Source organism: Equus quagga, chromosome 2 (assembly GCF_021613505.1).
Source record: "Equus quagga isolate Etosha38 chromosome 2, UCLA_HA_Equagga_1.0, whole genome shotgun sequence".
Taxonomy (NCBI): Eukaryota; Metazoa; Chordata; class Mammalia; order Perissodactyla; family Equidae; genus Equus; species Equus quagga.
Genome location: NC_060268.1, coordinates 172,103,740 through 172,174,306, shown reverse-complemented (window position 1 = coordinate 172,174,306; position 70,567 = coordinate 172,103,740). Strand labels below are relative to the sequence as shown.

General features: G+C 49.2%; 1 protein-coding gene across 3 annotated transcripts; it reads left to right on the top strand.

Moving 5' to 3' along the window:
• The first annotated feature begins 11,668 nt into the window (after window positions 1-11,668).
• Window positions 11,669-47,650, top strand: RGS10 (regulator of G protein signaling 10). Of its 3 annotated transcripts, XM_046650305.1 has the most exons (6): window positions 11,669-11,818; window positions 12,269-12,367; window positions 23,655-23,773; window positions 24,982-25,068; window positions 35,040-35,183; window positions 47,184-47,650. In XM_046650305.1, exons 2-6 carry the CDS (start codon window positions 12,319-12,321, stop codon window positions 47,328-47,330), a joined length of 546 nt encoding a protein of 181 aa, XP_046506261.1. In that variant the 5' UTR covers window positions 11,669-11,818; window positions 12,269-12,318; the 3' UTR covers window positions 47,331-47,650. The 3 variants fall into 3 exon arrangements, with proteins under 3 accessions (XP_046506261.1, XP_046506252.1, XP_046506247.1); XM_046650296.1 differs by lacking the exons at window positions 11,669-11,818; window positions 12,269-12,367 and adding an exon at window positions 17,746-17,861; XM_046650291.1 differs by lacking the exons at window positions 11,669-11,818; window positions 12,269-12,367 and adding an exon at window positions 18,944-19,013.
• The last annotated feature ends 22,917 nt before the right edge of the window (window positions 47,651-70,567 follow it).

Below are 70,567 nucleotides of genomic sequence, written 5' to 3'. Positions count from 1 at the left end.
TTGCTTGAGGTTGTAAATAGGATCTGGCAACAAATTTCACCTGTGTCCATAAATCCCTTCAAAATATGGGCTGGATCCAAAATGGCGCTTTACAGCCTATTATGTAAATGTGTGGAATTTACAGTTATTAAAGTATTTTGGTATTTATGACTAGAAGCATTTAAAACTTGGTATCATTAATGGATTCTCCTGTGTTTATCCATAGAGATCATCTCATGATCCAGATAACCAGGAATGTGTGGTGTTTGCCTCCCCATAAAGGCAACTCTTTTTTATGGAAAGATCTTTGGGCTTAAATCTTTGGATCTGATGATTGCCAGATCTCTGTGTAGAATTCATGCCTACTCTTGAGAGATGTAAGCTGTGCAGACTGTCTCTAAAATGCATTCATGTAGCTGATGTGGTGCCAACAACCCTGCCTGCTTTTCAGCTTGCTTACAAACTTATTTAAATATGTAGATAGGTGTACACGTGCATACACACATGTGCACATATAATTATGTGTTCATATGTGTGTGTACACACATGTATTTTTCACCTGACGTAGCTTCAAAATCTGAGTTATGACTTTGTATATTCTTTCAGTGTTCTTTAGGGTACAAAAATTCACGTGTAATCCTCCTTTAACACCTGATAAAAATATTAAACTTGTGAGCCAAAGTACTTTCCTGAGAACTTGGTCAATGTATATCGAGGAAGTGGTGATTCAGGAAAGTTTCCATCTGGCTAAAATTTAAGCGAGAACAACATGATTTGCAGTTCTGCATTTTTGTCAGATGACTTACGTGTTTATTACCTTTTTTTGACATTTCCTACGTTCACAGGTAAAACAAGTATAAAATAGCATTTAGGTGAAACTTGATGACTGATCAAAAGGTATTTGGAAATCGTAATGGGGACATCTTGATAAATGGTCTATCTTTTGAAGATTAACTATTTCTTGGTTGGATTTTATGATTTTTATAAACATTTTAAAGAGTTTTAGAGATTAGTTTATAAGCATAGATGAATAACCAGAAGACTTTTACTAAAAACCATTAAAACTTTTGTATTTTTCTTTATCAATTAGGCTTTGGTTAAAAAAATAATTTCTTAAATTTTTTTATTGAATTCTGTCTTATGGGGCTGATGACTTCACAAAATGTCCATTGTTTTTATTAAGTAGTAAGAAACATTTGTGAGTGTATTATATGATGGCCATAAACGTTAGTAATGTAACTTAATGCTATTGTAAAAGTGACTCTCTTCTAATCATGCCAGATTTCATATATCCAAAATGTGACATGTGTGTTTGTCTTAAAAAGTAGTCATCTGTAAGCCTTTCCCAAATGCTGGTTCTTGTGAAGCCATTTTCGGGCATGGTTTATAAGTCACACCAGTAAACCGGCCCAGCTGTTTTATAGCTGTGCCTCACATCCCCCCACCAGCATCTCTCTGCTGCATCTCCCACTTCATTCTGCAGATTTTCATCAGATAGGTTTTGGCAGTTTCCAAAAACCAGTTAGGTCCACAAGATACTGTTCACTATTAGAAATTCTCAAGAGAATGTGACATTCCAAAGGAGACGTTTTTGGACATGACTGAGCAGTGGTGGCTGCCAGGTTGCCTCATTGTGTCTGCGTGATCACGCTGGGACAACACTTAGTGGGAGATGTTGCAGTACGATTGTTCAAAACCCCCAAGACATTGTTGTTATGTTGTGGTCATGCCTGAGATGTGTTATGTGTGAGGATGTGTACGCAAGTGCACTTTTTTTTTTTTTTTTTTTTGCTTTTCAGAGGATTTTTTAATATCTAGATTTGAAGTGAAATCCAGGTTAAGATTCTTGGAAATGCCAAACCCTTTTCTCCTTTAACATTTAAAAATAACGCAAGAGAACAGTGTTACAGAGTAACAGCTGGAACAGTGACATATTTATTTATTTATTTTTGAGGAAGATTAGCCCTGAGCTAACATCTGCTGCCAATCCTCCTCTTTTTGCTGAGGAAGACTGGCCCTGAGCTAACATCCATGCCCAGCTTCCTCTACTTTACATGTGGGACGCCTACCACAGCATGGCTTGCCGAGCAGTACCATGTCTGCACCCAGGATCGGAACCGGCGAACCCCGGGCCACCAAAGCGGGATGTGCGCACTGAACCACTGTGCCACCGGGCTGGCCCCTGGGACAGTGATTTTAAAAATCATTTTTTCCTGGGTGTGAGGCAGTTGTGCAAGGAGCACTGCGAGCCGAGAGACCTGACTTCCAGCCCTCCATTTTCACTTGTCCCTGTGATGTTGAGCAGTTCTGCAAACCTCTTTAAGACTCAGTTTCTACATCCATAAATTCCTAGATCACAAGGTTTACTGAAGATCAAATGCAAATATGTGTGAATGTGCTTTTTAATCCACGAAGAGCCACAGTTTTACTTGCAGTTGGTGATCCAACTGCCACAAGAGGCAGTCCCAGGATTGAGACCCCTCCAGGGGGTTGTCACGTGAGAACAGTATTTAAAATACTCTTAGAATGGTGCCGAGCATGGGGTAAGTGCTCAGTGAAACCCAGCTGTTACTATTACTGTTGATATCGCCAAGTCTTACCTCTTTTGTTATATACTCACCATGTGGTGATTACTAGAATTTTTTTAAATTAATTTTTATTTTCATTAAACTGATCTATATGTGTAATAGTTTAAAAAGTCAAATAGTAACAAAAGTCAATGAAAAGTAGCATTCCGCTTCACCATCCTCTCCTAGGCATACTGCTGATTCTTCAGAGGCCGCCATTTTTTAGTTTTAGCTGTTTCTTCTGATATTTACTCCCATATATCATGAACAATATACAATACTGGTGTTTCTTCATGCAACAGTTTCGGGATTTTTCTGCTGACTTCCCATGTGGTAGATGAGAGTTTAGCTTTCTTACTTTTCATTCTCCTCAGTCCCTCTCCCCCAAATATATCAAAGTTTCCAGTTAATAATGTTTACTAATTATGACTGTCAAAGCTGACCACAAATAGCATATATTGATTGTTTTCTTTCTTGTACTTTTAATTTTTTTTCCTGGAGTTACTAATTGCCGGATTTTTCTTTGCTTAGTTTTCTATATACTTGTCACTAATTTTAACGACATACAGCAACAGAGTTATCAAATGCTTGTCAATACAATTTGTGAACGTTCAGACTCATCGAATGAGGCTCCTGGAGCCTTCACTGTCATCCTGCCTGGACTGGCTTCCCCTGCTCTGCCGCACAACCGTCATACCAGCGGGGACTGTGTCTCTGACGTTGGGTCCCTTGTTCCTGGGAGCCTGTGTTTCCCTCTCGTTTTGCATTTTCTCATTTTTGTTGCATATACTCCAGCAGCTTTCCAAGAAGTCCAGTGGCAATTTGATTTCTAAACCTTTGTATGTGACCTATTTCTGATCTTTGTAAATTAAAAAAAATTTTTGAACAATTTTGTTGAGATATAATGTATATACCATAGAGTTCACCCATTTAAAGCTACAATTAAATGGTTTTTAGTATATTTACAGAGTTGTGCAACCATCACCATAATCTAATTTTAGAACTTTTTCATCATCCCCGAAAGAAAGCTTGTACCTATCAGTGAACGGTCACTCCCCATTCTCCCCTTGTCTCCAGGTTTAGGTAACCACTACGCTACTTTCTGTCTACAGATTTGCCTATTTTGGACTTTACTATATAAATAGGATCATACATTATGTGGTATTCTGTGATAGTTCTTTCACGTAGTATAACATTTTTTATGTTCATTCATGTTGTCGCATGCATCTGGACTTCATCATTTTTAATTGCCAAATAATATTTTATTAAAGGGATATAGCACATGAGTTCATCTATTCATCAGTTGATGGATATTTGAGTTGTTTCCACTTTTTGGCTATTATCAATAGTGCTGCTGTGAACATTCGTGTAGAAGTTTTAGTGTGGATATTTATTTTCATTTCTTTGGGGTAGATATATAGAATGGAATTTCTGAGTTATACTGTGAATTTATTTATTTATTTATTATCCATATTTGACTTTTTGAGGACCTACCAAGCAGTTTCCAAAGGGGCTGCACCATTTTACATTCTCAACTCATAAGTGATTTTACAAACAACTTTATTGACGTATAATTGACATATAATGAAATGCATATACATAAAGTATATGATTTAAGTTTTGCCATAAGTATACACCTGCGAAACCATCAGCACAATCAAGATAATGAACATATCCATCACCCCAAAACTTTCCTCGTGTCACTTTGAAATCCAGCCTTCCCACCCCGACTCCCAGTTATCCACAGGCAACCACTGATCTACTTGCTGTCACCATGGTTGAGTTTGCATTTTCTAGAATTTTACCTAGATGGAATTACACAGTATGTACCACTTTGGGGCTGTCTTTTTTCACTGAGCATAATTGTTTTGAGATTCATCCATATTGTTGAATATATCAATAATTCATTATTTTTTATTCATTCTGTTGTACCACAGTTTGTTTATCCATTCAACTGTTGATGGACATTTGGGTTGTTTCCAGTTTAGGGATATTACAAATAAAGCTGGTATGAACATTCATGTAACGTCTTTGGATAGACGTATCCTTTCACTTTTCTTGGGCAAATACCTAAGAGCGGGATGCTTGGCTTATATGTTAGGTGTATGTTTGACTTTTTAAGGGACTTCCAAAATGCTTTCCAAAGTGGGTGTACCATTTTACATTCCCACCAGCAGTGTGCTCTTTGTAAGATTTTTGGAAATTGTCTATGTTCTGAAGTCTCACGCTGGTGTACTTTGTTATAGGCCCACTTTGTGGGCTCCTTCAGTTTGGAGATCTTTTCTTCAATCTGGGCAGTTTTCTTGAATTACATCTTTAATTTCCTCTCTACTATTTCCTCTTTAAGGTCCTTCTGGAACTCCTGTTACTTGGACTGATTCTCTAATTTTTTTCTTTCTGTCTTATTGTGCATTTCTTCATTTCTTCTGATTTTTAGGAGATTTCATCAACTTTCTTCCAAGCCTTTTTTGAAATATTTTGTTCTCTGTTTTTTATATTCCAACCTTTCTTTCTTGTTTTATGGGCGCAATAGCTTCTCTCTCTCTAAGATAATTATAGTTTAAAAAGAGACTTATTCTACTCTCTCTGTTGCTTTTCCCCTGAATTCTTATCTTCTGTTTACTTTCGTCTCTCTCTCTCATGTTGGAGGCATTCCTTAAATGTCTGTGATCTTGTATACCCCTCCTTTTGAGAGGGAGGTGTCAAAAGCTGTATGAATGTGGAAGAGGCATGAGGACAGTGTATTTCTCTGTGATTGGGCATGCTAACTTTGGGGAACCCCTAAATGTTAATATCTATTGTGTTTTATCTATGTATCTATTTGGAGGGAGATATTAAATTTTTCTAGCACATCTGGCTGCCGGGCTTCTGGGCGCAGGGAGGGGAGGGAGCCTCCCAGTTCTCGACATAGACTTTCACTTCACTCTCCTTTGGCCCAGAGCCTCATCTGCACCTCAGCTCGCTCGGCCAGGGGTCCCTACGCCCACAGCCTCTGTGCTGCCATATTTCTCACAATAATTTCTGGCTTCCTGGGCTGGGGTGGAAGGGTGCCCGAGTCCCCTTATACAGACTGTTATCTCACCCCTGTGTCCATCTCTTGCCTGCCCTGCTATCTGTGCCCTGTGCCTTTCAGTTTGGGGCTCATCTGAGGCTCACAAGGTAAACTGGCCTCCTTCCCAGCACCCAGCTGCCTGCATATGGATTGCAGTTCCTTTTAAATCAATTTCTGCCTCTCTATCTGCTTCAGGTTGGTTGAAATCTCTTCTCCATTACTGCCTCCATTCCTGTAAACCTTGTCCGGGTGGGATTATACCTTATTATAAAAATATATCTTATTTTTGGGGCTGGCCCCATGGCCGAGTGGTTAAGTTCGCGTGCTCTGCTGCAGGCGGCCCAGTGTTTCGTTGGTTCGAATCCTAGGCGCGGATATGGCACTGCTCGTCAAACCACGCTGAGGCAGCGTCCCACATGCCACAACTAGAAGGACCCACAACGAAGAACATACAACTATGCACCAGGGGGCTTTGGGGAGAAAAAGGAAAAAATAAAATCTTTTTTTAAAAAAAAACACCTTATTGGGGCTGGCCCCGTGGCCGAGTGGTTAAGTCTGTGCACTCCGCTGCAGGCGGCCCAGTGTTTCGTTGGTTTGAATCCTAGGCACGGACATGGCACTGCTCATCAGACCACGCTGAGGCAGCGTCCCACATGCCACAACTAGAAGGACCCACAACGAAGAATATACAACTATGTATTGGGGGACTTTGGGGAGAAAAAGGAAAAAATAAAATCTTAAAAAAAAAACCCATCTTATTTTTAATGCCTTTTCTGTCATCTTAGTGGAGTTTCGGGAGAGAGGAGCTAACTATTTCTTCTCTTGATTCATCAGCACATTTTTGCTGAGTGCTTCCTGTGTGACAGGCCCTCTCCTGGGCGCTGGGACAGCAGAGCTCACATTCCAGGGTGAACGGAAGGCAGGGTGAAGGTAGGACCGTAGGGAGAAACAGACAACACACATAATAAGTAAATATAGCACATTAGAAGGTGATATGTGCTATGGAGAAACGGCAGGGATGAAGGAAAAAGGGGCGTGGAAGGACAGGGCGGGGGCCGCCATTTTAAGCACTGATGAGGTGACATTGCGATAAAGACCTGAAGAAACCGAGGGGATGGGCCACGTGCATACCCAGGGTGGAGTGTTCTAGACAGAGGGGACAGCTGGTGCAAAGGTCACAAGGTGGGGGTGGGGGTGGGGGAGCGCTGAGGGATAAAGAGGAGCTTTGGCAGGAGCAGATGAGGGCGGAAAGTGGGAAAGGCAGTCAGAGGGGAGTGGAGGAGGTCTTGGGCACGTGGGGCCTTGTCGGTCTTTATAAAATCTTGGACTTTCTCCTGGGACAACATGGGAGCCAGTGCTGTTTGGAGCAGAGGGTTGAGACGGTGAGACTTCCTTTGTTTACTCTGGTTGCTGGGTGGAGGCGGGGAGACCTGTGAGGAGGTTGCTGCAGTGATCCAGGCACTGGGTGGTGGCTCGGACGAGGGTGATGTTGTGGAGATAGGGATGGTGCAAGCATGGGCTTCTGGGTTTATTTTGAAGGTAGGACCTGCAGGATTACTTGATGGAGTAGATGTGAGGTGTGAGAAAAAGGATGAGCAGAAATGACTCCAAGATAATTGGTCTGAGCCACTGGAAGGGTGAACCCGCCTTTAATCAAGATGAGAAGGCTACAGGTGGAGCCGGTGTGGGCAGGAAGAGGAGGATGCATTTTGGACACACTCTGTTTGAGATGTCTTATCAGGTATTCAAGAAGAGATGTCAAGCAGGCAGGGCCAGGCTGGAGACAGAAATGTGGGAGTTCTATGGTATAAAAATGGTATTTAATATGAACTTGAGTGATAACGATATGTCATCTGGGCTCATTGGTTGTAAGAAAGGTACCACTCTGGTGGGGACGGTTGATAGTGAGGAGACTGTGTGTGTTGGGGGTTAAGGGGTATCTGGCAACTTTCTGTACCTTCTGTTTAGTTTTGCCGTGAACCTAAAACCGCTCTAAAAAATAGTCTTTTTAAAAAAAAAATGGTATTAAAAGCTATGAGACTTGATGAGATAGATGGTCAAGAGAGTAAGTGTGCAAGAGAAGAGAAGAGATCCAAAGACTAAACATGTGGCGCCCACCTTTAAGAGTTAGGAGGGGTGGCAGTGGGAACAGCAAATGTAGCAGAAGAAAAACTAAGAGAGCATAGTGTCCTGGAAGTCAGAGAAAGAAAGTGGTTCAAGGGGGAGGGATGGATCAACAGGGTCAAATACTGATAGTAGGTCAAGTAAGACGGAGATGGAACTGACCCTTGGATTTCCCAAGGTGGGAGTCACTGTGACCTTGCAGGAGCAGTTTAGTGGGGTGGTGGAGATGGAAGTCAGACCAGAGAGGGTTTAGGAGAGTGGATGGAGAGGAATGGAAGACTGAGTACAGACAACTCATTTGAGGCACTTTGCTGAAAAGTGCTTCAGTGAAATAGGGCAATAGAGGAGTTTCATTTTTGTTTCGAGATTGGAGAAATACAAGTATGACTGCATGCTGATGTGATTAATCTGCCCTGTTCCCAATTAGAATCTTAAATGTACAGAAAGATCTTCCTGTTTAGGTGCATCTCCATGGATGCAGCATGGCACAAGATACAAAGTGCTGTCCTAGGAAGACCACCTGCCTAGGACTCAGGAAACCCAGCATCATGTCCTAGCTAAAGCTGTCTGGGCCTCAGTTTCCTGATCTGCAGCACAATATGCTGATCTCCAAGGATCCTTCCAGCTGTGATACGCCATGAATGTGTGACTTGAAATGCAAAGGTGGGGCTGGGCCAGTGGCGCAGTGGTTAATTTGGCACATTGCGCTTCTTGGCGGCCCACGGTTTGCCGGTTCAGATCCTGGGTGCAGACACGGCACCACTGGGCAAAAGCCATGCTGTGGTAGGTGTCCCATGTATAAAGCAGAGGAGGATGGGCATGGATGTTAGCTCAGGGCCAGTCTTCCTCAGCAAAAAGAGAAGGATTGGCAGTAGTTAGCTTAGGGCTAATCTTCCTCAAAAAAAAAAAAAAATGCAAGGGAGATCAAAGACGGGAAAAGCAGTTGGTGTCTGCTTGCTGCTTCCATGGGAAATTGAGAGTTTAAAGAAAGAAAAACTAAATGTAAAAATGGGGACTTAAACATTCGTAGATTAAACCCAGTAGAGATTTTGACCAGTTTCCAACTACTGATTCTCCCCAACTTAAAAGATATACGCTACAGAAATTTTGCAAAACAGGAGAATATAATAATGAAAGTTTAAAATTACCCATTATCCCACCATCTAAAGAGAAATACTAGTAACATTTTGGTATAGTTTCCCGTAAGCTTTCTATACATGAATCTACTATATTTCCTCCTCTCGCCCACTGAAAATTTTCTCTATATGTGTGTGCTGATTTTTACAATGAAGACTTCATCATATGTGTGTTCCTTCATCACCAAATATTCTTCACACAGTTCTTACAACTGTTAAATATTCTATCATAGGAATATACTGCAATGTAGTAATTCCACTAATGAGCATTGATAGCTACTATAAACAGCACTGATAAAAGAAGAGTTATGATGTTCAAGTCGACACATAAATCTTTGCATCTCTTATTATTCCTTTGGCATAAGTTACCAGTGGTAGAATTGTTCACTGGTCCAATGGATATAAACATTTTGAAGGCTCTTATACATGTTGCCAAATATGACCTCTCCTCTCTTGCCTTCCAGAGAGGTTGTAACAATGCACTTTCCTCCCTTCACTGTGTATTAGCTGCATCACATTTACTAATCCTGCCAACTTCACATAATTTCTTTTAAAAATGCCACTTTTCAGAGTGCGTAAAGTGTATTGCAACAGCGTTGTAAGGGGAGTGAGAGTAATTCAGATTCCAGTACGCTTTTGCATGTCTACATGTGCTGGCACTGTGCCAGGTGGTGTCGTTTATTGCTGGTGAACACATACCCTTAGAATGTAGGTGGCATCCTTTCCTTGTCCAGTCCCATGAGGCTGTGTTTAAGGACACACCGCTGGTCTGCTAAATGGCGGGGATTGGTATCCAGGTCTCTCGACTCCAAGTCAGGCACTTATTTATCTACTTATTTTATATCTCACCCGCCTCAAATAGACTAGAATATTCTTTATAAGAGGCTCTAAAATATATTTTATATAAAATATTTTATTCTGTGAGACTCTATAATATATTCACAGCTTAGTAAATTTTTTAAGTTTCTGAATAGAATAAAAAAAAACTCTAAAAAGTCAGTGATCACTCTGAAATTCTGCTTTGCTGGAAGACATCCTGGGCTTCTGCTCCTCGTCTGGTCTGAATGAAAGTTGTGAGACAGCAGGTGAAACAAGCAGAGGTAAGGAAGGGGCCAAACTGCTTGTTCTCTTCTTGCCCAGATTGGCTACCATTGTTTGTGAAGGCTTGAGAGGAGCTCAGGAAAGTGGGCGATGCTGTGTGGATGGCAAGCACCTCCAGCCCAGGGACCACGGGCAGGCAGAACTAAATCACGTGGGGAGTGGGTGTGTGGGGGGGTGTGTGTGTGTGTGTGTTCTTTTGGCAAGCTTTAGGAACTGTGAGGACAGTCTTTTGATGTCCTGAAACAAAAATTTTAAACTGTGTACATTAAACTTTAACCATGGGTCTTTATTTTTCTACTCAGCATCTGATAAGCCAACAGCACAGTAAAAGTGATTTGAAGCTGTTCTATTTTCCCTTCATTTCAGAACGGCCTGGCTGCCTTAGCTCAAGAGGGATTCATAAGCGCGTCCTAGGCCACACCAGGGTTTTTCAGGACACTGCGAGGGTGGACCAGGCAACTGGCATAACATTTACCTATGTCCAATTTTTACCCACTGTGCCGGTCTCCTTATTTCCTGTGTTAGAATTACTTGTAATTACCGCCCGTCTCCAGAGAAGTTTTCTGGCGGGGTGTGTTGCACAAATTCCCTTGTTATTGTTATGAGAATGCAGCGACCTCATTTGGCTCCAGAGTTGAAAAGTTCTACTTTTGCTGCCTATAGTATCAGCTCGATCCCATTACAACGGAGTGGAAGCTTGCGGAGAGCCCACGCCCGGGCAGGCCAACGACAGGGGCAGACGTTTTTAAAATCGAGCTTTTCCGCTGGGTTCCCCGTTCCTGGCGACCGTGGTCTTCTCGAGTTGCAGCTGAAAACCCCTGTAACCTTCAGGAGCCAGAAAAGCCGCTCTCGGCGGCAGAGAGGGAGAGCGCTTAGAAATACTTACAAAGACTCGGGGCGGAAGAGGAGAGAGAAATGAGAAGCAACCATAGAAGGCCAGCGACGGGGTGGAATTGGGACCGAGGGGGTGGGTTGAGGGAGGGAGGAAAAATTAGCGGAACGGGAAGCGCAGAACAGAACACATAAAAGAAAGTGCCAACTAGTGAAAATCCTGCAAAAGGATGGGTCGGCGGGGGGGCGGGGGGCGACGACTGGGGAGCGGTTTAGAAAAATAGCAATTAGTACAGCTAAAAATAAAGGCCAATTTAGAGACAAAGCCAGATACACGAGGAGAAAAAGAAGCCTCGCCAGAAAGACAACTCCTTGCAAACCAAATGCTCAAGAACATGGGGCTGACACCCCCTCTTGGGCTATTTTGCAGAAGAAATGAGATAATAGATTAGGGAGGAGCGCGCGGCGCTGAGCAGGTGACCGGCGGCGGCAGGAGAAATCAGAACGAGAGCGCAGAGCGGGCTCGAGCTGAGAGCGCAAAAGCCCTGCCGCAAGGGGCGCCACGTGTCCCCAAAGTTATTAGAAGTGTACCCGACCAGGCCGTGTGTGGGGGCAGAGGCATCCCTCCGCGCTGGAACCCAAGAGGTTCCTGCAAAATTCCCCCGAGGTGCGCCCCCGGAGCCTCAAGGCCAAGGGGAGAAGGTGCCCGAGTTCCGGGGCCCGCGCGGCGCGGCCCGGGAGAGGGCGCCCGCCGGCGGCGGCTCGGCTTGCTTGGCGCGCGGGCACCGCGGCCGGGACCCCGGGGACGCCCCACCGGCAGTCGCGGCCATGGGAAAACCCAGTGCCCACGGAGTCGCAGGGCGGACAGGCCCGGGCGCGCGGAGACTCTGGATCCCGGGGGCGAGGAGGCGAAGGCGTGGGCCGCGACCGGGTTTTACACAACCGCGAGGCCTGGGCTTCCCGGTCTGTGAACCGGAAGGTGACCCCCGCCTGCAGCCTCGCGAAAGCGCGTGGAGCCACGAAGCGCGGTGCGCCCGGGGTGCCCTGCCTGTTCCTGGGAGCTGCAGGGAGAGGGCGGGGGACTGGGATGGACGCTGGAGTTGGGAGCGGGGCGGGGCGGGGCCCAGGGCAGCTTCTTTGGCGAGTCCCGCGAAGCGGCGAGGGGGCCCCGAGACGCGCGAACCGCCTGAAGCAGGGTTCCAAAATCCCAGGCGGCGTGCGCTCCTTGCAGGCGAGAGCGCTCCATCCCGAGCGCGGGGACGGATCCCGGCGTTTGGGAGTCTCCCGGGTCCGCCCTGGCCCGGGCGGGACCGTGAGGCCCCCGACTGGGCGAGTGGGTGGGCGGGCAGGGCGCACCGAGCGCGCCACGCGGCGCCTGGCGGGGAGGAGGGCGGCGGGTCGGGGGCCGGGCGCGCCGGGGCGGTACTGAGGCGGCTCCTCCTCCTCGGCCTCCTCCTCCTCTCCTTCCTCCGGCTCAGCCGCTGCGCCGCCCGGCTGCTCCTCCTTCCTCCCCCGGGCGCCCGCGGCGATGTTTAACCGCGCGGTGAGCCGGCTCAGCAGGAAGCGGCCGCCGTCAGGTAAGCGGCTCCCGGGGCCCGTGGGCTGGGGATCGGGGCGCCCCGAGGGACTGCGAGGAACCGCCCCGGCCGGCGCTGCCCGCCTGGGGCATCCTACCCTCCCTCCTGGACTCGGGCGCGGCTTGGCGATGCCGCCCCGACGGGAGCCCCGGCTGACCGCGCCACTTCTCCCCGCCTGATCCAGCGTCTCTTGCGGTCCCAGCCGCGGCGGGAGCGCAGAGCCCCGAGAGGCACCCCGGGGAGGAAGTTTGGCCAAAAGGGGAAATAACAGCAGTTTTCATTTTAGTGATGGTCTGGGAGAAAAAGGAGATCCAAAACACCCCTAAACTTTGGAGGTAGTATGGGTTCTAGATTCCGAAAGCAGAACGTCGCGCGGGGTCCCCCCCTTCCTGAGTTCTCCGCCTCCGCTGCGGGCGCTGGTGCAAATGATGGCCGCGCGCGCCCAGAGGAGGCACGGCTGGACCCCGCGCATCCGACTGGCACCTGGGCCTGGGCTGCCGGGCGCCCTCAGTCCTGCGCGGCGGAGACGAGCTGTGGGGCCGCCACGGAGGGCGAACACCAGGGTGGAGAAGTAACTGGCGCCAGGGAGGCACTGACATTACAGAGGATTATGCTTGGCTGTCACAGTGGACCAGCCTGAGCCATAATTTGGAGCAATTTGATGGGATAAAGAACCCACGGTGAAGATGAAATTGTGCCCTTGATTCCAACTATCTTACCCTTTGTGTTCATATCAATAGCCGAGGCCCCTTGAATGCTTAAAGTGGGCCCGGGTCTGTATTCACCCGGGTCTGTGAATTCTCTCTTCACTGCTACGACAACCCTGTGAGATAGGTATTGTTATCATCACTTTCCAGAGGAGGGACCTGAAGCCAGGAGCTGTTAGGTAACTTGCCCCGGTCACTCTTAAGAGTTGATGGAGAATCTTTGAGACCCTGGTTGGCCTGACTCTGGAGTCCAGAGGTTTTTCTGCCGCCTCCCGCTCCAGGAGTGACTCCTGCACAGTGCTAAGAATCTGTACGTGTTGGTCTGTGTCCCTTCTTCGCCTAATATGTTTTATGAGGAACATTGTGGTTAAGAGGATGGACTGGAACCGGACTGGCTGGGTCTGAATCCCACCTCCACCGCTTACTAGCTGTGGAACCTCTCTGTGTCTTTGCAGATAACGTCTGCAACATGGGAATAAAATAGTCACCCCTCTTCAAGCACTTCAGTGGAGCTGGTTTCCCCTCCATCAAATTAAGCAAATCATTGCACTTAATATCTCTAATAAAGTAGAGTTTCCACTGTAATAAAGTAGGACTTCGTAGCGTTATTGTAAGGAGCTTCTATTAATGTTAGTGGTCCTGTAAACCTTGCCGTGTTTCCTGTGGGTCAGAGAGCCCCTTGTGGGTGTGCGTTTTAGCTATTGCCTGTCGTTGGGTATTCACAGGCCTATGGAGAGCTGGGCAGAATGGTTCCCACCCTGAGTCTATCATTCAGCGACCTTGGGCAAGTTACTCAACCTCTGAGCCAATTGCTAAATTATTGGGAAATTTGGAAACTGGTTGCTCTATCATAGATAGCTTGAAATTGACTATCGCTGAATAGTTACACCGTGGAAATCAGCAAACGCTAAGAATCAAGCTTTTTTTCTTTTTTCCTAGGAGAGCTGGTTTACCAGCTCACCTCTGCGTCCATTTTCCCATCTGTAAAGTGGGTTTCGTAGAGTTGTGGAATTAAATACACTAAAACATATGAAGTCCCTAGTACAATGCCTGGCATGTAATACATGAGTAATAATAGTCAGCTGTTATCTTTTCCCTCTTTTCCTGTTATAAACAGAGCTGCTGTGAGCTTCCCGGCATGGGTTACTCGGTGCTTTGGATCCTTTTGGGATTGAAGTCTTCCAAATAGAACAGCCACATTATAGGACATACATGATTTTGGGGGGGTGGTGTGTGGAGAGGTTGCACCCCAGAAACACTGGGGCCGTTTTAGGGACACTAGTGGAGTGTATTTCTCCCAGGGCAGCAAATTTTAGGCTGAAACGTGGGGAGGTTGCTGATGGAAAGGTCAGTAGCTAAACGTCATGGATTGGTACTGGATGCCTGGCCCCCAAGAGCCTGATTTCTGTAGGAGTTTTAGGTTTAAAGTCTGCCCCTCGATGGGAAAGGACACATGAACCCCTGCCATTTGGTCATCACCACTCAGCAGCGGGAGAAGCAGCCCACTGAGAAAGGGGGAATGTGGCCCCATGGCGGAGATCCTGGGAAGCTGGCCAAGTGATCCACGGGACCCTGTGCTGAATTTTATTTGAGTGTGGTAATTTTGAATTATTTTTCTTAAAGAGACTCTCTAAGTCGGATCAGCTTCTGGCCCCACAAGAGCTGGATCTGCCCCTGCAGGACCCCTGATTTGGACCTGGCCGCAGTCCTGCCTGCCAGCACCTCTGGCTCTAGAGTCTTCCTGCTTCTCAGCAACATCTTATGGGAGGCAGTGTCTGTCAGCTGAGGGTGTGGAGCTCCTAACCCCTGATTCCACGGTTCTAAATGCGAGTCCCTTATTTTCCTTTTTGAGGTTTCTCCAAGTGTGTTCACAAACCACGTGGGAGGGGGGAGGAGCCTGATAAAATGCAGCTTTCCAGGTCACCCTCCAGACCCAGTGATTCAGTCTGGGGACCCGGGGGGGCGGGGGGGGAGGGAGAGTAGGCTGCATTTTCAACAAGCCCCCGAGTTGATTGTTATGCCATTGAATTCTGAGGACCCCTGGAAGGATTCTGTCCCCCACCCTGCCCCCGACAGCACCTCGCACTGTTGATGATAGAAGTGGGATGCTGCTCACCTCCAAGCAGAGCCATGGCCACAGCCCTCCACCCGCTGCGACCAGACCGAGGGGTGACCTGTGGGGGGAATCCCCATGCCGCCGGGCAGGCCTCGGCCCTCCCCCCGGGCCTGTTATACATTATCCCATTAAACCCTTGGGACCAGTTTCAGATTTATGACTGGGCTTAAGTTTTTATTTAAAGATGACAGTTGACATAGCAATTTAATGTCTTTGTTTTAACAACCCAGCAGCAGGACAGTCTTGGCCGCCTGGGAAACTTTCCCTGCAGAGCGTCACTGGCCAGGGCCTGCGGGTTCAGGAGAGCAGAGCAGGGACAGAAGGCCGGGCCGGGCCATGGGGCACTGTTTTATACAGGTGTGATCAGCCCATGAGCCAGTGGGTCCATGGTACCGGCTCTGAAGGCCACCAAGAGCAGCCTGTGGACTGGTGGGTGCAAGGTGCTAATGGTGCTTCATTTGCCTTCACTGACTTTGCATTTGAACTGATGTTGCCTTTCCTCACTGTTAGAAATTTTGGAAACCTCAGCAGGTGCCTGGCTGGGCCACATCCTAGGGCTTCTTGGGTGAACTGAGTCACTTCCCTCCCTGGGGTTGAGTAACCCCTCGGCCCCCTGACGCTGGGCTCTGTTTAAACGTGCTGTTTGAATTGTATGTACTAAATTTACTCACCGGTTTCTTCTGCTTCCCGCAGATAGCTCTCCACTGCAGCAGCCTGGGGTGGCAGTAGGGGCAGAGGGGGCCCAGGCAGGCGACGGCAGCAGCTCCTCGATAAGAGCTGTCAGCAGGCGTGCAGTGGAGTGAAACAGTCCCCTGCAGACTTCTGGGGACGAATTTCCCTTCCAAGCAGGTTCCCATTCCTCCAGGGCCCTGCCGATTGCCTGTGGGCCCGCTTTGCTCTCCCCGTGTGCGGCGTCAGGGGCCCCTCATCTGGTCTGCCTTCCCTCCCGGTCCCACGTCCCCGCTCCCCACTCTGCCCCTGGGTGGCTGAACATTCCCACCTCCGTGCCTTCGCTCCCGGAGGGTGTCCTCCGTCCTTGGTCCTCCCTGCTCCAGCAGGCCCGCTCTTCCGCTCCTGTTTCCCTCCCTCTCTGCGCCTGAGAGGCACCTGTCCATTTCGGCTCTCCCTGGGCAGCGGCAGAGCCCACCAAAGGGCAGGACTGCCTTGGAGCCTCCCATGTTGGAAGGGACAGACCAGGGAACTCAAATCTCTGACCCCAGTCCAGAGCTACATGCATGACCTCCCACAGCATCCATCTAGTCACCTTGTTAAAACTGATTTAGAGAACGAAGATAGAGCTGACGACTTTTCTTTCCTTCCTGCCTCGCTTCCACCCTTCTTCCCTCCTTTCCTTTCTTCCTTGCTCCAGTGAAGACATTAAAAACAAACAACACCACCATCAACTGTCTTTATTATTTCACAAACGAAGGGATGGTTTAACACCCCAAATCGTAGGAAAGACGAAATCTCATGTTAAGGAGTGTCCTGATGTGCAGGAGTCTTCTAGACGTCGCTGCTTCCAGGGAGAGGTGCTGCGTAGCTGAGGGTCAGAGGCGAGAGGAAGACCTATGCCACTGTGCACCCTTTTGTGTCTCCTGAATTTTCTACATGCAAATAAATACAATTATCTATTTTTAAAAAACAATCCAAGATTGTCCTTACTCTGTCAACACAGCTCACTTGGTAAATATTTCCTTATCCTTATCTCATTTCTTAATGGACCAGGGAAGAAAACTTCATGCCAGCTTTTGGCATTGAGGGCAGATGGCCATCTGGGAACTCCTGGTCTCATCTTCTGAATTAATTTTAAGTTCCGTGAGAAAAAGGGCCCCGCCTTTTATTTCTTGCATCTCTCGCTGCCCTTCGCTTTCCAGGCCCTGCAGCCAGACAGCCTAGGGCTGAATCCCAGCTCGTCCACTTCCTTACTTGCTCCTTTGGAGAAAGTTATTTAACCTCTCTGTGCCTCAGTTTCCTCGTCTGTAAAATGGGCTACCAATGGGCCCGATCTCCCGGAGTTGTTGTGAAGTTGAGATGGAATATGGTAGGTGCTCAACAAATGCCAGTTGCTGTTACAGCCGTCCCCCTCCTCTCTGCCTTGCCCTCCGAACCCCCCATCCGTGAGAAGTCATTTGTCAGTATAGATCTGTACGTGAGCGCCGGATGCTGCTGGCCCTGAGGAAGGCACAGCTCTGACTCTCAAGGAACGCTCAGTTTACTTGACTGATACTGAAGGGAAAAGTCATTTATTTGCTCGAGGTAGGGCCAGGGGAGAGTGAGGGCACATTTCTGCGTGAGTGTCAGGGCCCAGAGGAAGTACTGAGGCTTCTGGAAAGTGAAAAAAAATGATGGCAGGGTCTTCACTTGCGCCCCAGACTCGAGCTCCTGGGTAGTTTTGTTTTTTCTGGGCCTTTGCCTAGAAAGTGAGGATTCCAGGGAGCCTGCGAATAATAGTCCGGCGTTCTTATTTCCTTCCCTCTGGTAGAAACTGGAAACCAGTGGCCATCTGTTGTTTAGTCCGCTCAAAAGAGGATGTTGAGTTTTGTTTTTGCTTTGCACCCAAGGGTGCTCGGGAGCCCCGCAGCCCCCCATCTGTCTCACACAAGACGTCTCTGAGAAGGCAGCGGATTTCTTGGCTGCGTGGGACTCCGCAGTGGACCCCAGAGCATGGACCGTAAGGAGCGGCCCCCAGCCCTGTGGCAGATGTCCTTGGCTCACCCTCGGCCCGGGCGCTGGGAGGGCGGAGCGGGGGCTGGGGGAGTGTGGTGTGCATGCACAGGTGGCAGGTGACCTTTGGAGGTGCCGCCTGAGCGCTTGGCTCTCTTTGAGGCCTCAGACCGCATGTGAGAACTGCCCCGATGCCGCTTCTGAGCCTAGCCAACCGGCTGCAACCTGTTTGCCTGCTCTGGTCTTTGATACTTACTATTATGATTATTTTAAAACTTTTTCATTTTTATTGTAATTTTATGCTAATGGAAGGTCATGCAAACCTCCCTACCCAGGGAATTGCCTGCCTGAAGGGTAGTTATTCTCAGAAGCTATTCTGAGGAGCCCATAAACACTTAAGTAATGTTTAGATCGAGTGTTTCCATGACCTGGTTTCTCCGGAGCCTGGTCACCAGTTGTAACAAACTGATCCTCTGCTGCTAAGTTGGGATGGCCTTTTTGTTTTAATATAATATGTTTGATGTGGTATAAGTGACATGCAGTTTTAAATAAGTTTTGTGGGCTGTGCGCTTTCCTTGAGTATTTTAAAGGAGTACGCTGTGTGTGTGCACGTGCGTGTTGCGTGTGTGGTGTTGTAGCAAAGCTACGTTAGAATTTAGGGTTAACATTTCTGCCTTTTCCTGGGCTTGACCGTTTGGTTTGTTTTCTTTAAAATGTTGTGAATTTTGAGGGTGCTTGAGGATGTCAGTTGACTCTGCTGTTGAGGAAGCTGGATATTGCGATCTGACCAAGATCTTCTTGGACGTGGGGAAATTATCTATGCAGGATGGTCACCCAGCCCTTCCTGCGGACTAATAGCAGGAATCCATGCTGTAAGCATTTGGTTCTGATGAGTGTCACAGATGCCTTCTGAGGATGGGTTTTCAAGGAATTAATGTCTGGAGAAGGTCTCTGATAGATATGACATCACAGCATCTATAAATAATGCATTACGCAATATGCTGCAAACAACCGGCCTCAGCCATCTGCACCGCGATGCTGCGCAGTCATCGGAATAATGGCTTTTACTGAGGTCAGAAACCACATAGAACAGCATAAACGTAAATGGAAAGTGTGTGTACATTGTGTCTGCATGCTAGAGGATTCGGCCCAGTCTTAGGTGAGTTTCTGTCTGTGTGGAATGGGACCCTTGGTTTTCTCAGTCTTTTCCCACAGCGTAACTGTAGTCATTCTCTTCATGGCTGTTGTGTTCTGGCCTCTGTGCATGTAAAGATTGGCAAATATTAAAAATAAAAATGGCAGTAGAACCTTGTGGTATAGAGCACGTGCTCTGGAGCAAGACTGCCTAGGCCTGGACCATGATTCACCATTTCCTAGCTGGGTGACCCTTGCAAGTTACTGTGCCTCAGTTTCCTCATCTGTGAAGTGGGGATAATGCTAATCACATCAGAGGGTTACTGTGAGAACTAAATGATTTAACCCATAGAAAAAGCTTGGAACAGTACTCAGCACGTTGTAAACAACTCGTGTTAACTTTTACTGTTAGCCAATGACAGATTAATCTGAAGATAAATTTATTGAAAAATAAGTGTTGTGCCTGCAAAAAAATGAAGGTCTAAAGTGCTTTAAAGAGCCCAGAAGGTCCAAAAACAATCTTTTTCATTGCAAAAAATGTTTTGCAGTTGAACTGAACAGCAACAAAAATAAACAGAGCTGGACAAAATTGAAACAAACAATTGTCTGTGGTTCTCACCAACAGCTCCTTATTAACTTGAGCGATTTTAAAGTTGCTACAAAAATGAGTTTAACTTTTTGCCACCTGTGCGTTCCAAACCCATCTTCTTGTGCAATCCATCTAAAATGGAAACTTTTATCAATGAAAAAGGAAAGAAGAGTATGGGACCTTTGTGTCTCCAAGTGCCAGGAGTTGGGAAGCCCGGAACTCTTGGTTTTGCTTTATTCTTAAATTCAGAAATAAACTTTCTTGCTATGGAGAGAGGTTCTTTCTTTCTCCTATAAGTTGCTGGGACCGATTGTAACATTTAAAGTGAACTCGGATAGCTTAGCAAGCCGTTACTTGCGTGCCTGGGGGAATAGCGGAAGTCTGAGCAGGAGACCTGAGTAATGGAAATGCCCCGAGTTCAGGGGCAGTCTCTGGGGCGTGGCAAATGGAGGGGAACTCTGCTTAGTCCCTTAGAGGTCAGGGATAATGACTTGGAAAAAGAGAGGCACCATTAAGTGAATGGAGTTTGCAAACGCTGCTCCATCCAGATTTATTTATATTGATGCCAGTCAAGAAGGATTAAGACAAAAAGGCATGGCCAAAAGCCTTAATCAAAATTGAAAGACCATCAGGAAGTCTTGGAAAAATTCAAACCAATGTTTCTGGGAAAAGTGAAAACACGTGACAGATGGAACGTGGGCAGAAGATTCTTAAAGTAAGTACGGACTATTGGGGCAGAAGGTGGGCAAAAAGGTAAGAAGGAATTTCCCTTTACCCGGGGCACCAAAGCCAGAATCCAGTAACCACGGCTGTGGAAGGTGGCTGCGTCTTGGTGTGCTTTCTGAGCCAGCCCTGAAAATTCTGTGCCCTTCTGTCACAGTGTCAGCTGTAAATGTATTTCATGGCTTTTGATGGTGGGGCCATGGCAGCCTAGGAGAGAATTGAAAGGAAGGGCCATTATTTGAAACTCCTATGTCCCAGGGAGCCCTGGGGTTCGGGGTTCGGTGGAGGTGACCCTGTTGGGCACCATTGCCCTCACACGTAGGTCCCAGTGCTGGTTCCATCCTGCAGTTCCTGAGCTGGGTCACCTTGGGTGGGTCATTTTACCTCCCCGACCTTGATTTCTCAGTCTATAAAATAAGGGAACTCGAGCCGATTAGTGAGTTTTGAGTTGTAAAACGTGTTCAAATGAAAGCTGGCACAGAAACCTAATAGGCAAAATGATTAGAGTGTAAAATAAAGGGTGACGTGAAGTAGCACTTATCTCATGTGGGGCGGGGGGCGGGCAGCCATCTTATCTCTCAGTGAACCAGAAGATCTGGTTAACCACAGCACTCCTTTGGCTAAATGGGAACCCACTGAGTCTATTTATTTGCGAGACAGAGAGGCAGTGAAAACCCAAGTGAGGTATGGTTTATTATTGAAAAGAAGGTTGAGTTTTGGAATCCTTTCAGGCCAAGGTTGAAAACTTATGGGCAAAGGAGTTGTTCTGCGATGGCAAGAGAAATTTGCGGCTGCCTGAGATCGCTCCTGGAACAGCGAACTTGTGTCTCTACATTTATTTACTTAAGAGAAGATCTGCAGGGAAATGGAGTAAACTGTCCAACTGTATTCTCCGAGTGAAGAACAGGAGAGTAAATTAGTGAAAAGCTTGGCAGAATGAACCCTGTTGCAGAAATTTCTGATAATAACGATCTTTTAATTTCACTTATACTTCGGTGGGAAGAAACTCAGTGTTCAGAAGCTTGCCACTGTAGCATTTGCAGAGAGCAGGGAGCTAACTTAATATCCACGAACTGGAGATTCACTTTACAGAAGCATCAGGTCCATTTATAATGTGTGTGAGCGAGTTTCCTTCTCAATTAAAGGAATGGATTTGTCCCAAATAATTCTCTTATATGCTCCATCACCAAGGAGTGTGGAAACACAGTCCCCCACTGGGCTTCTGGCTTTTGCTTTCTTGAGCCCGTCAGCCACTGAGTGTCTAAAATCCGGGTAGTTTTCCCAGATGCTGGGAACGGAGTCTCAGCTACTTGAGAAGTTAACATGTGCGTTGACCCCCAGCAGAACGTGAGCCATCGCGGAGGCTGTCACCCTTAAGTCCGGTGTATTCTGATACAACTTTCCTCCAAAAACACTCTAAGCTGTGTGGCCCCCCTAGCTATCTGCAGCAAGTAATCTTTCTTTTTTCTTCTGTTTTTGTTTTTATTTCATATTAAACCAAATTTCTTTACCTGTTGGCTAAGTCTAGATGTTAGAGATGGGGCGGTCCCAATAGCCTATGATTGGGTTCCAGTGGAGAAAGGTTCTTTCCTCCGCTGAGAGAAGGCAGGCTCTGACTTTGCATTTCTCTGAGAATGGCAGTGTAAATGAACACGGCTCTGTGCCAGGAGCTGTGCAGATGCATGCTATTTTCTTAACTTGATCAGTCCTGTCCCACTGCTGCTCTGATTGTCACCCAGCACATCATAACTTAGTGCATTGCAGCAAGTAATCTTTATAAGACTTTTACACTTTTTCCTTTTAAAGTGATTTGCTTGCCGATTTCTTAATTAAAAGCTTATGTTCTTCTAGATTCAAACTTTTCTTTATAGAAATATGTCTCTACTTTAAAAAAAAAAGGCAATGAGAAAAAGTATTAGCTATAAAAATCATTCACTGGATAGATCGTTGTTTTAAGGGAGGGGAGAGAGGAACCAAGGTTTGTTGAGAGTCTCCTGTCAGCTTGTAGGTCCTGAGTGCTTTCTCTTTTAATCCTTGGGATGACCCGAAAGATAGGGACTTATCCATCATACACAGAATTTTGCCCATGGTCATACAGCTTGAATTGGCCACACTAGACTTGGAATCTGGGCCCACCTGAAGTGACATTCCACGGTTTTTGCTTGATTCCGGGAAGGGGCCAAATTCTGTAGACTGAGGAGTATTTCTGTTGTCACTTCCTCCCTCAGGCAAGTCGCCAAAGTGTGTTAGTCAGAGGTGCCCTGTCCCCTTTCCTTTAGTCCAGAGGCTTTTTAGGTGTCTGAGTGAGAGAGTACAGCAGACGTGCAGGAACAAAGAGCCATGCATTCATTCCCTCTACACACATAGTCACAGGGTGATGCCAGCGCTACTGGAGCCTGAGGCAAAAGGAAAAATCTGTTTATTTAAAACTTTGATATTTTTGCTCATTATGGATTTTTTTTTTAAGATTGGCACCTGAGCTAACACCTATTGCCAATCGTTTTTTTTTATTCTCCCCAAAGCCCCCCAGTACCTAGTTGTATACTCTGGTTGTGCTATGTGGGACACCGTCTCAGCATGTCCTGACCAGCAGAGCCATGTCCGTGCCCAAGATCCGAACCGGTGGAACCCTGGGCCACCAAAGCAGAGCGCGCGAACTTAACCACTCGGCCAGGGGGCGGCCCCCACTATGGAATTTTCTTGCATTAACTTTGATTTTTCAAAATATTGCATGAAAATATTTATCTTGATGCCTGAGTTTTTTGGCAGCCCCCTTCCATGTTGCACCTGCAGCCAGTCCCTCCCTCTCCCCACGCTAGGCCCACCCCTCGTACATACTTTTACTTATGCACCAGGCAATGAGCTACATGCTGGACAAGCAAGATCAAGATATACAGGAGCTTTCAGACTCGTGAGGGCCAGTCATGCAAACACTCACAACACAGCGTGACCGTTGTAAGACTGCACAAAGTGTAATGGGGAAGGAGTTGCTGTTGAGTCCTGGTCCCTGGGAGGAGGGTTTGAGTGAGACTGAGGGCTGCCTTCGAGTTGGCGAGTGGACATGTGGGTGGGGGAAGGATGTATGGGGAGTGTTGGGAAGTGACATGTCCCTTCCCAGCTCTGAGCCTCAGTTCTCCTCATCTGTAAAATGGAGGGAATGGTAGCGCTTACTTCATAAAGTTGTTGTCAGGACTAGAATGAGTTCACTGTGTTAAGTGTCTCAAATATATTGGGGCACGTGACTGAATATATATTAGCCACAGTGGTGATGCTGATGCTGATGACCATTATAGGCAGCTATTTTTAAATGACCGGATCTTGGGGCCACATCCACAGTCTGATTTTGCTTTGCAGACATCCACGACAGCGATGGGAGTCCCAGCAGCAGCCACCAGAACCCCAAGAGCACAGCCAAGTGGGCGGCCTCTCTGGAGAATCTGCTCGAAGACCCAGAAGGCGTGAAAAGATTTAGGGTTTGCCTTTTTCCTTGTTGACTGGGATTGATGCAACACGTGAAGAAGTTTAGGTGCCTGGTGGGGGGAGACACAGGCCACTTTCTAACACTGTCTGTCCCACCTCGAGAATAAGAAATTCTCACCTGTTAAGTTCAAGAGGGAAAGGCTTTCCCTGGTCCCACGGACCAGCACTGAGGGGCATACACAGACCGTTTCTGTTTTTTATATAGTTGGGGGGTGGGGGATGATGGGGGAGTGGTCCCATGCTCATTGGCAGAATCTACAAAGGATTCCCAGCTCTGGGACACCCGGGAGGGGTGGTCTGGCTCCCTCTGATGTGAAGGTTTGTCTTCTTGTGTGTCAGAGATGCTCAGGATGCATTGTTAGCAGACTGAGAGAGGCTGGACAACAGCTGGCACAGTGAAGTTGAACTCCAAGAGGAGAGCTGGTGGATGGGGAGATGTTGGCGCTGCCTAGCCATAGTTTTTTTGGCCAGCAGACACCCCAGGTGTCAGTTAGAAGAACCACATGTGAATTTCAAGAATGCCCTGTGTCTGCCTGAGTCCCGCCGACTCCTGTCTTGAAGTCTTGGGTCAGGCTGGGCTAAGTGCTCTCTGGGTGCCTCCCTGTTGCAGCCCCCAGGGAGGGGGTCGGGGGCAGGGCAACCAACATCCCTGGACACGACGCCACTGTGAGCCCTGTCTGGGTCTCAGGGAGGACACCTTTGTGTGCACAGCTGAATAGCAGGCTGTGCCACTAACCCCCCAACAGTGCCAAAAGAGAAAACACACCTCCAACTTAAAATAGTTTTCATCATGGCGTTTTTAGACATGCTTAATATGTTTTCTTTTCTTTTGTTTAAAAAAAAAAATGGGCCTGATTTTAGAGGAATGTACTTTGTTTAAACACTGTCTACAAGGAACTAATATATCTTCCACTTTAATTTACTTTTTGGTAATTTATTGTCAGCTTAGAATTGCGAGTAGATTCTTGCTTCGTTTTTACTCTTCCTCACAACGTCAAAGCCACTGAGTTCAAATGCATATGAAATTTTAGCTTTAACATGAAACATACACTTTGTTTTTGAGGATGGAGTTTTCACAGGGTGATGGAACCATGCTCGTGTGTTAAGTTTGGTCACGTCAGGCTGTGAAGGGAAAAGCATTATTTGTTTGTTTGTTTAAACTAGAATACTGTTTGATATTTTTTCTTCTTTTTATCCATAGGAATTTTTAAAAAAGGAATTCAGTGAAGAAAATGTGTTATTTTGGCTCGCATGTGAAGATTTCAAGAAAACACAAGATAAGAAGCAGGTATTTCTCAGTAATCACATTTTTTTTTTCTTTTTCTTTTGAGGAAGATTAGCCCTGAGCTAATATCTGCTGCCAATCCTCCTCCTTTTTGCTGAGGAAGACTGGCCCTGAGCTAACGTCCATGTCCATCCTCCTCTATTTCATATGTGGGACGCCTACCACAACATGGCCTGACAAGTGGTGTGTTAGTCCTCATCCGGGATCCTAACCGGGAACTCCCGGCCGCTGAAGCGGAACATGCAAACTTAACCACTGCGCCACTGGGCTGGCCCCTGTAATCACATTCTTGATGATGTTTTTCCCTCCTTATAAAGCTACAGCTGTCTTTCCAATAGATTTCAAGATTGCCTAAAGAAATCTGGTCCATACTGGATTGGGGGGAAGATTTAAGCTTCAGAGTAGGTATCTTGCATTGATCAAATATTAATAATTTTAAAAAGAGTGTTAATCCATTTTTAAATGGAGCTGTTCAAATGGACAAATATTTAAAGCAAAAATAACGATTCATGTCATTTAGAGTTTATCATCGCGTACGAGTTTTTCCTCACGTGTGAGTAATGAGAATGCTTCTTCCCCTGGCATCTGACATGTCGGGCGTTTGGTGCAGACGTAGTAAAATGATAAGCAGATGTGTAGTGATAAAAGCAGAGCGCGAATCAGATGGACCGTCAATTATTTAATAGATCTTCCAAAACTTCCTGTAGTTGGCAGGCATCCCACACAGAAAGTTTCTGACTGTTCTCCTGGGTAGATATGTACTCTTTGTGGGAGGAAGCCTTTAATCCCAATGTCAGTGGACTTTCTGCCATGGAAAGTTGGGGGTACAGGGAGGCAGAGGAGATTATGAGGAAGGAGGCCTGTGGATTGAGGGTGTTTATGAGGCCCGAGCCTGTGTATTTCTAAGAGACTACCAGCTAAATGCCTACAGGGGCCCATAAGTAATGTGCATGAGTGAAGTTTTTGGTGTGAGGCTATAGGGAGTGGTGGGGACTGAGGCCATCAGGGGGCAGCCTGCCCTGCCTCCAGAGGCTGCAGCTCGTTGTTTCACTGACTTTGGCAGTGAACACTTGGGGTCTGTAGCTGTCTAGGCTTTCCCTGCTTTGAGTTCTGCCCACCTAGGTCCTTGCTTCCCCACCCTTGTCTTCAGACCCTGAGGGGCCTTTCTTCCTAAGGTGTCTTCTCCCATCTTTAGCCCAGTGCTGCCTGTTTTTCCAGAAAATCTGGACATTAGGATTCTTATGTGAAGCTGTCTGATTTTTAAAATGTTGGAACTAATTTTTAAAAAATGTAAAGCCTCACCTGCCAAATAAAACACCTCCATGGGCAGATGTGGCTTGGGGGCTGCCAGTTTTTGAGCTTCTGTCTCCAGAAGCTGAAATCCACGGGGGCGTCAGTCATGATGTGTTTGACGACAACAGCTTGGAAAACGTCCATCGTTGGTTTATTCAGAGGCTCTTCGGGGCTCAGGCGCACCTCCCCCAGGAGGGAGCCGTTTGGCTGTCCCTCTCCCACCTTCCTCTCTGTAGGGGCAAGGATGGATTCTGAGACGGTCCCTTTAGCTTGAGTTCCCCAGGGCGGCTCAGACAGCTGTCCTGGGCATGACCCTTGGCATTTGCTTCCTTCTGGCTTCTTCTCCTCCCTGGGTGCCTTTGCCAGAGCTTCCTGGCTGGTGAACAGCCTCAGGGGAAAAGTGAGTGAGCTGGTGGGAGGGCCCGCTTTGGAAAGCAGGGTTGAGGGCTGCCACCCTTCAGGCAGGAGTGCCTGGGGACAACCGCCCATAAATGCCGGACTTGGCAACTGCTTCATCTGGCCTCACCCTGAAGTCCTAGCTCAGGGTGAAGCAGGGGGGCTAATTGCCCTTCCTCTGCCTTCTTGTTTGCAGGTTGGAGGTGAGGGGGGCGTATGGGTCAGCCAGCTCACCCCTGCATTGTACAAACCAGGAACCTGAGGTCCCCCCACAGCCGAGCTGGGAGTTGAACCAGCACTCTGGGGTTGCCCAGTCCTTTTCCCTGCACACCATGTTGGTGTGCCCCTCAGTTCATTTGAGTTCACTCAATCTTTGTGGAGTGCCTGCTGAAGACCAGGCCTGGTGAAAAGCACAGGACACACAGGGACAAGACAGATGAGCTTTTGGGAACAGACATCGAGAGGGGAAGCCAAGACAAGCCTTTGCAAGTGTGACAAGTATAGAAATGGGAAGTGTGGGTTCCGTGGGAGCACAGGCAGGGGGCCGTCAGGAAAGGCCCCAGGGGAAGTGACTTTTAAGCTGACACCTGAAGTAGAGGTTGGGGGTGGGGATAGCGTTCCTGGAAGAGGGAACAGCATGTGGGGAGGAAGGCCTAGAGAGAAGAGCTGAAGGAAGACCAGATGGTGGGAAAGTCGTGCTTGAGTAGCAGGCTGCCTCTGCTGTGCTGGAGGCAGGGAGGGAGATGGGGCTACACAAGGAGACCTTGGGGGCCAAGGTGGACCCTGGAAAGCCACGGTGTTGGGTCATATCGCCCCATCTACGTCCTACAGAGAGCTTCCGGAGTCTGGCAGCCCTTCCATGCACCCCTACACCTGTCACCCAGGATAGGACTCCTTGAAGGTTTGTGTCCTTAGGCTTGGAACACGCCTGATGATTGCTTCGGTGCAGCGAATGCTGCCTTACTGTCAGCAGCCTGAGAATGCAGAAGGTAAGTGGGAAGGGAGGAAGCATCTGTGAGGCCGGCGGTGTCCAGACCTGAGTCTGGGTATCACACTGGCCTCATGGCGATTCCCATCCTTCCAGATACAGGAGCTGTGGTTTGAGAGGTTAAGCAGCAGCTTGCCAGGTGCCGCAGACAGCGCCAGGATGCAGACCCAGGTCTCTGACTCCAGGGCCTGTGTATGTCTAGTGCGTCTGGCTGCAGGGGAAGTAAAACCAGGACTAAGTTCTAAGTCACTAATTTTAAAAAGTGGAGGAGGATGTAAGCGTGGGAAGAGTCAGCCCAACTGAATTTCACAATCAGACTTATCACGTCTGGTCCAGCAGGGAGTTTGTCAAGGGTTTATCTGTACGGTGAATGAAGGCAGTTGTGGGATGGATGCGAATCTCTCTTTGACCTCCATTGTTTTAAACAGGACCTGTGCTGGTGGGCTTTTTCATTCTTTTCCTTGGATTCTCCAGCCAGTTCTCTCCCCAGTACTTAGCAACTTATATGGCACCTCACGTAACTTATTTATTGATCGTCTGTGTTATTTGCTTTTCCCTCTCTTGTGTGGGCTCCATGAGGTCTGACGTCTTTGTCTGTCTTCTCCCCCACTGCATCTGAGTGCCTAGAACACAGCTCTCTCCACCCAAATCAGCTGACACCGGCGGGGTCCTGGCCTCCCTCTCACCTCGTGCTGCAGTGGTGCCTTAGGGATGGACTTAGGAGGGGACCTTGCAGTCCCTTCTGTTGGGGCTCATGTTCTCAGAAGCTCCAGACGGAGGAACGGTGCCGTGTCTTCACTGTCTTCCCTGGTCTGGGCTGTGCCCCCTGGCAGGCAGGAAAGCAGCCCCTCATGTTTGGGAGGGTCTTGACTCTGCGTTTACGGTGGGGATGCTAGGGCTTTAGGAAGTTGGGAGGGTGACACCCCCCACCCCACCCTCCTTGGGGTTCCTGTGATGGTTGTCCCTTCCAGGTGCTCATAGTCAGCAGTCAGCTTTCAGAACAGTTCTCTCCCTTTGCAATTTCTTTTTGGTTTAAGTTTTTTCCATAAAGTGCCTCTTCCCCATGAATTACCTATCTTTTAAAACAAAGCAGCATGTATGTCTCATAAAACCCCAGAAAAAGCTCCAACTAGGTGTTTATTCTTTGGCTACTCCTGAATTCATTCATTCACCAGCACATGCATCTTGGGCCTATTTCCTATGTGACCAGGATTGAAATGCACACGGAAGCTTGTAGAGATTTCTAAAAACCAAACTGAGGGGGTGGGGTGGGGAAGTGGGGGTGTGGTGCAAAGTTTCTAATAATCATGGCTCTGAGAGTGACTTGAAACAGCATTTAAAGATTTAAAGATTCCCCTCTCCCTCTGGGTTGGGCTGTCTCTTTCTGACCTTGGCCTTTCAGCGTGGACTTGGCAGGTCCAGGCCAGACCGATCGGAGCTCAGCTGCTTGCGGTGTGGTCTTGGGCCTGGCACTGGCCTGCCCTGAGCTTCCGTTCCTTCCCCACTCACTTCATCACTTTTAGATGTTATCTACTGACTTCCTCTTACTATAACCGAGGTTCCACTTACTTCCATCCCTGTCTACTGCATTTTTATTATTAAGAATTCATTGTTGGGGCTGGCCCGGTGGCTTGGTGGTTAAGTGTGCACGTTCTGCTTCGGCGGCCCGGGGTTTGCCAGTTCAGATCCCAGGTGCAGACACGGCACTGCTCATCAAGCCATGCTGTGGTAGGCGTCCCACATATAAAGTAGAGGAAGATGGGCACAGATGTTAGCTCAGGGCCAGTCTTCCTCAGCAAAAAGAGGAGGATTGGCAGCAGATGTTAGCTCAGGGCTAATCTTCCTTAAAAAAAAATAATAATAATTCATTGTTTATTGTTCGCTGCTAAGCCAAAGAGGATGCTACCGTTACATTTTTTTCTCTTGGACCATTTTTTGCTTTTCTTATTTCACCCTCTCTGATAGCCTTTATAATGCTTCTCAATACAGAGCTGCACAGGGTCAGGCCTCTCAGATCATCTCTCATCCGGGTTCCCCTGGGGACAGTCCTACTGGGGTCCTCTGACCACAGCTCCCACTGGGGCGTCCCCTGGCCTTCTTTTGTTACCACTGGCCATCCCCTTTGCCCCTCTCCTGCCTCCTGGGCCCAGGTCCTCCTCTGTCCTGAGTCATTCCCTCATTTTGGTGAATCAATAGCTTCTTGAGAAATGGGACATGGCAGGTAGACATTTAAAGATTTTGTTGAGTGAAAATGTTATTTTTTTCCCTACTCTCCCACTTCATTGATAATCTGATGGAGCACAGAATTGAATTCTAGGTTGAAACTCACTCATAATTTTGAAGACATTGTCCCATTGTCTTCCATTTTTGTTAAGAAGCAGTATTTTACATGTAAGCTGTTTTGTTTTCTTTGCTTTTTTCTCTCTGGAATAGCTCAGGATCTTCTTTTCATCACCAATATTCTAAAACTGTACGGTCAGAGGCTTTGGAGGGTGTGGAGTTCATCCATTGTGTGGGCACTTTGTGGAGGCTTTTAATCTGGAAATTTATGGTTCTGGGAAATGTCCTTAGTTGTTAGGATTATCATCATTATTTTTTAGTAACTTCTTTCCTTCCCTTTTCTCCGCTCTCTTTTCCGATGATGGCTCTGCTCCCCTGGACTGAGCTCTTCCTTCTGTCTTTTTTTCCTTCCTATTTTTTCATCTCTTTGGCTTTTAGTTCCTACTTCTCTTTGGAGATTTCAACTTTATCTTCAAATCCTTCTGTTGAATTTTTTCTGCTTTTGTTTTCTCTAAACTAGGACCCTCCAGTCTCCTCCTGGTGGCCACAAGCCCAGTACGTTTATAAAGCAAACACATCTCCATTCAACTGGGTTGGGAGAAACTTGCTGGGGGCGGGGGCGGTCTGTGTGCGGGATTCCCCTCAGCCCTCACAGTCAGTCTGGTACCACATCCCTGCCACCATCCTCTGTTCTGTAGCTTCACCACGTCAATTTCTTTAGAGAAGAAAACTCCAGTCTCCTGGGGAGAGGGAGACAGAGACGGGAGGGAGGTAACAGCTCAGGGTTGGGGGTCGAGCACCTGGGGGTCTACGACTTCTTTCTGCTGCCCTCCTCATCCCTGCCACCTGGGTGACCCGATGCCCCTGAGTTCCTGCCATATTTGGACGTCTCTTGTTGGCACTCGCTCCCCAACCTGCAGGTGCTGAGGGCTGTTCGTGTTGCTCTGTGTGGGGTCATTCACTATCCTTCCATCTGCTTTCTATTTCTGGAGCCAGTTCTGGAACATATTCTCCAATCATTTACTTGATATTTTCTTTGCCTCCTTCTCTTTCTGAGGCTGCTATTAATAAAGGTAGTGGCTTGATCCTCCAATTTTCTTGTGTCCTCTCCCATCGTCCATCTCTGGCAGAGTGACGGGAGTGAGGGGAATGGGCGGGATGGACATACGTGCAGGAGGCAAAGTGAGCAGAACTCGGTGACAGGCAGGGTGCGGGGGTGAGGGACATGTCGGAGGATGGCGCTTCCCAGCTTCCTGGAGTAGAGACCGCAGGACTTGCTGACCAGGAGGGGACCACTTCTTTCCTTGGTGTCAAGTTTGAGGTGTCTGTGGGACATCCAAGCCTACATTTCTAGAAATAGTTGGCTATATGGTCGGTAGCTTGGGAGAGAGGATTCAGCTGAAATCTTGGGGGAGCATGTCATGAGGAAAGTAGTCAGCCAAGGGCAGAACTCTGGGAAACCTCAGAATTGATGGGTGGGGGGGGCGGACAGAAGGACAAGGGCTGGCAAAGGAGACAGATAGAAACAGGGAGGTGCTGGAGAACCCTGAGAGGGCAGCAGAGGTGAGCAGGGCCAGGGGCAGAGAGCAGTCCAGAAGAAGGTCTGAGGGACTTAGCTAGCTGGAGGACATCGTGAGCTGGTGGGAAGCCAACCTGGCAGGTGGGCGGAAGCCAGCCTGAGTGGGCTGAGAAGTGGGTGGGAAGGAGAAAACGGAGACACAAAGTGCATGCTTTTCTTTTGAGATGTTTCAGTAAGAAAGTTGATGGTGCGGAGGAGGGTCGTTAGCTATAGGTGGAGCAAAAGGAGGTTTTGTTTCATTTTCCCAGTGGAAAAGTTGAAGCTTATTGGATGAGGGAGAGGAACCAGAACATACAAAGCAACTCTCTTCTGAGCTTCGGACTGTCGATGCCCTTGCCCTTCTGACTTGATGTCTGTTTCTGGGGCTGATGTTGAAAAGAAGTTGCTGCTTCTGCGCACGCGCTTGCTGAGAGCAGCTGCTGACTCCTGCCTGAGCATGATCATGGCTGAGGCACTGCCTGGCCTGCAAGGAAAGCCCCAGACTTGTGGGTGTCAGGGAGGAGCTCCTCTGGGTGCAAACACGCCCACAGGCCATCCTCAGGTTGAGGTCAGGAGTCATCACATGGGCCCAGGCAGGGTCCTTTTCCAGCACCTTCTGGGACGGGGTCACATGCCAGGCACATTTGCTCTCCACAGAGGATGTGCCCTGGTGGAGGCTGTAAGGGCCGGAGAAGCAGCCGGCTGCCCTTCCAGATCACAGACCCCGAATCACAGACCTGGGCAGCTCCACCCGTGGGTGGATGTTCTGTTCCTATCCTGATAGGAGCTATTACAGGGTTAACAAAGCTCTGGAAAATCTACCAAAATAACTCGAGAGGCTGGTTCTTCTTTTCTCTTGTGTTCTCAGCATGGACACCAGGCCTTCCCGTGACTGGCCTGAGGTCGGCAGGCCCGGGGTTTCCCTTTTCAGTCACGCTTCCTATCCGGGTGCAGATAAGCTCTGCGGCTGAAGCCATCACTCGGGGTGTCAGTTGGAGGTGGGTCCGGGGCTGCGTGCCTCAGGGACCCCACGCTGCTCCCCGACAGGGACTCAGGAGGGCTGGCTGGGGGCTGGAGGGTAGGGCTGAGCCAGGATTGTTGACCTACAGACCGCCCCCCACCCCCCAGAACCTGCTTCCTCTCCTCCTGGCCCCTCCCGCCCCCAACTCTACGCCTCCAGCTACTCATCACACTTCTGCTTTTCAGAACCACCCAAGATAGCTTGGATTTGTCTGGAAAACGTGTGTGTGTGACTGTTCAAGGGGCGGGGGGGAACCTGAAGTGATTTCTGCCTCCTGAGCTCTCATGGAGTTTGCTCATCCTGTTGACTGGCTGAAACTCTGCTTTTATGAAGTATCATTAAAACAGGAAGCGGTTTTCCAAAAATCTTCCCTCCTGACAGAATGAGGGTGGTGGGAGGGAGGCTCATGGCCTCATGGGGGGGGGGGCGGGTCTTTGAGAGGCAAGCAGCCCCACACTGTGGCTGGCCTGGGTCTCCATGATGGTCTCCAGACTTGTCCCTTGGAATAGCCATATTTATCTTAAGATGCTCCTTGTGCCTTTGAGTCTGGCATCAGTTACTTGTTCATGTTGATGGTTGATCCAGAACAGACACCATGGCCTGGGCCTTGACCCCCACCTGGGCAGTCTTCCTGCAGGTCGTGTCAAGGCCTTCTTTCTGGGGGACAGGAGACGTCAGACCTCAGCCTCCTGGGGCCCTTTGCCAACTAGTCCCCAGAACCAAAACAAGTGAAAGGACTGCTTTCCCCCTCCTTTCAAGCACTAGGTATTGGAGCCTTCTGGTAGTTTCCTTAAGGCGAAAGGGTTTCAAAGCCTGGGATTTCCTAGCAAGTTCTCAGGGTGTGCGGGGCCCCAGGGGGGGTTCCCTGGAGAGAAGGGCAGTTTTCCAGGCCCCGGGAAGCCCCCTCGCTCCCCCTCACAACTCGTTGCTCCGCGACTGCATGTCAGAGGCGTTTATTGTCTGGCTTGCTCTGTAGGGTGAGGTAATTCTTGGGCTCTGATGTTTAGAGAAACAGCCCCCATCTTTGCTGCTGGGAGGTGCGAGTCCACGACATCTCCTTTCTCAAAAAAAAGAAAGAGAACCCTCCGGGTCCGCCCTGGAGGACCAGGCTCCTGTCCCCGGCCCCTCAAGGAGGCCCGCTCTTTTTAAGACGCAGCACTCACAGGGGGCGTGTTCCTCCGCCAGCCACGGATGGTTTTGGTGCAACATCCGCCTGCTGGGCGCGCCTTTTCCAGCTGTGCACACGAGCCTCTCTTGATCCGGACCTGCTGGGGGCTGATGCTCTCCGGCGAGACGCGCTTGGCCCTCGGGGAGGCCGCGAATGTCCCCTCCCTTGCTTACCCTCGTATCTCATTACCTGAAAAAAGCTCCCTGCCCTGGAATGCCGACAAACCCCACCACCTGGGGGGGGGGGAGGGGCGTATCTCGCAGGCGTGGATCTGAACCGAAACAGGAGGCCTTAGAGCCGATCAGTCCTAATCTCCCTGCAGTCTCCTTAATAAGTCACGTTGCCTCTCCCAGCCTGCGTTGCCTCCTCTGGGAAGTGGCGCTAACAGGAAATGGCATTTTGTTGGATGCTCAGGGATTTGGGAAATGGACCATGGCTGTAAATCACTTAGCATGTGCCTGGAGCACAGTAGGTGCTTGATACCTGGTGGGGTTGTGTCTGCATGCTTTAAATTGATTTTGTTTTATTGTGGTAAAATACACATAACAGGAATTTTACCATTTTAGCCATTTTGGGGCCTCTCATTTTAACCCTTGTAAAGGGTGTAGTTCAGCAGCATTAGGCACGTTCACCTTGTTGTATAGCCATTGCCACTGTCTAGTTGCTGAACTTTTTCATCACCCCAAACAGGAACCCCTTCCCCATGATGCCGTCACTGCCCATTGCCCCCTCCTGCTAGCCCTGGGCAACCACTCATCTTTCTGTCTCCATAGATTTGCCTATTCTGGATATTTCATATGAATAAAATTATGTAGTATGTTGCCTTTAGCGTCTGGTTTCTTTCACTTAGCATAACGCTTTCAAGGTTCATCCACGTTGGAGCATGGGTCAGTACTTCATTCATACTTTTTATGGCTGAATAGTATTCCCACGAGTCCTTAATTTGGAGAAGTCACAGGATGGTCCTGAGTGGTACAGAATGTCACTCACTCTGGGCCAGGATTCTTTCTGTCATTTCTCAATGGGTACTGTAACCATTTCGTGACAGGAGATGTGGCTACAGATGCATGGAAGGGGCGGGGGTGGGAGCTTAGGCTGACCACGAGCCCCGCCAGATCGAGCTTAGCTCTGGAGCCAAAGCCCCCAGCACTGCAGAGCCGTTTCTCTTCCTGCAGCAGCTCCTCTGGGTCTGGCTGGAGCAGAGAGCTAGGCTCAGACCGGGAAGTGCCGTGCCCACAGATAACAAACGGGCTCTCTGTGTCTCCCCTAGATGCAGGAAAAGGCAAAGGAGATCTACATGACCTTTTTGTCCAGCAAGGCATCGTCACAAGTCAACGTCGAGGGGCAGTCCCGGCTCAATGAGAAGATACTGGAAGAACCACACCCGCTGATGTTCCAGAAGCTCCAGGACCAGGTAAACTGACTTCCACACCTGCACCTTGATTTGAAAACTGACATTTATTCCCAGCCTGGAGGAGTTCAGCAAAACACTAAATATTAGACCCCCTTAGAAGCCGTCCCATCCAGCTGGGCAGACTGAGGCACCCTGAGGAGCCAGCGTTGGCGAGAGAGAGGATGGGAGTGCCAGGCTCAGGATTTGACCCAGAGGGGTATCCCTCAGCCTGTGTACTCTTGGCCTCCACACAACCCCAACCAGCAGTGTTCTCTGTCTTCTCAGCCCAGGTTAGGGAGGCTGGGGCTATTTGAAGAGCCCACACTGAGGGAGCAACGTGAAAACTGCTGAAGGTAGGGAAAAGAGAAAAACTAGAAAGCAAGCCCAAGGACTCAAAGTGTCCAGGAACCCGGGCTGTTTTTTGTGCAAATATCCAAACATTGCCACCTACTTCTGGTGGCCCCATACATGAGCTAGTTCATAATGAGGCTCCTGAATCGTAATGAAAAGTTAACGCCTGGCAGCATATTCCACTTAAAACAGGGAAAATTAGGTTTAACGAATGACCTGTAAGGGATCAACTTTAGTTTTCGGGCAAATCTTCTTGTAAGGAATGCTGGCAGTCATAGGCAGAGGGAGGAGACCGCACTGGAGAGGTTTTCTCGACATGAATTTGCAGATCTGACCATTCACGGTGTGCTCTGTTCTTGCGAATGTTAGATAAACACTTGGAGACAAGGAACACAGACCAGTTGCAGACTTCTGCTGGCCCCATCCTTATCGAGGAGCAAAGGCCTTCCTTGGTACACAGGTGGAGACTAGCTTTTAATTTAATTCCTCAGTCCTCGAACGGGGAGCAAGCCTAGACCCACCTGGAGGGCTTGTAAGACAGACGCTGGGCCCCACCCCCAGAGTTAACCCTCAGATGCCGTGGTTCCCAAGTGGGTTGAGACTGTGCCATCCTAACAAGTTCCCGGGCGATGCTCATGCTGTGGGCCCAGGGACTACACTCTGAGAACCACTGGTCCCTTGCACTAGTTGGCCTTTTTTTGATCACCTGGAGTGTGCACAGACCCCACAGCATGTCCCAGCATCCAGGAGGCCTCATCTTTGCTCAGATAGCAAACAAATATACTGGTAGAAAATACAAATATGAGAAATAGTTTGAGAATGTTTTCCAACTGATACAGTGGCAAGTGTAAATTCCACATTGAATTCTCAATCAAATTTCAACTGGTGTTGAAGGAACTCCAACTCCAGTGAGCACGGGAGACTTGCTGAGGGCCTCCTGGAGGTGGTGATTTTGAGCCAATAGGAAGGATGCCATGGACATGGATTTGTGGAGAGAAAGTAAGTAGAATGTAAGGTCAAAAGGCAATTCTTGTGGCTGTAGCACCTGGGGATATCCACCCCAGCTGGACCTCAGAATCTTTTAAAAGCTGCCTATGATACTTGGAAGTGCAGCGTGAGAACCTCTATGAAGCCCCTCTGTTCTTTTCAATAACAACAGTATTTACCGTGCAGGGGTGCCCTCCTGTGCCCGATGCCCACTTGGCATGTATCATCTCGTTTAATCCCCAGTGAGGATTATTATTCCCATTTTGATGACGAGAAAAGCAATGTTTGGGGAGACTAAGTGGTTTGTTAGCACAGAGTCACACAGGTGGGAGGACGTGCTGGAGGCCAGTTCACTCTCGTCCACCTGCCTTCGAACGCTGTCTTCTCTCTGGCGCATCACAGCCTGTGCACCTCCCCCAGGCTCCCAGGCAGCCTCCCACTGCTCCTCAAAGCGCCAGGAGACAGCCGGAGCAGATGGGTTGGTCAGGCCTGTGAATACAGGCCGTCTCCGGGGCTGCAGGAGCCAAGGTGGTGAAGGATGAGATAAACCCATAGCGCTCCGGGCGGTGGGGTCTCCGGGCGGTGGGGGCTCCCAAGGACCCACGTCTCCTGCGGTGAGGCCTGTGACACATCTCAGAATGGAGTGGGACTTCTGTGACCTGGGCACACCCGACTGGACTCATACATTGGGGGCTGGCACAGGAAGGAGGAGACGCAAGGGACAGAGGAGGAGTTCTTTTAAGTGAGAAAGAAAAATATTTTAAAAATAACTTTTACCTACCTAACTAGAAAAGTCGTGCACGCTCAACGAAGGAAACTTGGGAAACCAAAATATAAAGATGAAAAAAAAAATCCATGATTTCATAGCTGGAGATAACCACTAGATAACTCTTGCTCTCTAGACTATCTTTTTTCCTGTAAATACGCGTAGGCACACGGATAACAAATGTGGCGCAGTGCGGTTCAAAGCGCTTAATGTAAAGAAAGTGCTTTTATCCCCTGCTGTTCAAAGCCATTTATTCGAGAGGGAGAAAGAGGCACTAACTCTCTTCCTGAGGCATAATTGAGGGAAAACGAGGCATTGGGAATCTGAGCTGACTCCACAGCGCGTCCCCGTGCAGGGGCTCTGGGTTCTGTTTTGTTCTGGAAAACTCTGCTCCCAGGGGCCTTGCCGGTAACCGTCAAGTTGTGTGCTCAGCACGGTCTGTGGTTCTCTGCTCCCAAAAGGGCCCCCCGAGAGCCCTGTTTTCCTAAAGGAAGGAGTGTGAAGCTGAGGGGAGCATGTCTGGAACCACAGGATTTCACAGAACTTCGAAAAGCCTCCTCAGCAGCTTTGGCGCCTTTGAGCACCGCTTGGCTCTCTCGCCGCCGAGCTGTCTGAGCAGGCTGCTTCTGTGCCCCCAACGCTCGTTTACCAGGAAAACTTGGAGGAGCCTCAGCCCCTCCTCATGGGGTCGGGGGGCAGTGCTCTGCACCCTGGAGGCTGCCGATAGGTCAGGGTGGACTTTGGGGCACAAACTGGAACCTAGAAGGATGTGAAAATCCTCCCTGAGCATCAAATTAGCTGACCCAACACCCATGAATCTTATTGAAAGGACAGCTTCCTGGGTCTTCCTTCAGGTCCTGTTTATTCCTAGTCTACACCGAGTTCTAACAGGGTCTGGATTTTCATTCACAGCAGGTTCGAAGTGTGAGTAGAGGCTGCACAGTGATGGGTAGCAAGAAGCGATAGCTAACATCCAGGGAGGAGATAGAAAAACAATACTGAACCCAAAACCACAGCACAGTGATCTGGAGCCACTGAGCGTGGGGGCCCGCAGCCCACACACTGCACTGGGGCATCCCATGTGACATGATTAATGATCCCAACAGCCCCAAAGCATCGAGCACAACGTAAATGGTGGTCAGCGTATTCTGTGGAAAATGCATTAGACATTTTAGTAGGCATTTCATCGAAACGATGTCTTAAGAGAAGTTTGGGGGCTTAAAACTTTGTGCCGTGGAAAATTCATGTAGTGGCAGCTGGTTCTCTGCTTGAATTCGGCTCTGCTGACCTGGCCCCGTGGGTGCTGTAAGGCCAGGAGAGCCGGGGCTGGGTGTCTCTTGGGTATTTTGGCTGCAAGTGAAAGGCTGCTGGTGGACAAATTTAAGTTGTAGGAAGCCGGAAGGAGGAGGCGACCTTACAAAGAGTTGGTTTCTTCCATGAATTGCCCTTCCCTGCAGTGTCGTTTTTTCTGTTATTGGTCCAGTCGTGGCGGGTCTGTTTCAGTTCCGGTTGTTTTGGTGGTGTGTGGACTTGCTCTTTCAGTCACTCCGTTATGCTGTAAGTATTGACGGAGGGCCTACTGTGTACCAGGGACTGTGCTAGGAGCTGTGTGTGCACTGAGCACCTGTCCTTCCACGGGGACAGACAAAGACATTCAACAGGTGATAGACTAAGAGTGACCCTACTTTGGTTCTAGTGGTTTGGGAGGGCTCCTTGAAAAGGTGGCTGAGATCTGAGTGGCAAGAAGGAGTCAAGGGAAAAGACTTGGGGGCAGGACCTTCCAGGGAGCAGCAATGGCAAGTGCAAAGGCCCTGGGGTAGGAATCACTGGATGTGTTGGGGGAGGTCAGTGTGGCCTGGAGTGTAGTGAGTGGCGAAGGTGGTAGAAGCTGAGTTGGGAGGGACTGGCTAGGGTTAGGCCCTAAGGCTGTAGTAACTGGTTTAATTTCAAGGATGTTGAACGGTGACTATTTATAGAATGTGCCAGTTGGGTTCATAAAGTTTGGTCCTCTTGAAAGCTGAGCACCTTGGCTCTGATTCCCAGCTCTGGCTGTGCCCATCCCTCATCTCTTGGGCAAGAGAATGTGGATGACTCGGTACAGAGCCATCTCTGTTCCTAGACAGTCAGCTGGGAACCCACGACCTCCTGACTGTGGCTCATTTGTACCCAGATGGCCTGCCCCCTGCCCCTCCCTCTTCCTCCCCGCCCATCGCTTCCTGGACACTGAGCTCATATTCACTGTCATTATTTCTGTATGTCCGTCAGCCAGGAGAGGGAAGTGGGGGCTCATGTTCCAGTCCCGCCTCCATCTGACCCCCCCAGGTGGGTCCTGTTTCCTGGTGTGGCTTCCATTCTTCGATGTTAAAAAGTCGCTCCCTGACAGCCACAACCTTATTTTCTTAGACCTGCCTTTTTTCTCTTTTCTTTGACTTTAGAATTTAGTAGCTGTGAAACTTTGGGCAAGATGCGAGCCCTCTCTGTACCTCAGCGTCCTCATTTGTGAGAGGCGGGTTACGATAAGGCAGTTGTGAGGATGAAATGCACTGGTGCCTGTGAAGGCTCGCTCAGTGCCGGGCCTGGCTGCAGTCAGCGCTCTATGGGGTTCCCTGTGCGCGTCCATTAGAAGGCGACAGGAAGATGAACCTTAGCCAACATGGCAGATCTGCACTGGGGGCCATTTTGCCCCTGGGGGACATTGGGCAATGTCTACAGACATGTTTGGTTGTCACAGCTGGGGTGGGGGTGCTGCTGGCACCCAGTGCGTAGAGCCCAGGATGCTGCTAAAGACTCTCCAGGGACAAGCCAGGCCCCCGACACAGAAGTATCTGGTCCCAAATGTCAGCAGTGCCGAGATCGAGAAACCTGGTTTAATGTGACTTCCAACAGAGTAGCAGAGTTCACCTGCCTCTCTCCCACTGAGCCTCAGGGCCCCACCAAACACAGCAATGAGGTGTGTGGCCGTTTTTGCACCTCGGTGAATGCCAGGAGACGTTAAGACTGAAGCTCTCCACAGTTGTCATGGTGCTTTCCGGGGTGCGTCTCATTGACTCCCAAGGAGTCTTGGGGAAGGTGGGCCTGGCACCTCTGCTTACAGGGAGAATGTTCACTCTGTGGGAGGGCAGCCCATCTGAGCTGGAGAGGGGGACACAGTTTGAGCCCAGGGCTTCTGGGTCAGCCGGCTCTTCCTGCCTCAACCTGGTGCTCAGAGGCAAGCGGTGGTCTTTGTTCTTACCGTTCTGGTCTGTGCCGCCATTTTCCTGTCATGGATGCTGGGACAGCACCATTGCCTGTGGCATCTGAAGACCAACCAACGCTCTCACCTCCTTCTCCTTTCCCACTTTTGTCTTGCTTGCTCAGTTGTGCTTTCCTGGACCTCCAGCCCTGGCTGATTCTAGAACATTCCCGTCAGTTACTCAGGCACTGAGAGTCGGCTGCAACATGGAGGGATCGTATGAGTCACAGCAGGCTAACATGCTTTTCTTTGTACAAGAAATTACAGCTTCACTCTGTGCTGGCCCTGTCAGCTCCATGGCCTGAACATGTGTCCCATTAACCCACATGGCTGGGAACTCCAGGGAGGAAGGGCAGCCCCAGACCAGCCAAGCCAGCACGAGCCGCGAGCACAACCCATTACTGCGTTGCTCGGAATTCTGGACAAGTGAATTTTTAAAATTATTTTTAATTGCTAAGTTACTACGTGTTCATTGTTAAGACAAAGAAAAGAAAATTCACACACCCCAGGAGGGTATGAAGGGAAAAGTTAAAATCACTCAGGCCCGCCCCTTCCCGCTCACTCCCTTGGTGACTCAAGGATGTCCTTCCAGACCCTTCCCTGAATGTTTAAGAATGGAACACTTTGAAATCTGCTCAGTGACTTGAGGTTGTGCCATTTGAAAGATTCAAAACAAAGTTCTCTTGCGAGTTCCTCGGCACCAGTCACACACCTTTCTTGTTCCGGGCCCCCCGGTTGGAATTCCACAGCATAGCTTGGTCGTTCACTCTGGAACCGCAAGGAGATTGAAGAAGGCGGAAGGGCCAAGGTCCTTGCAAATGGGACCTTGAGATCGTTGCTTTCTCGGGCTGTGAAAGAGAGGGCCGTGGGTTTGACGGGGAGCAGGTGCACTCATTCTTTTTCTGTAAATCTTACGCTTGAAGTGGATTTCGTGTGCTGCCAGGACACCCTCACCCAGGCTTCGGGGTTGGCGCTAAGTCTGGTCTGGGGAAGGCAGAGGGGAGGAGGCCTTCTCCACTGAAAAGGAAGTCCTCAACCTCTGGTGCTTAAAAAAAATTGAAAGACTTCAGTGAGATGTCAGTGCTCCCAGCCACATCCTTGACAGAGAAAGACCCATACGTCGGCTCCTTTTTAGCAGTGTCGTTTCTTTGAATTTCCCCAGAACCCAAGAAGTGAAAACACTTCCTTTTTAGACATCAGTGAGATGGGCTGAACCAGCTGGTGAGGACCCAGAGGTGGGGGAGGGGCTGCTGTGCCTTCTGGGGTCATTTAGGGGTCCACACCCTCTCCCAACCCCCTATTTCTCCACGTCTGCAGTGGCGGCTGGAGCTCGGGATTCTGGACGCCTCGGTCTTATGGGTGCCAGCTGACATTTGCTCCCAAAGATCAAGTCCAGTCCAGAAATTGGCATTTTCCAACGTGCATAGTCAGAAAGGGCAGGTCGTGGGTTTTCATTCAAATGGAAGGAAAGTTGGCTGCCTGCGTCTGCCGCAGCCATTTGCCTTCTGAGGGGTGGGGCAGGAAGCAGCGGATTTGAAATTTGAAATTAACTTTAAAATGGTGTTTAGGGAAAGAAGAGTGGGGTGTGGGCACCAGAATAGCATTTAACTCTCCTCCTGATGGCAAAAGGCAAAATTAAAATACCTTCGCGTCATGTAGAAAGCGTGTCATTTGGGCCTTGGATTTGAGTATTATGGTCTCCAGGAAAAAGTGGACAAAGCGCCCTCCCTCCGTGTGACAGCACTGGACCCACGGGCCTGCAAGGGCATTTCACCCCGAGCAGGGGTCTCTCTGTCTCTTTCTGGAGTTCTGATCCCATCCCGGCACATCGTCCATCTCTGGCAGACCTGTCCAGGAAGCGGGAGGACTGTCCAGGGTGACAGAAACTTCCAGTGGCCCTCCCTGGCGCTTTGGGACAGGGTTGGCCTGAGCTGTCCTGTGTTGTCACCTGCTCTCTGCCAGCTGCCCTCAGTCCTTCTCCTGGGTGCACCCCATTCCCACTTCAGAAGAGGGGAGGCAGTCTTCCACTCAGGGCTGGGGACATCCCGTTTGTGCCCTGCCCCAACAGCCTCCTCGACGCCCAGCTGATTCTGTCATCATTTCATTGAAAGAGGCTGGAGGGAGTGGGCTGCTTTCTCCGTACTTCCTGTCTGTGTGGTGTGAATGCATGTCTACGGTCCAGGGGCTTGGGGAGAGAGCACATTCTAGAACCGCAATTCAGACAGTGGCGCTTGCCGCCTTCTCTCAGCGATTTCCACCTAAGAACTAAACCTAGTTCTTGAAACAGATATGAAATCCCACTAAAAACCTTTCTGTTGCATTAAAGGATTTATTTTTTTCCTCCTTGTACCCAGTTGGAATAACATGGTGGAGAGTTTTGAAAAGAAAGGAGGACGCATGTGGAGTTTAGGTCTTTTAAGGTCCTTGTCTTCTGAGAAGTCTTAAAAGATTTATTAGGCTTGAAATGCACTTAATTGAGACAGCGCTGGAGCCTTCACGGAGGGGCCTTCGAGGCTGGTTAAGCTGCTCGTCCTCTGTGCAGATGAGGATGCTTCAGGGCCGGGGTCCTTTCCCGGAGCAGCCAATTCTGAACACTCTCAAGTTGGAGCACCGCGTGGATATTTTCCCTTGCAGAAAGGCAAGCCCCAATCAATCACCCACTGGCCGGGCTCTGGAGAGGGAGGGGCGCCTTGGCTGTGTAATGGCCTTGTGTTGGGGCCCTTGTGCGTAGCTGCACATTGGCGGAAAGGCTCCCTTCTCCTTTTTCACCGAGAGTCCCACCTCCAGTGGCCTGCAGGATTGGATGCCCAGGCGACCATGCTAAACAGTTTACAGTCTGGGCATGCAGCTCACAGATGTGGGGCTGCCAAAACCCGAAACCTGCTGAGCCACAGCTGTCTTGGCAAAAAAAAAAAAAAAAAAAAAGGCACGGAATGCAACTTAGCTGCCAACTTGAGTTTTCTGCTTCGTCGGCTGCTTGTCTCTCAGAACCGGCTGCTTTATGGCTCTGTGCCGATGGCCTCCGCCCACCTGGAGCCCCACCCCGCATCCCAGATGTGTCTCCCCCTTCCTCTTTCTCTTCCCTGCAGACAGCTTGAGATGTGTTGGTCAGGTCGGGGTCACAGTCTAGCCCTGGTGAGGCTGGTTCTCCCCATCAGAGAGTCCTGGTTTTGTAGAATCTTCTGGAGCCCCTAGGGCCATCTCATTTTCTGTGCTCAAGTAGCAGTGAGGTGAAATCAATAAGCAGACTCTATTAGTTTCCAAGGGCTGTCATAACCAATTATCACAAACTGAGTTGCTTAAGACCACAGAAATTTATTCTCTCACAGTTTGGGAGGCCAGAAGTCCACAATCAAGATGTTGGTGGCTGAGCTCCTTCTGGGTGCTCTAAGGAAGAACCCTTCCTTGGCTCTTCCTAGTTTCTGGAGGCTCCTGGCAATCCTTGGTGTTCTTGGCTTGTAGCTGCATCACTCTGATCTCTGCCTCTGTGTTCACATGGCCCTCTTAACCTCTGTGTGTCTGTGTGTCCTTCCCTCTTCTTATAAGGACACCACTCCAGGCGGGATGATGCCATCTTGAGATCCTCAACTAACCCTGATTCCAAATAAGGTCACATTCTGGGGTTCCAGATGGACCTAAATTTTGGGGGGACACCGTTCAACCCCCTACACTGACCTTTGGGATATTTATTTCCCATTTATACATACAAACACACTCTTAAATAACATATTTGACATCACCGTTTTTAGGTATAGGGCATTTTCAAAATTTGGTGTTCAGCCATTTAACATTCACGTACATTTTCCGTATTAAACTCTCTTTGCAGAATTCATTTTTAATGACTGCCTATCAGTCTGCCATATAAGTGGCAGTATAGCCTAGTAGTTAGGAGTGTGGGCTCCAGAGCTAGACTGCCAGTGTTTGCATCCCACCTGCCTCTTTTGCTCACTCTTAGGGGCTGAATTGTAGCCCCCCAATCCTGCCTGGTGTGTGGTTAGAAGGCGCTCTTGACAGTGTTGGCACTACCCTGATTTATTTTGCCAGCCCTCCGTTGTTGCATGTTGAGTGGTTTTTGTTCGTTCGCTGGGTGAACATTTATTGGACCCTTGTTGTGGCCATTTACCCTGTGATAAATAAGGCTGTGGGCAGCAGCTGGGTGCACTGTCTTCGGCCACTTTCTTGGAAGAGGTTTTTAGGAGCGTTCTCCGTCCTCTAAGCCGGTCTTTGCTGCGCACCACCCGTGAGGGCCCTGTCTTAGGAGCACCCTGTTGCCCTGGGCTTCTAGGCCAGTGGCCAGTGGGAAGTCTGCTCTCCAGGCCCTGCACAGAAATATCCGGCAACTCACAGCCCTGGAAAATGAGGCCACGGGGAGTCTGATGGCTGCAGTTGTCTCCCAGTGACTCCGCAGCAGCACCAGGAGGTGGCGAGGGCTCCTGGAGAAGGAAGCCCAGCCTGAAGGACTTTAGGGGCATTTCATACCTGCCCACGGCAGGAAGGGGCCCTTATGCTCTTGTTAAATAGTTCGCAGCCCCCTCCCCTCGAGCTTGCTGGCACCATTGGAGTGCGAGGGGGAGAAGAGCCTGCAGTCTCTTGGGATCTCCTGGAGGCTGAGAGCCCTGCAGCCCCTGAGCCTCTCCTGAGCTTTCTCCTCAGCTGAACCTCCTTGCCCTCCCTCCCCCGCCTCCTCTGGCTCTGGGTGCCTCCAGCCCCGGCCTTTTTTTCTCTCCTTTGAAGTGTGAGCCTCAGAGCCACCACAGGCAAACAGGATGTTCCACTCCCACACGCAGAGACTTCAGATGAGACGCTTGGGTCGAACCGCATCCTGCTGGCAGTGGTGGGTCCCATCTGCTGTGGACCTGGTGTGGGAGGGGGTGTAGGGCTGGGTGCCAGGAGGGGCACTCATGGAGCTGGTTTCATTCATCACTCTTTGAGCATCTGTTCCAGACTTTGAACCAGGTGGGCATCTCCAAGTTCCCTTTGGGGGCTCCCAAGCCTGGAAGGGCTGCATAATACAGGTGGTGAGGGATGGTGACACCTGCTTAGCACATTTGTAGGAGCCCACAAAATGACAATGGCATTTCTCATCTTCCAGCTCACCCCTGGCTATGATTTTTGTATTTTCTGGGAGGTTTTTTTTTTTTTTTTAATAATTTCTCCAAACCTCAGCAAATAAGTTTAGGATTACCAGATTGCTACAAAATAGGTAACTGCTGTTGAGAGGCGCAAGGTGGGGCTTACAGAGGTGTGGTCTATCTGAACGGTTGGAAAGGACTGGAAGGCCACTGGGGGAAGGGCAGCAGCAGTTTTGAAGTTTAAAGAAAACCCAAAGTCCTAAATCTTTCCCTGGGTTATGGACTCTGCCGAGAGCAAAATGATTTCGGCAGTTCTCCTGTGCTTGAAGCTGTCTCGGGAAAATGAAGGTGGAAAGACCGAAGTTTCCAATTCTCCCATCGCCCAGGCAGGTGTTCTGAGTCCTTAGACTCCGTCAGATGTTTAATTTACAAAATAGTTTGTGTGCATGTTGGGAGAGGGCGGATTTAAAAGATGTCAGGGTTTTGCCACCCACTTGATAACCCCACCTGGCAGTGAGTGACATTCTAGATACCTCTGGAACTTTCCACTGGTTGAGCCCATGGTAGCATGGTAGTGCAGTAAGTGAGGGCAGCAGGGTGCAGGTGTGGATTTTTAGTCTGCCGAAGGTCCTGAAAGTTCAGTCGAAACGCCTGAGAGAGAGAGGAAGGGAGAGAGAGATTTCTCAAATGAGACTGTCCCCTTGACAGCCAGAAATTGCTTCCCTTTTTCTATCTCCTTTCCCCACCCCTTTTGTAGGACAAGGGAGGAGGGGGGCATAGGATAGAGTAGGGGAGAGGGGATGCTGGGAATAGGGACTGGGGCTGAGAAGAGAGGGGGACGACCCTCTGAGGACCTGCAGTGCGGCAGGTGGCAGTCCTCAAATCCAGGAGCTTAGGCTCCATCAGGGGTCCTCCTCTCGCACCTGACAAGCATACCTTAGAATCGTTCCTTGCCCAGAGATGTGCTCCAGGGCCTGTGTGCGTGCTGTGCGTATGCAGGGATTTTCATTCTGCAGCTGACTGCTGTTTCCTTTAATTAGGGCTGTGCCCGAAGCCTCTCCTTGCTAAGACTATAATTTCACTCCCCGGCCCTGCACTGAATAAGCCCCATTTTGTTTCTGGGCATAATAACAGGTTGGTTTGAGATCTTGGATGCCAGATCTGGGGGTCTCGACGACATTGGCATCATCTGATATGATAGTGGCCTTTACAACACCACCGTCTCTACAGGAGCTGTTTCTATTCGCTGTCTCAAATTCCTGGAGAAATACGTCCCTGGATTATCTATCCAAATAAAGTAGAGATTCTTAAAGGACTTCTTGATACGAGGGTACAAATCAGTGCTCTGTGAATCTATACTTCCGTGGAAAATAAAGATAGATTTCCTCGTGTGACTCTCTGAGCTATAATACTCCATTGAGATTATTTCATAATGACCCAAAACATCCAGGAAATCCGCCTCGTCTAGCACACGACTGACTTTAGCTCTCTTTGTGTGTGTTTTGCACGTATTTGTATTCTTTGGCGCATGTAGGTATTTAATAAATATTTAAGAGGATGATTCATGGCCTGATTAGCTTCATCCTTCAGACTCTTTTTCTCTTCCTCCTTAGATCTTCAACCTCATGAAGTATGACAGCTACAGCCGCTTCTTGAAGTCTGACTTGTTTTTAAAACACAAGCGAACCGAGGAAGAGGAAGAAGACGCACCCGATGCTCAAAGTGCAGCTAAAAGAGCTTCAAGAATTTATAACACATGAGCCCCCCTGGGAGCCAATGGGACTGGCAGCTTTCCGAAGCAGAGGAACTCCCTCTCAGGACCGTGCAGGGTTTATAATTGCTTTGTTATCTGCAAGGACCGAAATGTACAAAACCCTTCAGTGGGATATGTGTATTTTATTAACTGCTTGACCAGTAAGTTTTGCATGATGGTTAATCTTACATAAAAAAATGAATAGCTTCGAAGTTTTAGTTCACACACACATGCACAAAAAAAGGTGGAAAGAGTCCTTAAACACTGGACACTTTAAGCATTTTTTAGCTTTATTAAACGTCATGTGAGGCCACCAGGTGAAACTTATAGCCGCCTCTTACCTTTTAAGTCTTTGCCCTGCCTCTGTGGGAGGGGTCGTGATATCCACAGATTTACTTGGCGAATCAGCTCAAGAATGAGTTGATCTGACAAACTCAGGCCACCGGGGGTGTTGTCTCTTGGGCACCTCTTGGCTCAAAGACTTCTCAAGAGCGAGTTCAGTGGTAGGGAAAGGAAATTCATCACTGCCAGCCTCTACGGATCTGGGGAGCTGCGTGTGAGCCTAGGCAGATCGTTCTGATTTCTTGTGCGTGAGTTTGTCCTGGTTTTGCCCACAATCTGTGACATTTCTTGCAACACAGATAAATAGTTCATCTTGACAGAAACAAGATCTCAACCAGGAAGAAAGAAAGACAAATGGGGAATTGTTCAGAGTCCCCATGGCAGCTCAAGGTGATGTTGAACGGGATGTGGCACACAGCCCGTGCCAATGATGGAGGTGGTGGCATGTTCCCTTCTCCCATAGCCCCTCTGGGGACATTGGAACCCTTTCTTCTGTGCACCTACCCTTTGCTGGACTGGTTACCTCCGGGTGTGAGACTTCAACAAGGGAAAGACATGCTGGCTCTGAAAGCCTCTTCTTGGGTGGAGAGGCTGTGAGCGAAGTCCTGCTCGGCCCAGGCACCCCGCGCCCTTTTAGAGGGGAGCCCAGCAGAGCACGAGGTCAGGCACAGTCCCCTTCTGCGAATTGTTCCCGCCATCTGCTGCTGCCAGACCTGCTCCTGCATGTTTGCCAAACCTTAAACTCCCATTTGTGCACACAAAGCACCCAGCTTCTGTTACTTGTGAGCCTTCTGACTCAGGCTTTCCCATTTGCAGAATTCCCTGATGTTGAGGGTGACTGCATAATTTATCAATCAAACCAGGATACTTTTGAGAGAGAAGAGGAGTGAGTTTAATAATTACACTGGGATAAGAGGCTTGAGCTGGTTCTGTTCTGGGTGAACCACTTCTCATGGTCATCCTAGTGATGACCATCCCCTAGTGTGACCTCTCGGGTGGTTCCCCCAGATTTTCTAGCCTCATTGTCCGTTCACTATGAGTGAATGCTTCCTGTCGTTCCATTTTGGGCCTGGGAAAAGATGGCCTTCAGGGAGCCATTCGCTGCTGAGAGCAGAGTCATCCAACTGAGTGTTCATTAGAAGTGGCAAATGCTCGATCCCCCTACAGGGGGTTCTCCGTTTCCCCGGGACATCCCAGACGGACCTTCTCTCTGCCTGGGACGAGAGAGAGTGATGCTGAGAATGACACCGAAGGGCCATGCCATCCGAGAAATTCAGTCCGTCTTCAAGCAGAGTAGATCGATATACTTCTAAGAGTAGGGATTAAAAACAGCATGGGTTCTCTAGCTCAACTTGCAGTTTCCTAACTAGAAAAGTGCAGGGATGCAGACCCACCCCATGGCACAGTTGCAGATAGAGTGTAATTTCGGGGCACCATGGAGCTGAACAACCCGCTCAGGGCTCCCTTTGGAGAGCCTGTGCAGGCAGGTCCCAGAGGCTGCCGGTGTGCTGAGAACCCTCTTTCTGGCTTTTACCCTTTTACCTCTGAGTTCAGAGACCCTTTGAGGTGGCGCTCTCTTTATAAGCATTTGAATAAAGGAAACAGCCAGAGATAGCAGGAAGATTTTCGACCAAAAGCAAAGCCTTTGCTTAGGAGCTGCCTGAAAAGCTGAATGTCAGTGGGATGGTGGGCCTATAACTTAAACCACAGCTGACTCCTACCAGCGTGAACTCACACCACTTCCTCCAGCTTCCTCCCGCCTGGCTGCCTATGTCTATGCCACTTGCAGAACCGAGGCATGGACAGAACTCAGCTTCCTGAGGCCATTGCAAGAGTGACACTGTAGGGAACCCACATAGCCGGATAGATGCTTCTACCAGCTTTTCACTTTCCCCCTGTGTCTGTCTGTCCATCCATGCGTTTACTGAGCAATATTTGTGTCTGTAATGTGCTATGACTGTCAGGTGCTGAGATTCAGCAGGGGGAACACAGCAGCTGTGATGATTCATGCTCTAGGGGAGTTTCACATGTAGGTTTTATTATTCAGGTCTGGCGAGGCCAACAGATCAGGAGAGCACTGCCACTGAAAAGGGAGTTTGTTACAGTTTCTACGAGGAGGGGGCATGCCGAACCACGCAGGGGCACTGGGGAAGCACCAGGGTCGGTCAGGAGGCAGAGGGAGCAGGGAAAACGTGGGCAAGAGCCTTTATTGTGGTTTCCTGGGGAAAGGCAGGGCAGGGTAAGCAGGCTTAGGATTGGCTGGTCTGAATAATTTCCGTGGGCTCTGGGGCAGAGGGGCTGTCCCTACTTGTCTGGCACCTGGCTCTGGGTCATGAGGCCAAGTGGCCCAGAGTGTGAGAGCCCAGTAAAGGAGGAGGGTGGCAACAGAGCTCTGGATTGGTTAGTTTGCACGTGAAAGACGTGCTCCTGTCTCTAGGAATTAGCTAGCCCTGGGAGGGACCGTACCTGCAGAGTCAACAAGGCCCTAGATGTCAAAGCATCAGAATAAAAAACACGTGAATACAACAGCCTGCAGGGTCTCAGACTGTCAGCCTGCAGGGCATAGATGTTGTGTCTGATGGAGCATGTGTTTTAAAGCTTTCAATGCAAGTTCATTGGGCAGAGCATGAGTGTAATCTCCAGTTGGCCGCAGGCCCCACCATTCCCTATTGCATTATAACAGGCCACTCACATAACTGTGTTATCTGCTAGCTCTGTAGTTTGTGCCCTGATCTCCATTTCCCACGTGTGGAGAACATGGCCTGGGAGACATGTTCCCCTGTGACTTTGCCGTCATTAATTATACCTCCAAATCCACTCTGCTGACCCAGCTGGCTTTCTCAGAGTAAACTGTGGTCCAGAGTCCTGCATGGTCCCACCGTCTCAATTGCAGAATGACCCTGGAAGGCGTGGTGGGGACCACCTCACACTTGCAGAGTGCCTTCCAAGTGCCTCTTTCCCATTGCATCATACATAAAACCTTAAAAAGTGGGAGAACAGCCAGTAGACTCTGAGGCTGGAACCAAACCTTGTTTCCTGACCCCTTCTCCCTTTTTGGTCTGTCCTCTGCTTGGACAGGCCCCAGGGAAACCCATAGCTGGGGTGAATACTTGCCTTTTGGCGAAGATGCTCATTTACTTACACAACAGATATCTAATGAGCACCAACAACGTCCCAGGCCAAATGCTAGCTACAGGGATGACAGAAGGAGGCATCAACTCTGCCTGCAGGGAGCAGCTGGTCAGATGAGACAAGGTCTTTACCAAACGCTCTGTTACCAGAAAGAAAGGGATCGGTCCCTGGGAGAGACACAGATGGGAAACACTGGGTGGTTGTGTTCATCTCTTAAGTTTACAAGCTCAGTTGTTTTGTTTTCCCCCTAAATATCAGGATGTTAAACTACATGTTGACACTGGTGGTGATTTTTTTTGAAAAACACGACAATAAGTACTCTGGTCTTACAAGGAGAAGCTTTTTCATTCCAGTCTCGGGTGAACTCTAGAGAATGAAGAATTAGTTAACGAAGTTTCCCGTTATGGTTTTGCTGATGAGGACATACGTCCCTTCCTGTGTTACGGAGTTGGGAGCTGATGAATTGGTACCCAACTCGCAGGTCCCGGCTCTGCTTTCGGGAGCATGCTTTGTTTACAAGCTTGTAGACTATGAGGCAAGCACCGCCATGACTCACATTCTGTCATTATTTACTTTCATTTTGGCTGCAGATGTTCTGGAACTTGCATTTATATAAGTGCTAAATAGTCTTGTTGTACCATTAGCTTCCAGGGTTTTTAAGTTGTGTTTCTTCCCCAGGTTGGTTGCATACAATGCCGTGAGCACTGTAAAAGGGCTGGTGCCTGGGTGTGCCCTCGTGCACAGCTGGGGGCAGGGCAGAATCACCATCAAAATGGGGCCCAAATCTTGGACAGAACCCTGGGCTCTCCCTGGATTCCCACAGGCACTGCTAGCTTTGCAAGTCCAAAGTTGCTCGAGCAGAAACCTGGGGCTCCCTCTTCTTGGGGCCTCTTGTAGGTTGTGGCCTCACTGGATGGAAGGTTTCATCGTGTTGCATCCCCCTGGAGAAAGGGGGGGCCTTTTCCCGATTCCCACAAAGCCACTGTGTAGGGGCAGCTGGAAGTGGCCCGAGTGACTCCCCTTTCCTGCACTTCTATGTCTGATCTGTCAGTGAGCCCTCTAGATTCTTCTCCAAAATCTAGCTTGGATGCGTCCATGCCTTCTCATCTCCACGGCCCCAGGCCCTGACCCAGCTGCCTCCCTCACCCCTTGCCTGGGTGGCTGTCACAGCCTCCTCACTGCTCAGTCCTCCTCATTCACGCCCCCTCCCCATCTTCATCCAGTATCCATCTTTTAAAAGCAGAAACCTGACCATGCTGCTCACTTGCATAAGCCCCTTCTGTGCCTTTCTTTGTTCTCAGCGTAGAAATTCAGATCCTGACCATGGCCTCACGGCCACAAGGCCAAGAGAGCAGAGCCCAGCCGCACCTTGCCTTTGCCCCTCTGTGGCTCCTTGAGCAGGGCGTGGGTGCTGCTCTCTGCAGCCCCTGCACAGGCTGGCTCCTCCTGACCTTGGCATGGTCAGCTCCTTCCCTTCCTTCCAGTCTCAGGCCAACTATAAGCTCCTGGGAGAGGTCTTTCCTGAGGACCCTGCTAAGCAGCCACCTGCCCTTATGCCCCTTCCCAGCCCCTTCAGAGCACTGGTACATAGCTATTTATCTGTTACCGGTTTGTGGCCTCTCTCCTTAAGGACGTGGACTGGGTGTGTTTCGAGATGTTCCCAGAGGGGAGCCTGGTGCCTGGCCCAGAGGCACCTCCATAAATATTTCCTGAGTGAGCAAATCAATGCCAAATTTGTCAGGATCTCAAGTTTTGGTTGATCTCAGTCACATCCTGGCACTTCAGTGTTGCCCCTGGCTAATGGCCAACCCTTGTGATTGTCACAAAAATGCAGAATTGGGAGGACCAGAGAGGCCCCCTATTTCCTGAGCGTCCCCCATGGGCTGAGCACGGGGCAAGGCGCACTGCAGACGTAGGGAGCTTGTGCAGTGGGCGTGGCTCCCACTGTATCAGTGCAGACCTGACCTTCAGAGGCTCTGCACCTGCACCCGGCTGCCGTGGCTCTGGAACCCAGGGCTTTTAGACCCACAGCCCACCATCTTTCACTCCACTGAGCTGGGCCACATTTCAGCTCAGGCAAATCTTTGGCCATTTCAGCTAGAAATGGAAGTCTCTGTTCTCTCAGGGAGCAGGCCACCACTCAGCGCCATCTTGGCTCATTCTTCCTTTTCTTCTGCAGGACATGCAGAGGGGGCCTCCCCCCAGCCAGAGAGGTGGAGTCAAATGCTCCTTTAAAAAGTCTGGCTTTCTATTTGCAACTAGTTTTTTTTTTTCCTTTAGCAGTATATTATGACCATCTTTCCATGCCAATAAACATAATTATACACCATTAAGAAAAAAATCTCGAGATTATCTAGGAAAGATGAATGTTTCCCTTGTGCTAATTCCAGCACAGTTTATATGCTGTTTTGCAACGTGGGCAAACTGTTTTCTTCTTATTTAAGCATTTAAACTCTGTTTTTTAAACTGTTATGGCATACAGATCGCCTAAGAGTAACAGATGTCTACTTGATAGAGATGTTCCCAGGAAAGGAATCCGCTGCTGCTTGGTCTCCAGAGGAAGGATGCCTTTGCAAGTATGTGGCTTTTGGTCCACATGTCGCCCCTCTCACCCTCGTAAGAACAGGGTAAGAGAGACAGAGCCGCAGGCTGCCTTGTGAATATCTGTATTTACAGATCCTTGGGATTATAGAGCTGACACCCTGGTCTCCCAGGAGGGCTGTGTCTGCCTCTCCCAGAGGGAGTATTTCTCTGAGTTCCTAGGTGGGTGAGGTCACTGTCCATGACCTAGAGACATGAAAATGTGGGTCCACCTTTACTAAATTTGCAGCTTTCCCCAGAATCTTAGCAGTGGAGAGCCTCTCTCAATTATCTTGATTATTATTATTTTTTACTATTGGTTAGCATGAGAGTTTTGGTTAAAATCACATCATGGAGTTAACTGCCTAAATCCTAACCCAGCTCCATCGCTTATTTGCTGCGTGATCTTGGACAAGTCATGTATCTTTCCAAGCCGAAGTTTCCTCCCCTGTTGATGGGGATGACATTGGTCCCAACATAAGATTCAATGAGATAACACATGCAATGTACTTGGCACAGTACCTAGCCCATAAGGGGTCAATAAATATTAGTGGTCCAGAGAGGTCGTGTGGTCCGTCCAAGGTCACACAGGGAAGGTGTGGCAGATTCCTGGTCTGGGCTAATTTCTGACTCCTTGGTTGGGGCTCTTCCTCCACATCGTCATGGTTTGAGTGGCCACAAGAAGAGATCCGGGATCAGGGAGCTGAATCTGAATGTCCTTCAGATGACTGAGGTGGAAAGTGGGTAGGTCTCCTGGCAGGAGAGGGTGAAGGCTGGGAGGACCTGCGAGGGCAGCCAGGGAGGTGAGGGGGAGGCCCGAGTGGGCCTAGGATTGCGTAACAAGGCTGAGAGATGGCTCCATTGCCAACCTGGAGCGAGCTTCCTGGTCTAGCCAAGTGGCCAAGTTAAAGGGACAGAAGTCTGAGAGAGGGTCGCTGACGAGGGAAAAGCAATGAAAACAGGAAGCTGTGTGTCCCCTCTGGAGGCATTCGCATCTGAAGAAGGGGAAGGGAATCCAGGAGATGTCCTTTGGGGAGCCGCTCGTATCCTCGGTGACTTTCTCTTGGCATGTGAGAATGATGGTTTCCCAGGAAGGAGCTGCCCACGTGCTCTGCTCTGTGTCGAGCTCCCCAGACTCCCGGCAGAGGAGCAACTCGCTGGGCGACAACCTTCCTGAAGTTCCTGGCTCGGGCTCACGGGGGCGCTGGTGAGCCGTGGAGGGAGAGAGCAGCTGGGCTCCCCGCTAGGAGGGCCCTTGCAGCGAGGGAGGACCCCCTAAGGCCCTGGGCACCACCTGGGGAGGGGGGGGTCCCCCCAGAGAGGCCCCCTGTGGCGCCCCCTTCCAGGTCCGGCTGTAAAAGGGTCTTTGTGCTAATCAGCTTCCGAGAGCCCAGGTCCAGGGATGGGGCAGCCTTCGAACTGCCAAGTGTGTGCCAGGTGACCAAGGCAGCCGCCCTAGCTTCCAGGTGTGAGTGGCACAGGGGCTGGGACTAGGCAAGAAGACGGGACAGCTGCCCCTTCCTAGCCCCCACAGCGCCATGGCTGTTCAGGCAGGAGAACGAGGCTGCGCTGAGGTTTTCTTTCTCTTCCTGTCACCGGTTCTTGACCCCCGCTCCTGTCCTATCCGCTCCCCCACCCCGCCCCGCCCCGCCCCGCCCCCAGCTTGGCCTCTGCTGGCCCCAAAGACCGCAGATATTCACCAGGCCATCAGCGGAAGACTGTTTTGTTCATTTCATTTATTTCTAAAGTCTAATTTTTTTAAACGGCTAATTTTTTTTAAACACTTGGAAACAATGTTTTGATGTGAGTGTATTACTTAAAAAACTGCAGGACTAAACTGCCTGTTAGGAAAGTTAAACATATTAACAAAGAGATCAAGAAATGACTGGCTGTGTGCACAGAGGCTTAAGGATTTAAAATGGTTGAGATATTAAATTTTTCCCTTTCCCATTGCTGGATTTTAAAAGAGTATCTCCAAATCCTCATCTTTTATCTCTGGTGTTTGTTCTGAAATGTAGTTATTATTTCTGAAGCTTCCAAGATAAGAGGCTAAAATTTCACTCTTTCCTCTCCAGCTCTCTGGGATGCATTATTATTTTGGCGGGGGAGAGGGGGGCAAGGGATGGACTTTTTTTTTCACTGAGGTATGACTGATGTTCAGTAAAGCACACGAATCTTAAGTGAGCAGCTCAATAATGTCCATGTTTATACGAGGTCCTGGTCCAGAACACTGCCAGCATCTGGGGGACAGTTTTTAAGAAGAGGTCCACCCTAGAGGAACGTTCGACCTGCACCCTGGGACCAGGGTGATGCTGGGGGTGGGATGTCGAGGAACTCAGGGCCCCCAGTGTGCTTGTCATTCTACCTTCCATGTTTCATGTCTTGGTTCTCAGCTGATGGAGAATGTCCACACCTTGTCCCCAGCTCCTCGTCCAGCTGTGTGGAGTGAGAAAAAAGAGGCCTCTCCTTCATGCAGAGAGCTCTTTGAGAGTTTCTTCTCATTTTTTCCATTAGGGAAATTAGTTACTTCCCAAATTTTTTAGCAGCCAAGGGGCCATTTTGCCTTTGTAAACTTTGTGGCAAAGTCGGGAGGAATTTCGGAGGATTTGTCCCTATCTTTACGTCCCTGCTTCTTCAGAGCTGACAAGTTGTATTGCTCAGTTTACCAATAACCTGTCACTTAAAAAAAAACTTTTTATAGGAAGAATTTCCAAACATTCAGAAAAGTAAAAGTACAATTACAAGAAAACCATTGTTTATATTTAATAATTATTAACACTCTGCCATGTTTCCTCCATCTGTTCACGTTTTTGCCAAATTATTTTAAAGAAAATTAGACATGATGGTTCACCTAAAATAAGGGCGTGTATTACATCTAATAAAATGAATCATTATTTCCAATGTCATCTAACACCTACTCCATATGCAAACTTCCCAAGCTATAGAACGCTTCAAAACGTCCTTTTTTCAAACCAGGATCCAAGCAAGGAGCAGGCTTTGTAATGTCTCTCAATTTAGACCAGTCTCCTAACCTTTTTTATGTTTTATTTAGTGACATTACCTTTTTGAAGAAACCAGGCTAAGTATAGTGTTAAACGCCCTACATTCTCAATTTGTTTTATTTTTTCTTCCTGCTGTCATTTAGCTTGTATTTCCTTCACTTCTGAGAAGGAAGGAACATTCCTTATGCTGACCTTCCCCGTGAGCCCAGAGGCTCCTGGATTTTCCCAGTTCACGATATCATTGTCGTCTCAGAAATTTTTCCACAGTGTCCTTACATTAAAGAAAAACAAACAAACAAAAATGTAACAATTCCATTTATTACACAGGTCCAAACAACTTCATAAGTATGTGAGTCTAACAACTTAGCAGCTGACTGAAAAAAAATAGTGTACATAAAAATTGGAGTTTTAAAAGTGTATTTCTATTTCATTCAGAAATCACCAGATTAACTTAGTAATGGGATGTGGGCACCTGTGGACACCACACAGCTTCTCATACCTTGAAATCAGATTGATGTCACCACCCATCCCACAATGATTTTCGTGTGGTGCTTATTTTTTATCACAGCAACCACTGAAAACCCAACTTTGCAAAGATATGACTCCATCAAAAAGAATGTAGTATCTAATGTTGAAACCGTGAACCACCTTGAGCTAATTCACAGTTTCAATTATCACTGTATTTCCCTTGAAAATTTAAAATATCCTGTGGTACTCCCGTCAGTGTGCTGTGGCATCAGGGTGTCTCAGTGGGCAGTTCGGGAACCATAACATGTGTACAGTATCCCGTAACTTCAGCGGCAAGATTACAAGCGATTTGAAGGCAAAGTGAACAAGCACAGGGTTGTCTCAACGAAGCGAACGAGAACACCACCTCCTGACCTGCAGCAGTGCGTCCCAACTTTACTAGACTTCAGAAACATCTTGGCAACTTATTAAAATGAACACTCCTGAGCCCCACCCCAGAGAAACTGATCCAGTAGGTTTCGGGCATCTGTTTTAAAAAGGAGCATTCCTGGTGGTCTAAGTAATTCAAAGACTACTGTGTTAGGACAAGTCCTTTTGGGTCATCTCTGACACAGAGTTCACTCTCAGAGAAGAAAATGGAAAAAGGCAAGAAAGTAAAGTTTCAATGAACAAAGTCTGGGTCTTGATCCAGCCAATAGAGTGAGTTCAGTGGCCTTGTGAATGCCCCTTGCTAACCTGTTCTCTTGAATGGCGCTGGTTAAGTACATCTCACGGCAGTGCTGGACTCAGAGGTGAACAAGGCCGGCCCTACCCTGAGTTCCTCTAGTGGGTGAGAGGAGAGAAACATAAACAATGTCTCTTCAGGGCATGACTTAGTTCAGGGCAGATTTCAACAGTGATTGCAATTTTCCAGGGCTACTGACTGACGCCACCTTGTGTTCTCTCCTCCCCTGTTTCACACCAAATGAGGCCATTTTCCCCAAATCCAAAGAACTGGGGGCTCTTTTTCTATGCAAATATCAATATTTCCTTGGTGAATTACTTAGAATTCTAAATTGAAATGTTGGGGGGCCTTTCCATGGTTTCTTTCACTGTTCCTTAAAAAGAGTAAGAATAATAAGAACAAATCATATGTTTATAAAGTTCTTCCCAGCTCACACTTACATTATCTCCGCTGAAACTGAAAGCAGCCGGTGAGGCCACAAAGCAGGGCATATTAACCCCACTTTACAGATGAAGAAGTGGGGACGACACAGGCCGAGGGAATTGCTCAAGGTCCCTGGGGGGTAAGTGGTTGGCGGACCTGCACCCTGAACTGGCCTCCGTCAGCAGGCCCAGCCGTGGCCTGTGCTCTGGGCGGCCTTCCATTCCTTCTTAGAAACAGCTGCAGTTGTGAAAGGATGCCATCAGAATCCTGACTGATCAAGGTTAAATTGTTTTCTTTAATAACTTCCACCACTCAAACACATTGGGTGCCTCCCGTACACCAGGCACTGTGTGGATGCCCCTCCCTGGAGGCATTCAAGCAGAGGCTGGGCAGTCACCTGCCGGAGGTGCAGCAGGGCCTTTGCACATCACCGGTGATTGGACCAGCTGAACCCAGAGCCTCTTTCAACTCTGAGAGGCCATGGGTTTCTGCTCTGGAAGATGCTTCTCAAGAAAGATGGGAGCTCACATCTTCGTTTCACCCTGAGGGAAAGCAGGAAGTGAGCTTAAAAGAGGGATTTAGGAGAGAAAAAATATAAAAAAAAAAAACAAAAAAACCCAAAGGCACAATTTGTTTCAACATTTGCCCAAGCTCTTAAGTTTGAGCCCTCGAGAGCTTCGAGGACACCATCAAACAAAACAATTTCAACAGAATAATAAATATTAACCGGGAGAGGGGGGGACCTCCCTCTGTTACCAGCTGCTCTCGAGAATCCCATGAGTGCCGGTTGGATCACGCCCCACACATGAGAGGAAGGATTCTTTCTAGCCCAGAGAGGTGAGACTGAGCTACACAATGCAGAAAAGTAGAGAAGAAGGGAGAGAGAAGCAGGGGAGGTGCCGGGGCCCCTGCCGGGGGTGAGGGACGAGGGTGGGAGAGAAACGGGGATTTTAACAAGCTCCCAGAACTCAGTACGTGGATCTCCTTCAGGGTTTTGGGGGGAGGAAAAGGAAAACAGCTGCTCTGCGACTGGGCCAGCAGGTTCTGGGTTTTATAAGGGCTACTTTATTAAGCCTTGGCTTCACGAGGAGAGGCCGTTGGGGTTGCTGCTGTGGAAGAGCCAATGCTCAGTATTGTAGAGTGTGCTTACAGGGGCTTCTAGAAACTTGACTTGCCTTAGGAATGGTACTGCCTCTCTGGCACCCTAAACAACAATCTCCACCCTACAGATCACAAAGCACCCACTCTTCCGAGCGATCTCCTTGGAGCCTCACTACAAGTCTAAACATAGGTATCAACATGCCCATTAAGCAGATGGGAAAAGTAAGACTCAGAGGCCTAGGTGACCGTGTCCTGTATTTCCGCCATAAGCATCTTTGCTGTAGACATCTTTGCTGCAAGCATTTTTGCCACAAACATTTTTCGCTGCATAACTAATTGGCCCTAAGGCAAATTTGCTGTAGAAGATTAAATGACTGGTTGACAGTTTGGATTCACTTCTCCGTTGATGCAGTACTCCCATTTTTCATATTACATAAATCTTAGCTCCACATTCCCATAGAAGTTTGGCACGTCTATCATATGACAATATGCCAAGAACAAACAGCAGTGTAGAAGGCTTTTCACAACACGATTCAAAGCCCGGCATATACACACCCTAGGTTAGAAACTGGATTTGGAAATCGATACCTCTCTTAATGAAAGAAGAAATTATAGCCAAAAAGAAAAAGTGTGATGGATGCTGAACAAGGAGCTGAATCAACATGCAAAACAATAAAAATGTATAATATTATGAACGGAAGACTCCAAATACAAGTGCTTAGGTACAACCCACAAAATAAAGTCAGGTATTTGCTCAGCATTACCAGGAATCCACTCACATTTTAAATGTGTTCAAATATTTTGTGTTTTGCAATGAAGTCTTTTTAATTTTGTTATGTCGTGAAACTGTTTGCAGTGAAAATGTTTGCGGCAAGGACGTCTACACAAAGATGTTTGCAGCGAAAGTACGAGGGCCGTGTGTGACAGCCGCATGAGGAACATGGGGGATTTCAGCTCCCCTGTTCTGACTGTGAATCTGGGGCTCTTCCCACTGCCTGCCCCGTGAGCACCAGGCTCTCCATCCATCTGAATTTTGGTTTGAAGAGTCATCAGGTTGGTTTGGCTTCCCTGTGCCCAGAGCCACTCTCAAGTCACTTGGGAACTCAAGGCTGAATTGTCATTCTGTTTTTTCCTGGGCCTTTCTTTGCTTGTTGTAGGCACTTTTTAAAAACCCATTGAATTGTTTGGGAAAATGAGTGACAGTACATTTGCCAAAGCATCCCGTGGGTGGTGGCATTCTGCTATCTATTCTGCACACACAAAGAAATCATGCTGCTGATTACATCTGTCCCGCCTGGATGCGCTCGTGTGCCCCTCAGCATGCTGCTGTTGATGGTGTCCTCAGCTCAGACGTGAAAGGGAGGAGGGCGAGGGGGCCGGGCTTTATTCTTTCCCCGGTATTTACATAGAGCCAAGGAAGGGCGCTGCTGTTGACGTTCTTATTTCCATTTTGTTGCTGTTGTTGGGAGGTGGGGAGGAAAAGAGGAACCGGGTGTTTCTTGGAAGCGTGGGGTGGGCAAAGGCGACATACATTACAACTGAGAAATAAAACCTTCTATGGTTTAACCTGCAGCAAGTTCAAAGGATACATTAGGGAAAATTGCAGGTGCTGGTTCTGAGGTGTTTGGAGGTTAGAAAACGAAAGGTAAACAAACTCCTTGCCAGCTCATCTCAAAGAGAGACTGGTTGCAGATCACTCTTCCAACAAGAACCCTCCTACAGGGGCCGGCCCGTGGCCCAGTGGTTAAGTTCGCGCTCCACTTCAGCGGCCCAGGGTTTTGCTGGTTTGGATCCTGGGTGTGAACATGGCGCTGTTCATCAGGCCGTGCTGAGGCAGGGGCACACATAGAGAAACTAGAATGACCTACAACTAAAATATACAACTATGTACTGGGGGGGTTTGGGGAGAAGAAGAAGAGAAAAAAAGAACCTTCCTTCTATGGATCTCAGAGGAGGCGAGGGTGGTGGAAGGGGACAGAGGGAGGAGAAAGAGGAACAATAAAATGTATTTTTGGAGACAACCTCCTTTACCTAGCTTTCTGTCTGGAAACAGAAACGGGAATAGATCAGGAGTTGCATCAGAAGATTTTAAGAGATGCAACAGAAGGAAAGAATTTTCTAATGTTCCGGTTTTGCTCAAGTTCAGGCTGTAGAAACCACAGAGTTTCTTCAGAGGTGGAACCAGTTCACAGGATTATTTTTTTCTTTAATGTCAACAAAACAGTTTCCAAGATGCTACTAACTGCAAAACTTACTTTAAGTATCACGGAGGTCTAGGGTGGGGAGGGCTGACTGATCTCTTTATTCCTTCAGTTCCTACGCCGAGAGGCAGAAATCACGTGACCTCCGGTGGGGTGCCCTCCCCAGCCCCCCAGCAGAGGCGGCAGAGAGCGTGGGGCCCTGATGCCCAGCCCTGCATCCTTCCCACCGCACCTTTGGGTCTCTGTAGATTTCTCGTTCTCGCACACCCCACTGAAGGTTTCCCTTGCAATGCCAATGTGTTAACAGATTTGGCTCTCAAGTATTTTCCTAAAACAAGGAGCCCCCCTGGCTCATGCTGCCAAGCCCTCAGCCAACCAGTTCTGTGGCTGAGAGCAGGTGCATTCTGCAGTGGCCTCCCTTTCTGCCACTTTTTTGTGGCTGCCAGGGATTAAGGAGGTGGTGGGGCAGGAGGAAGGGAGTAGCTATAAAATGGCAGCATGAGGGATCCTTGTGGTGATGGATGTGTGTTGTATGTTGACAGTATCCATGTCAATATCCTGGTTGTGGTGCTGTACTAGAATTTTGTAAGATGTCACCATTGGGGGAAACTGGGTGAAGGGTACGTGAGATCTCTATGCTTATGAATCTACAATTATCTCAAAATAAAAAGGTTGACTTAAACAAACAAAACAAAGCAACAACAAAACACGCTGCATTTCCGTATTACAGTCAATGATGGGAAGATGCTTCTAACAATGTACAATTTTGAGAAAGGTTGTTTTTATCTAGTAGCTAGCAGGGAGCCCCATTGGGGCTGTCTACAGGCTGACCGGCCCACAGGCTGTACAGGTAGACAGGTTTGGCTCTGGGTCAGTGGTTTTAACACGTAGAGTGCATCAGAATTACCCAGAGCACTTGTTAAGCAGATTCCCAAGCCCTCCTCCCAGAGAGTCCCTGTTTGTGGATGGGCCCAGGGACCTGCATTTTAGCACGTGCCCCAGGAGAATCTGATGGAAACTGCCCACTCGTTCATTGTTCACTCGTTTCATTCATTCCTTCCCCAGGGTGACTGCTTATATGTGCTAGGGTTGTATGGGAAGTGCTCACAGGATATTAGTTTCTAGATTTTTTTCTTTAAAAATAAATACACATGCCTGGGATTCAGTTGTCTCAGAAGGTGTTCCATGATTCTTTTTATGGTCGTGATCAAAAACTGATATTAACCAAGGGCTCACTGCAGACCAGCTACTAAACTAAGCGCTTTACGCGTATTAGCTCATTTCATCCTTACCACAACCCCGTGAGATAAAGCCACAGAGGCACAGAGAGTTCGAGGAACGTGACCAGTGTGTCACAGCCTGGAAGTGGTGGGGTCAAGACTTGTAAGACCGTGCTCCCTAAATGCTATGGTCTGAATGTTTGTGTCCCTCACCAATTCCCATGTTAAAATCCTAACCGCTAAGGGGATGCTTTTAGGAGGTGGGGGCTTCCGGAGGTGATCAGGTCTTGAGGGTGGAGCTCTCATCAATAGGATTTGTGCCCTTATGAAAGAGACCCCAGAGAGATCCCTCCCCCTTCTGCCATGTGAGGACACAGTGAGAAGTCTGAAGTCTGCAGCTCAGAAGAAGGTTCTCACCAGAACCCGACCCTGCTGGCCCCCTGCTCATGGACTTCCAGACTCCAGGCTGAGAGAAATAAAAGTTAGTTGTTTATGAGCCAGCCAGTCTATGGTATTTTGTTACAGCAGCCTGGGTGGACTAGGACACCAAGCCAGAGAGTTACCCTGCCCGTGAGCGTGGCATCAAACATCAACTGGCATAGCTTTCGGTCTGCTGGAAAGGCTCTGGGCTTGGAGGTGGGGCGTGGGTCCCAGTTCTTGCTCTGACACAGCCAGTCTTGAGACTTTGGGCAACTCGCCATGGGAGCAACCCAGTCACATCTGCTAAGCCAGGTCACGTTTCCCCAAACTTCAGTCCTCTGTGTCCCACCTTCATAACACACCTTGTAACACTGAAAATTTTGCCCATTTCTTAAGTGTACTTATTTTTAAAAATAAAATCACTGTTATAAGTAGCAGATCTGTGTCATACGTCCTAGAAGACAATGTAAAGATACAGTTGATGGAAACGTGACGTGATTAACTCTGACTCAGGTCCTCTTGCCTCCAAAGTCTCTCAGCCTCAGATCTTCTCTCTCTTTGTGAAAAATGAGAGAAGATAGAGATGGAGTGTTATTAGCATTAAACTGAGGTGTTATGGGCTGAATTGTGCCCCCCCTCAAATTAGTATGTTAAAGTCCTGACCCCAGGACCTCAGCATGTGACTGTATTTGGAGATAAGGTCTTTACAGAGGAGATTAAGTTGAAATGAGGTCACTGCCGGGGGTGGGGGGGGGTTGCCCAAATCCAATCTGACTGGTATCTTTATAAGAAGAGGGGATTAGGACCCAGACACGGCTGAGGGAGACCACGTGATGACACAGGGAGGAGGCGGCCATTGGCAAGTCAAGGAGACCTCAGAAGAAGCCACCTCTGCAGGCACCTTGATCTTGGATTTCCAGCCTCCAGAACAGTGAGAAAATAAATTTCTGTTGTTTAAGCTACCCGCTCTGTGGGACTTTGTGTAGCAGCCCGAGCAGACGATTATAGACTTTCCCTGTAAGGTAACCAGAAAGACTTAAAAATAAATGGAGAGAAAATCACTTTTTTCCAGGATGTCAATTTATATTGTTTAACTCTGTCTGAACACCACCCAAAAGCCCCTCATATGTTGGGGAAAGAGTAGACATGTAGTTCAGGGGTCCCCAACTTTTCTAAGGGGGAACCTTATACTCTTCATTTCACCAGGGGCTTCAGGTCGTGAAGTGGGGAGGGGCTAAAGCTGCAGAGAGGGTGAGGCGGGGCGGGGGTGGCCACCCCTGGAAAAGCCCCAGGATTCACTCAAGAAGCACCAAGAGGGCGTCCTGGCAGCAGCTGTTCAGCCTTGCAATGGACAAGGCAAGGTCAGCATGGGGGTGACTGGGTCAGCTGGGTCTGACCTTTACTCTCTTAAGGTCCTGAGCCCCAAGAGTCTCTTAACTCCGCCCGCCTTCCCCATTGGGTCCCGTGAGCCTCATCATCCCCCTCTCCCTGCTCCTTTGCTGCAGGTGGAAACCAGTCAAGATTCCCCTTGGGGCCCCCTGGAAGACACTGTGTTGAAGGGTGGGGACAGATTCCTGGGTCTGAGGACAAGTGCCTGGCCCACTGGTTGGCCTCCATGGAGGGCCCGGGTTGGGTGAAAAAAGCACATCTTTCAACACCAGAATCACATGGCATGAGATGCTCTGACCGAGTCGGGCAGTCAGAGCAGCTGATCAGATTCATGTGACTCAGGGGAAATATGCTCCCTGCGTGGGACGGTGGGTGGAATTGCCTCAAATATTGAAATGGTCGCTTCTGTCTCTCAAGTGGGTAGAGTTGAATCTCTACAGTAAGTAATCTTCTGATGTGACCTCCTTTACTCGGAGACTCTCTGAAGGTGCATGGGGTCCCTTTACCTGAGCCTACATACATACAGGGCCTTCCCTTTCCTTCTGTGACCTCCCAGGGCTCTGAGCTGACCCGCTACAGCCCACATTTACCTCTTCCTTCCTTTCCTGAGGCCATCTCCAACCCCATCAACCGCAAACTTCACAGATAGAGGCCACGACCTTCCGGGGCTGGGGCCCCTCAAGCCAGTGTCACCCTGACCGCTTCAGTGGTGGTCTGTTCCTTCAGGAGCCACCACCCATTTCCTTTCTTTCACTCTCCACGTTCAATAACCAATCATGTATTTTCTTTTTACATATCTGGAAAAACAATACATTTATTTGGTTTGGTTTATAGTTCTGTTTTTTAAAAAATAAAGGCATGTTATTCTGGCTGGCTTCAGTCCGTGGATTGATACGGATTGTTGACCCTCTGGTCTGTACTTGCTGGAGGAAAGGGAGGGGCAGAAGGGTGAACAGGATGAGGGGAAAGGGTAAAAGCTGGCTGGGAGGAAAGTGCCTCCAAACCCCAGGAGCTGCAGTGGACAGAAGAGGGAATCACGGGGACGTCCTGCCATTTGTGTCCACCCCATAATGATCTCCCATGTGCTGTGCTGGATGCAGCAAGTACAGCTCATGAGAGCCCATTATGTGCATCTCTTCCCAACTCCACATTCAGTACCATCACATGGGTAGTGTGAAACCAGCTGTGGTGGGAGTATTTACACTGCAGAAATCGCAAATGCTACAATGAGGGCTTTTCACCTCTCTCCCCTGGGAGCCTGTTGTTAAGCATTTACCAGCACACCACTGAGCACGCCCAGGCACAGGTGGACTCTAATGTGGCTGAAGACCATCAGGGCTTTCTGGGCAGATGAATGACAGAGCCTTGAATTCCTAGTCTACGACTGTTTTCTTTATTTATATGTTGATTGATAGATATAGATATAGAGCGATAGATAGAGATATAAATAGATAGACATAGAGATATCAATATCTATCTATATATTGATATCTATCATAGATGTTGATACCTTATTTCTCCTTATCAATCATCTATCTCCATCTGTCTATCTATCTATCTATCTATCTATCTATCTATTTAATTCATAGGACCAGGGGGGGTTCATTAAAAGACCAGAAACACATCCTCTGTTGGGCAATGGACAAATAGGAGAATTTGCGCAAATGGCGAACTCAGACCTGGGCAGTGGGTATGTGAAGAATGGGGTAAAAAAGAACAGAAAAACACGTATTAAGCAAATTTAGGAGGACAGGGATAAAGTTCAAATACACTCTTCCTTAGAGAATACAAAGATTGTTTTTAAAATTCATTCCTTCTTCAGCCTTTCAGAATTTCCACAAATTACGTTGCAAAGAGATATGCTGCCACTAAACCCCCCGCAGTCCTTTAGAAATGGCCTCAACACCCGACTTTAAGACCAGCCACAGAGAGGACAAGGCCGCTTCTGAAAACAGTGCCCGCAGCCTGGGCCCCCCGAGGACGGAGCCAGCGATCGTCACCGTCATCTGCCCTTGCTCGCTACATTATGTTTAAATTGTCTAAGCCTGTCCCATTCACTTGGATGAATACTTGTGTATTATTTACAAAAACACAAACAAAATCCCTCAACTACAGTTTCCAGCCTCAAATCCGCTTGTTGTTTTTGGAATGCTCAGCGAGTCCTGGGCTACGGGGAAGGGGACGCCTCTGTAGCTGGGCCAGTGACTCAGCCTAGATGCTCGGTCCTTGTCACAGGCGAGACCAGCCTGCACAAAAGAACCTCTCTGGACCCCCCCCAGGACCTGGTGTAAAAATCCACTGAGTCCAGCACATTACTATTGCTGTTTTCTCCCCATCCTGTTGTTGCTGGTTTGCGCTTCCTTTTGTGGGACTGGCATAAAGATGGCTTTAGAATCAAAAGCTGGGTGGTGAGCAAGTTGGCTGGAAGCGCTTGGTTAGCTCTGGGCCAACCTACTTCCAGTTAAAATGGGGCTGGACAGCTGGAGACCTGGAAATTGCAAAAGGGTGAAATTGGAAGGTCTTGGCCAGCTGCTGAGAGGTGCCTGGGGCATCGGTCTACTGTGCCAGGTGGCTCCAGATGCTACAGGGTGGTGCAGAGGGGAGGAACATGACCCAACCCTGCTAGCTGAATCTGAGGCCTGTTGTACCATCAGCCGGGGTCCGAGGGCCAGGGCTGGGCAACACGTTCTGCCAGGGACCACCCTCTGCTCCCCGTCCCAGCCAGGGCAGCAAATAGGTTTCTGCAGATGAGAAGGGTCTTCTAACACGCCATCCTCATGGCCCCTGGGCATTCCAGCCCACATTACGCCATTCTAGCCCAGCGTGTGCCAAACACAGCCGACTCCAAACCAAGGTGGGCTGGATGAGCTGTGGGAAAACCCAGACAGCTGGGTTGGCTGTCGTCAGAGCCTACTGGCTGGGATCGTCAGCTCTATCCTCCCTGTTCTGGAGACAAGAAGCTCTTGGATGACAAAGTTCCTCAGAAAGAAAGGGCCCGGGGGGAGAGGACGGATTGGTTGTTTGTTACTCCATGTGGGACACGTTAGAAACAATTACGTTAAATAGGCCAAATGAAGGGTGGTCAAAGCCGCGGCTCTCGGGCCGTGGCCTCTGGGGAGCTGCCGATTGCTTTTCTGCTCGGCTTCTGGAGGCCTGGCCTCTGGTCCCCAAACTCCACTTTCCCAAAACCTCAGAGGGCTTGGGTTTGGTACATGGGGAATGGACTTCTTTTCAGAGAGAGAAAAATCTGGGAGTGAGGGGCAGGCTACAGAGAAGTGGGGCAGGAGGGAGAGCGTGTAAGAGAAAGACAGACGGAGAGCTCAGGAGATGGAGAGTGCCAGGCACAGGCAGTGACAGAGGAGGATGGGAGCCAGAGACAAAGACAGACAGATAGAAGAAGCAGTCCGCGGATGGAGAAACAAGCAGAGACAGAGACGGACACACACAGAGGCACGAAGAGGGTGGGAGAGAGACTGTGGAAGAGAGAGAGCAAGGGAGATGGGGAGGGCATTTCAGACTCGCCCTGTGCCTCCTGTCAGCCCCTCCCAGCTACTGTCCGAGGAGGCAGGTGGAGTCTCTGGAGGTACTGACCCCAGAACGTCCCCGGGGCACAGGAGGCAGCATGGACGATGAACACAGCCCAACCCTTCTCCTCCCTGGAGGCCACTGGGAGGGGTAAAGGGCATTTAGGGGCTCAGGGACCCCCAGGCTGCCTCCAGCCCAGCTGCACACACCCCTCACCACAAACTGCCTCCCTCCTTGGGGCTTCCCAGAGGGAGAGCTGGCTGCAGTGGAGTTTCCTTCCAGCTGCCACTCTTGTCCCTCTCGCTGGGACAGCGGGGGTGCACGACCCTCTCGGCCCTGCCTGGCTCTCTAAGCCCCTCCAGGTCTGGGATTGCACTGAGGGTCTCCCCTGGGGCTCAGGGGCCCTGTCAGCCGCCACAGTGGGGACCTGCCTCCCAGGCTCCTGCTGCAGCCCCGTCAGTGCTGAGGACACAGAGACTCAGAGACGCACCTGACTGAGCCAAGATCATGGCTTGCGGGGGCTTGGCTCTTACGTCACCGGGGGCGGCAGGAGACACCTGACCGACAGCAAAGAGAAAGAGGCAGAGAAAGCAAGAGGAGAAGGTAGCCGCGGTGGCCTCACCTTTCCCAGTCTCTGGGGCCATCCCACCAGCCTCTCTTACTCCTATACTCTCCCCACTTCTGCAGAAACACTTCTTGCACTTGGGACATATGTCCTCCTTGCCATGTCTCACCTCAGCAAATGTCACATTGGCCGTACGAGGCAGCTGCTGTTGTTATATCAGTTTACCAGATGAAGAAACAGACTCAGAGAGATTAGGTAACTTGCCTAAGGTCACACAGCTAGTAAGCGGCATGCCAGGGTTCAGTCCCATCTCTCTCTGTGTCCAAAGCTGGAGCTCTTAATGAATGTGTTGTACGGCACCTGGAGAACAATGGGGCAGCCAAAGAGTTGGACATATGTTACGAGGAAATGAGCAAACCCAGGGACTGAATTGTTTGGATTTAGTTTTGAGAATGCGTTTGAATTGCTGGGAAACACGGCCCTTCCTGACAGGACTTATTGAGTGGCTGGCGGTCACGGTGAGGGTTTAGTTCTTATTACCCTGGCTCATTCATGGGTGAGTTGGTACTTTTTCTCGATGCTCATGTCTTCTCTTCCCTCCTGGACAAAATGCTTCTTGAAGGCCCTGCAAAGGCCCAGTACTTTACATCAGCAGCTCCTCACTCAATGTGTGGTGAACGAGTGACGGGTCAGCATTTAGAATTCTAGACAGGCAGAGCTGGAAAGGGCTGGGAGGTCCTCAAGTTTATGAGCAAACACTTTCCTGCTATCTGCCACCCATGCCCACTGCAGACATCACTAATCGATGGAGTCATTCTTCTCCACCAACCCACCATCCAGCCTCACAATCTTCCTCAATTCAGTGCTCCAGGGAGCCACTCCTACTGATGATGATACAACCTAGCAGATGCTGTTCGTGCCCTGCGCAGATGCCTTTTCACCAAGTGGGCGCACCCACACTCCAGGTGCTGCAGAGCTTGGCTGTTAAGGACTCAAACCTGCATTCTTCTCTGGAGGCTCCCCTGATGCCTGTGGCCAACGGCTGATTGATGCAGGGCTTTAAGAGTCCAGCTTCAGGAGCACTTCTCTGCTGCAGCGTAAGCTCCAGAGCTCCCCGGGGTACCGTGTTGAGGCGGGACTTCTGAAACCACATCTTTGCTCAGCTTCTTCCACTGCTTGTCCTGCTTCCCTCAGTCTCTCAATACATCATTTGCACAAGATTTCCAGGCTCAGGCTCTGCTTCTAGAGAACCTGACTTAAGACCAACAGCGGCATTACTAACACGTTGGGCATCGGGACCAAAGCCTCATGCCTTGTCACAGCAATTCACGAGGTTAGTATTCTTGTCCCCATTTCACAACTGATGAAGCTGAGGCCTAGCATGGGTTCCTACTCCAGGTCATGTCGCGGGTGTGTTCCAGGGCGAGGATTCAAATCCAGTTCTCTCTGCTCCCAAGGTGCATGTTCTTTAGCATCAGACTGAGAAGGATGCATGCCTTCCGCTTCTCTTTCCTGCTTCTCTTTTGAGCTTTGTAGAAGCAGAAAGAAGACTAGTGAAAGCTTTGGCTTGGTTCAATTAGTGCTTTATTTGATTTGGTTGGAGAAAGGGGTCACTTCTGGGTTTGGGGTGACTTCCCAACCTGCCTGTGGCCTCATTGCCCTGCTATCACTTCATGCCCAAGTGACTCCTGTCACAGGCCCAGGGCTTGCTGCCTACCAGAAGCCCCCTCCTCAATGCAGAGTCCCAAGCCATCGGAGGGCCACCTCCCATGAGAGGCAGAGCTGACCCTGAGGCTCGGGTCACCATCTGCTCCACCCTGGGACACCATTAGCCCTCTGCAGAGGGAACATAAGGAAGGAAGTTGGCCTGAGGTTACAAAACGGGAAAAGGGGACTAGAGACTCAGGCCCAAGGGGAAGGGCAGGAAAAGGTGGTCAGGGCACAAAGGCCATCTGCATGTGCCATGTGTATTTATTCTTGCAAGAGAGGAAGCAAGCCAGACATGTCACCTCTGGGAAGTCTGAACACAGTTATGCCCGGAGGAGGGCAAATGGACTGGCGGACCCTTTACTGGCCCTCATACCCTCTTGTAGGAACTTCCTACAATGCCAGGGGGACCAAGAACACCTGCTCCAGCCCTTCTCCAACTGAA

Excerpts from the sequence above, each read along its gene's own strand:
- RGS10 (XM_046650291.1), top strand. The coding sequence starts at position 18,959 with ATGGAAAGTGTGTGTACATTGTGTCTGCATGCTAGAGGATTCGGCCCA. Across the intron at positions 25,069-35,039 it reads AAACACAAGATAAGAAGCAG|ATGCAGGAAAAGGCAAAGGA; the intron begins GTATTTCTCAGT and ends TGTCTCCCCTAG. Across the intron at positions 35,184-47,183 it reads TCCAGAAGCTCCAGGACCAG|ATCTTCAACCTCATGAAGTA; the intron begins GTAAACTGACTT and ends CTTCCTCCTTAG.